Source organism: Arachis hypogaea, chromosome 1 (genome assembly GCF_003086295.3).
Source record: "Arachis hypogaea cultivar Tifrunner chromosome 1, arahy.Tifrunner.gnm2.J5K5, whole genome shotgun sequence".
In the NCBI taxonomy this organism is placed as follows: Eukaryota; Viridiplantae; Streptophyta; class Magnoliopsida; order Fabales; family Fabaceae; genus Arachis; species Arachis hypogaea.
The window spans coordinates 95,239,895-95,310,271 of NC_092036.1; the positions used below are offsets into that span (position 1 = coordinate 95,239,895).

The window sequence follows — 70,377 nt, forward strand, 5'->3', positions numbered from 1 at the left end:
GCTACTCCCTGAAGTCTGAGAACAAGCCCAGATAAGAGAAGCAGCATTGAAACAAATGATGACAAATAGTTATAACAAGAAAGTCATTCGAAGAAGCTTCACTCCAGATGACTTGGTCTTGATCAGAAACGACATTGAAGTTAACAAGTCTGGGGAAGGAAAGCTCGCTGCTAATTGGAAAGGGCCATACAAAATTCTTGAGGTCTTAGGAAAAGGCTATTACAAGGTGACCGACTTAAATGGCATCGAGTTACCTAGGTCTTGGCATGCTTGTAATATGAAAAGATACTATAATTAAAAGCAAACTGCACTCTCTGATGTACTCTTTTTCTGACTTCATGGTTTTTTTTTTCCAAAGAAAGGGTTTTCCTGAAGGGGGTTTTTAACGAGGCATCAAAGTGGAGGCTAAGGGGCAACAATTTCTAAACCCTTGGTAGCAAAAAGTATCTTTGCAAAATAAATAAAGATCTTTTTCTACATCTCTTTGTAAATTCCATTAAGTTATTATTTCTACGAAACGTGCCGACTTAAACTCGACAAAACGTGAAAATCTCATAAACCGACCTAGCAGGTCGTTAGGATAAAACGACAAGGTACGAGTCGGTGTAAAGAGGTTATAAAAGCAGATCATGATAAATTCGGAAAATTATTGACTCACAAGTCAGAAAAATCGAGAAGAATGGAAATGCATCGCGAAAATAACCTAAGTTACAAACAATTCAAATAAGGAAAATTTGAATAAATAAGGAATGTCAAAAAGAGATAAAAGAGAAAAGGCAGAAGCTGTGTCAAGTCTTTGAAAATCCAAAAAATAGATCAGACAAAACACAGCTCGCCCAGACAAGAGGCTTTTTCAAAAACAAAAAAGATCAAAAGGGGGTTTTCATAAAAAACTTGAAAAGGCATGCATGCACCAAAGATATACTAAACCCTTATCCAAAAAAAGGTATTTCTAATTTCATTTACGGCCACAAAAAGCCAGAACATGTTAGGAGCAAACCACCACAACAACAAACAAAAATATCAAATTGTTTAAAAAACAAGGGGCTCACAAGCCGGGCCCCAATAATCAAACGTCAATTAGAAGGAAGAGTGCCAGCAGCCTTAGCGGCGTCAACTCGGGTCCGAGACCTCTTATTAGCATCTTGGACCTTCTGGTAAGAGGAGTTAGAAGCTTTCTTCACCATTTATGAAAAAGAGAAAAACAAAGAATTAATCTACAAATAAGAAGAAGTCGGAAATAGTAACTCGAAGAGATCTCAAAGTCGGAAGAAACCAAAATCAAATCGGAAATTATCGAAAGTCAACAACAAATCTACCTATCTGGGCCCGAACAAAGCCCGAAGACCCTTGGAGGAACTTCTTTGTGTCCAGATAAAGGGCACTCTCCCAAACTTCTCGGAGAAACACCATAACCGCCTCCTCGACCTCGTCCAGGTCATCCAGGGCGTATTTATCCACAGGAGAGGCCTCTAACCAATAAAGAAAAAAACAAGGAGAAGAATTTTGGTCTAGGAAAAAGGGGTGGAGACCGTCTACGACTTGAACTTTAAAGAAAAAGTTTTCAAAGTCATGAAAGGGTTCATAAAAAAGGTTGAAAACTTTTCGACCTTGGATGGTCTGGAAAGACACCCACTGCTGCTTATTATTTTGCCCACTGAAGGATTTAGTCAGATGAAAAAGATAGAAAAAGATTTTGGTGGAGATCAGAAAGTCCAACTCTCGACTGACAAGTTGATAGATTTTCATAAAACCTCAAGAATTGGGGTGGAGTTGAGTAGGGGCAGCTCGACAATAGTTCAAAACTTCTATCTCAAAGTCAGAGAAAGGAAGAGACAATCCAAGACGGGTGAAAAGACTCTCATACATGAAAAAGAAATGAGGTCCAGCATCAGCAGCCCTCCCAAAACAGGCCCGGTCTTCAGGACCCGGGGCAATCAATTTGTACTTAGACTCATCCTCCTCTAAAAGACAAATACTATGATGAACGCGAAGTTCGGAGAGATAGTTGGTGTCCACTAAGGATTCCTCTCCGAGAACTGTAACGTCCACCCATAGTGAAAGGGACTCAATAGAAGACATCCTCTACAGTAGGTAAAAAGACAACGAAACTTACAAAGAAAAATGGGAAGGATAAAAAACAGGTCTCTAAAAAGGTCTAAGTAAGTTCTTCAATAAAACAGAGTTACTAGGCCTACAGTCCAGTTCACTACAAACACGCTATACAATGCTCCTCTAAACAAAACGTACAAACAAAAGTATTCATTAATAAGAGAAGAGAGGAGAAAGAAATTACTTTTGCTTGCGAAGAAGGACAGGTGCGACAGCAACTAAGGTACTCAAAGAAGGAAGAAGTTTTCTTTCAGAACAGAGAGTATAGGCAAAAAGTTTTTCAGAAAGAAAACAAAGAAAGAGAGGGAAAAGCATTTATAAACACACTAGGGGCATAGTGATAAATTGACGCGATCCTTAAAGAGAGGCACTGTTACCAATGTAACTGCCACCCCATGTGTAAATGCGAAAAACTCTAATGGACGCGACGTTTGATTAGACGCGACTGTTGAAAATTTTTTAATCACATCGGTTTCCATTTCACGTCGGCTACAAGCCCGAGTTCAAATACTCGAATCCAACTCTTAAGTAAAAGAGATCGGATTCGAGTAGGGGCATTGTTCATACCCTGACCTAATACTAAGGTCCAGGTCCAAATAAGATAAAAAAATGCTAAATCCTTAGATTGGCCTCCCCATGCAACCGACTTCTTTCCAAGAGGTCGGATTCAATACAGACTCTACTCCAAGGAAGTCGGGATCGAAGATTAGCTGGCAGATAACACTTATTCAAATAAGTAACTGCCCCTAAAATCTCTCAACCCACTTTCAGGAGCCATATCTCAACTTTCCTAAGATAAAATGACGGTTATCCTCCTTAAAAGGTGAAACTATTCCAATGGTGGTTATTGGTTCACCACTATAAATACACTAACATCCCTCAGGTATCTCTAAGTTCCAATATTCTCTAGACCTACTTAGGTTCTTGCTAACTTAAGCATCGGAGTATCTTTATAGATACCACTCCCCATTCCTTCATACATACAAGTCGGATGGAGGCTCTCTAACACGGACTTAGTCGAAGGCTCCTCCATCAGACGATTGGGTCAGCCTAACAAATCCAGTTCATTAATTTCCGATTACCTATCGTAACAAGTACCATAGAATTTTTCTTTGTATATTTAATTGCATAGTTGCTACGAGATTTATTCTTTTATCATACAAAATTTTGTAATATTTTGCAATATTTTGTAAAAATCCTGCGACGTTAAAATTTGAAGTCAGTTGTTTTAATTTAATCTTTTTTTTAATGTTAAAATAAATATGCTCCAATTTTATTATTGACACATAAGAGACAATATACCATGGTGATTTTCTTGGAAAGTATCATATAATTTTCCTTTATATATTTAATTGCATAGTTGCTACGAGATTTTTCCTTTTATCATACAATATTTTGTAATATTTTTTAGTTTCATATAAGTATGACTATCTCTTTGTCATTTTTTATAAACTTAATTTTTTTAAAAAAAATTAATATAAAAGATTAGAATTTAATCACCGTTAATTTAAAAAACATAATATAAGGTAAATTAAAACATAAACAAATTAATTTAAAAGTTTCTTATACAAAAACTATATTAAAAAAATAATTATTCACATTATTTTAATTAAAAAATTGAAAATATCTATTTTTTACTAATATTAAAAAATAATAATTATCTTTTAAAAATGTTAAATACACACTAAATGTTAATTATTATGTATTTATGTATAAATATAAATTAATATAATTTATTTTTAATATATATTTTATATATAAAAAATCACAGTTGGTTATTCTCATGTCTTCATTGCATTACATATTTATATTTGTGCCAACAATATGTATAAATAAAAAAATAAATAAAGCGTGGAACGTTGAAGGCCGAATAGTAGGTATTTCTGAATTTGAACTAAACTAATTAAATTGGTTCTAAAATTAACGATAATCGGATCTAAGTCGGGGTATGTCTAAATCGAGCTCAACCATTATGTGCTTATTGAATGAGCCACACTTATATAGGCCATTAGATTTTATTAGATGAAAATCAAAGGCTAATATAAAACAAGAGCATTGATGGACTCTAATAAATATAGAATATCCTAGTATATAAATAAATGCTTTAAATGGCAATACTTTAATATATAATACTTTAAAGGACAACAAAATCTTTTATTCTTTAATAATTAAATATAAAATATATAAATACAAAATATATGAATATTTTTTATTTAATAAAATTAATTATTATGCAAAACTTTTTTATAATATTAAAAAATTATATTAAAATAATATTTTAAACAGTATCATAAAAATATAAAATCATTAAAATTTATTTTATATTACTTGATAAATAATTAGATTATTATATTCAAAATTTATTAACTAACTATTTTTATTAAAGATATTATTATATAATATAATTTTTTATAAAAATATTTTAAAAAATAATTTATTTAAAATATTATATATAATACATGAAAATATTATTTTTTATTTTTTTTAGAATATATTATTTTTTATTTTTTTAGAATAATTTATTTATTCTAACATTTTGTACCCACTTTAATTGGCGGGGCGGGCCAGCCCGTCCCGCTTAAGGTGCGGGCCTAGATGAGGCGGGGCGGGTTAGGGCGAGCCGGCTCGCATTGCCACCCCTAATATATATATATATATATATATAGAGGGGTGGCAAGCGGGGAAGCCTGCCCCGCCAGAAGCCCGCCCCGTCCCGCCTAGTGAGGCGGTCCCAAAATCTTAGCTCTCCCTGCCTAACGGCGGGTTGGCGGGCCGGAGGGCATAGCCCGCCAAATATCCTCTTTTTTTTTTTACTTTTAAATATTAAATAATATATATAAAGGTATAAAAAATCTCTCCTATTTTTTACTTTTAACTATTATAATTTCTAAAAGTATAAATAAATTATAATTTTTATATTCACAAACATTAAAGTCTTTATAATTATAAATATCTAATAAATATAAATATAAACCAAGTTTTCATCCAAAACATAATTATAAATATTGTTTGCAAAGCAAAATAAACATAATCCAAAATATGATTATAAATATTGTTTCTAAAACAATAAATATAATCCAAAACACTCAATTTTCATCTTCATTCTTATAAGTTAGGTTGGAGGAAGTTGGGTTTTGGCAAAAAAATTGTAAAAATACCCATTGCTAAAAAAACTAATCCCGGCGGGGAAACCCGTCCCGTTCCGCCAAAGCCTGTGGTTTAACTGATGCGGGTTAGGCGGGCTTTTGCTATTTGGCGGTCCTAATTTTTCAACCCAACCCGCCTTTTTTGGCGGGTTACGCGGGCTGACTCGGCGGGTTTAGGCCCGTTTGCCACCCCTATATATATACTATCTAGTAATTTTTTTATATATTAAATAATTATAATCATATAATAACATTGAAATCGGAAAACATATTAAATCTGTTACATTATAACTATTTAAAATATCATTTTAATATGATCTTTTAATATTATAAAAAAATTTTGCATAAAAATTTTGCGGGTTTGGCGAATTCTTTTAATTTGACCAGTTTTAAATCCTAATCCAACCCACCTTTTTTATCGAGTTCGGCGGGTCGGTCCGACGGACTCGACCCATTTTGCCACCCCTGATATATATTAAGAAGATTATCACATATTTTACTATATAAAGGTAGAAACTTTTTGTTCTAAAAAATATAAATTAAATAAATACAAAAAATATAAATTTTTTTATTCATTAAGATTAATTATTATGCAAAATTTTTTTTATAATATTAAAATGATATTTTAAGCTATAATATAAAAATATAAAATAATTAAAATTTATTTTATATTACTTAAAAAATAATTAGATTATTATATTTAAAATTTATTAATTAATTAATTTATTAAATATATTATTATATTATATAATTTTTTATCAAAATATTTATAAAAGTAAAATTTATTAAAAAAAATTATATAAAATATATAAAATATTAACTTTTTTATTTAGGTATGTATTTAAAATTATATTATTTATTCTGTTTTTATAAAAAAATAAAAAAATAAAAAATTAATATTTTCATGTATTATATATAATATTTTAAATAAATTATATTTTTAAAATATTTTTATAAAAAATTATATTATATAATAATATTTTTAATAAACTTAATTAGTTAATAAATTTTAAATATAATAATCTAATTATTTGTTAAGTAATATAAAATAAAATTTTAATTATTTTATATTTTTATGTTTGTTATAGTTTAAAATATTGTTTTAATATAATTTTTTAATATTATAATTTTTTTTGCAATAATTAATTTTAATAAATAAAAAATACTCATATATTTTATATTTAATTATTTAAGAATAAAAAATTTTGTTGCCGTTTAAAATATTGTGTATTAAAATATTGCCATTTAAAGTATTTATTTATGTACTAGAATATTCTATATTTATTAGAGTCCATCAATACTTTTCTTTTATATTAGCCTTTAATTTTTATCTAATAAAATCTAATGGCCTATATAAATATGGCTCATTCAACAAACACATAATTGTTGAGCTCATTTTAGACATACCCTCCCATTCGAACCAAACCGATAATCTTTGTTAATTATTGGTTTTTTTTTGTGACTCTGTTAATTATTGGTTTGGATATTGATATTAGGAGTGCAAAACTCGAACCATTCCGTAAATCTAATAATATATTAAAAAAATAAAACAAATATATATATATATATATATATATATATAACTTTTTGTGATTTTTTATTACACTTTTATATTTTCATTAAATAAAGATTATTCACTATTAGAATGTTTGAATTTTAATGTTTAGTTTTTAATGTCTTTGATGTTTAATATATTTGGATTATTTCTATTAATGTTAAATATTTATTGTACTTGTTGAATTTTTAAAATAAAAATTTAGTCGTTTTAATAAATTTTAAAGTCATCGGATACCCAATTATCCGAATCGAACCAATCTAATTTAATCAATTTGATTTGATTCGAATACATGCACAAAAAACATAAATTCAAACCAAACCAAATCTATTAAAATTTAATCGATTTGGTTTTAATTTCACTTGAACTCGAACCAAACCGACCCGTATCCACCCTAAAGAAAAGACAAAGTAAAGTCATTTTAAGCGTTGTAACTTGTAGGGATGGCAATACCACCTAAACCCGCGGGTACCCACCCCGTCCCTACCCGCTCGGGGCGGGTAATTACCCGTCCTGCATTGGAGCGGATTTTTAGCGGGGCGAGTTTTTGGGAGAAGCGGAGCGGGGTCGGATTTAGGTAATACCCGTTCCGCTATATATATAATATATATAATTTTAATATATAATATGTATAATATATATAAAATAATTAGTAAATAATTAATAATATTGTATCATATTTAAATTTTTACTTTAATTTATGTTATATATGTGATGATAGTTATATAAATTTTGAAATTTTTAATTTTATTTATTGGATTTTAATAATTATAGGGGCAGATAGGGGCGGAGCGGGTATCCGCAGAGACAGGTTAGAATTCAATATTTTACTATTTACGGGTAGAAACAGAACAAGTTCTACGAGGATTGTTATAGATTGGGTAAAACAAAAACCCGCCCCTACCCGCCCACCCATAGTAACTCGTAATTTGCAAGTACACTGTACTTGGTGGGAGTACCAACCTACCCCAGCGGCACCTACTTCACAAATCATAACAAACAATGGAGATGCTATGAACCGAAGCAATCAAACTCAACTTTTTCTTCTCCCTCTTATTAACAAAAGTTTCATTCTTAGTTTCTTATCCTTATTCTTATATATTACTTACTATAAGAAATACATGTATTGCAAGAAAAATATATTGTACACTATACACATATATTCCACTGCAAAACTTTGTCATACACAGAGGTTCAGAAATTAATAATTAAAGCAGTGGAAATGGATTTACGGTTGCAGCAGGTAGGAGTTGAGTTGGTGGCTTCCACTTGATCATGATGTAGAGTTATGCTCAACATGTTCCACATAACTTCAACATCTCTGTACCCACACATTTGCACATCGTCTCTCAGCTTCAGCAACCCAACATCGCCGCCGTATTCAACCCCACCGTTGCGTACTCCTTCAAAGACATACTAATGTGCTTAATTGTTTAATTCAAAATTAATAACGATAAGAGATTGCTATAGATAGATAGAGGAGGAGCTAGCTACCAGATTTGCGAAGCTTGATTCTTGTAGAGAGCACAGACCAAGTTCTTCTGATCTTACGCCACCAATCCATATAGCGATGAGACAAAAGCGGTTATATAAGTAATGTGTGAATGTCTTTATATATATATGATATGGTGGTGGTGGAGCTAGAAATTAAGAGAGAAGAGACACCGATTAATAGTATATAGCATATGAAAACACGTTGTGCCAAGCGTCTTGCGGTGGTGCATTACACACTCCAGAATGTGTTAGTGTTACCAAGGAGGGGGTTTGGCTTCTCTCTATCCCTATTATATATCCTACTTTAATTCATTTCTTCCTAATTCATTCTTAGTATTATGGTAATGGTGGTGCCTAATAATAATATATTGGTTCGGCTGCTCTTGTCACATTCTATGAACCTCTTCAATAGTCCACGTTGCACGCCTACTCACATGACCATCCCACCTATTCAGCAGCCCACCTCTCTTTCATTTCAGGTTACCCTTTACTTTAACCATAAATAAACTTTAAAAAATGCTTAATTGACTTGTAAGTTAATTTGGATACACAATTAGAATTAAGTGTGTGTTTATATTACAATTTATAAACAGAAATTTTTGTAAAATTGAGGTTATAAATTTGATTTTAATGAAAAGTAAGTTTATATTAAAGTAATTTATATTTGATATTTTTTATATCAAAATAGATTATAATAAAATAAATATTGTTTAAATTACTCTAATTAAAATCACTTTCAGATAAAAAATTATTAAAATAGACATCAACTTAAATAATTTTTGTATATTATTTTATCATTTTAATTTAAATATTTGAATAGAATTTATTAATTAATTTTATAATAAAATTAATATTTATATACTAAAATAAAAATAACATATAAAAATTGACAAATATATTTTTAATTAAAACTATAAAAATATAAATTTTAGATGGTACTAAGAATAATAAAAAAATTTAATATTTATCTTGATAGTGTTTGAAATAAATTAAAAAAAATTTGATAATATTTTTTATATAGTATATTTTTAGTATTTTTAGTACTCTTTTTTAGTATGTTATAATTTTTTATTATTATTTACGATTAATTTTTTGTTTAATTTACTTTATCTAATAGGATCAATAAATTATATTATAAAAAGATAATAAAAAATAATACAAAAAAATCACAATTATAAAAATGTATAATATCAAACAAATAATTAACAAAAAATAAAAATAAAAATAATAGAAAAAGAGAGTTGATAAGAATTTTATAAATAATTTAATAACATGTATAAAGGATAAAGTTGGTAAAAGATAAATAAAGATTAAATGTTAATGGCTAAAAGTTCATTGGTAAAACACAAAAACTTAAAATTGTTGTTACTTACAAATGTGATTTTGAATGCGAAATCACTTCTGCGTTCATGAATAAAAAATTTGTCAAACCAATGATCAAGTTTTCAAGAAATCTAAACTTACTTTTTGTCTTTCAACGTGTTTATCAAATACACTTAGATAGCTCTACACAAATATGGCTAGGATATGATGCCATAACGTTTGGATCATTAAATGCTCCCATAACAAAACATGTTTTTTAAGGTTTTATAATAATTTTTAAATAGTCCTTTTTTAATTTTAATTATAAATTAACCTATATATTTTATTTAATTATAAAAACTATTTTTTATTTTATAAATTATTATTTTATCATTCATCTATTATGTTTATTAACAATCAAAATAAAAAATAATAATGAATTAGATCTTCCATTGATCGTAATAAACTTTTTTGCCATTCCAATCGATTAAAAGTTTATATTTGATCCGTGACGTCCGTCAGTGTTTCTTTGAAAATCAATCGATTAGAATATCAAAACAATCGATTGAATTTCAGGTCATAACTCAATCGATTGGAAGACATGTTATCACAAAACAATCGATTAAAAATTGCAAAACAGCATGGTTTTCGCCAAAATCAATCGATTGGTCATATTACCCAATCGATTGAACGATGACTAAAATGTGAGTTTTTTAAAATTCAATCGATTGCTTATACTACACAATCTGTTGAATGCTTCAAAACAACCTGAGGTCTCACAATTCAATTGATTGGTTGTGTTATCCAATCGATTGAAGTCATCAAAACAATATGGATTTGCACAATTCAATCGATTGGTTGTGTTACCCAATCGATTGAAAGCTTTTACAATTTTTTTCTATTTCTATGCACTATAGAGATATTTTAATTTAAAAAACTCATATTTTTATGATGAAGTAATGTTATTTTCATTTATTATTTCAACAACAATGCCATACAAATTTTATGTCTTGTGAATTATATTTTATTTTATATAATTAATTTATGTAAAAAAATTTCATATCTTTTTGTTTGTTTGCATTCTATTATATTCTTTTCATTTGTTCAAGATTTGACCTCTCTAATGAATCTTGACTAGGAAAAAAAAACACCATGCAATATATATCAAAGCATTTTAATAATCTGTTCATATATTGCTAAGACATATACGAAGTATATATATTACAAATTTTTAATCAATTCTTTCTAGATTAACAATGGAAGCCCCCTTTCCAATCCTCCATTAGAGGAATAAGAGTTTTAGACTTATCATATTCAGATTTTACCGTTTCCTCAAGATGCACACGATCCGTTATTTTCTCATTGTAAAGCTCTAATAACGTTACTTTCATGATGTGCTCTGCATTCTAAGCCTCCAATATATCGAACATCTGTTTCACAGCTCCGGAGATGACACCAGCATCACTCGGCAATTCGCTATTCTGCATGATGAAGAGCACAGAAGGATAATTGGATTTCAATACAAAACATTTGAACAGACATAAAAAGTAATTAAACAGGAGAATATTGAATATCTCCTACACCACCGATATCCCTGCACCACCGGTATTTTCAGTTGGGGGTGTTTGATATGAATTTCTCAAAAAGGAGAAATATTTCAAACAACGAATTCCCGGTCAAAATAAGAACATTCATTACCAGTCAATACATGATTTCAAAAAAGGGTAAGTCAAGAGACATTATAACTACCCAGGCATCGAGTTATAAGCATGCACCACTCTTTCATGATACATAAAGAGATTGATACACGATTCTAAGGGTGGGATTGAATAATTGATGATAGATTATTCACCAATTTATAATGTTAATATTAAAGAAAAGATAAGATTAAAGTATCCAAATCAAAATAAAGTCTTAAAAATTGAAGATAGAATTTTAAAGTTAAGATAGATGAATAATAAGATAATAATTTATAAAAAGGATAAGAAAATTGAAAATGGCGTAGTACACAATTCAATCGATTGAATTGTGAGACCTATTACTTTGGAGCATTCAATCGATTGGGTAGTATAAGAAATCGATTGAATTTTAAAAAATCAACATTTTAGTCATCGTTCAATCGATTGGGTAATATGACCAATCGATTGATTTTTGCGAAACCTGAAATTCAATCGATTGTTTTAATAATTTAATCGATTGATTTTCAAATAAACACGGTTTCACAACCCTCACGAACGTCACGAATCAAATATAAACTTTTTATCGATTGGAACGGCAAAAAGGTTTATTACGATTAATGAAAAATTTGATTCGTTATTGTTTTTTATTTTGATTGTTAATAAACATAATAGATGAATGATAAAATAATAATTTATAAAATAAAAAATAATTTTTATAATTAAATAAAAACGTTATGGGACCATCGAATATAGTGCCCACAAATATCAACCAATTTTTGGTGACTAAACAAAAAGAAACAAAGAAAAAAAAAGAGATTATCCTAAATCAACAAGCATAAGATGCTGAAGCTCATCACAAGGTTCTGACCAAATAACATGAGTTGGATTGGTCTTGACCGCATATCTCGCCAGCCAATTGAATTGGTCTTGACCGCATATCTCGCCAGCCAATCTGCCACAGCGTTAGCATCACGGGTAATCCATTCAAAATCCACAACCCAAGGTCTTGATAGAAGCTCCTGTATCTTCTGAAGAATATCAACCACATCACAATTTAGCCCATTTGCCGGATTTTTTAAAATGTGCAAAATGTCAAGAGAATCTGTTTCGCACATAATATCTCTCAAGCCATAATCCCAAGCTAAAATCAAACCCCTCCAAACAGCAAAAAGCTCACATCTGACGATAGGCCCTGGAGGATAGCTACTAGAACAACCCGAAATCCAACGCCCATTAGAATCTCTAATAACACAACCAATTCCTGCTAGGTTCCAATCAGAAAACAGACTCGCATCACAATTAACTTTAAAAGTGTCACCTGTTGGAGGTTTCCACCTCCTTCGATCCTTGAAAGTTATACACTTGGTACTGGCAGACTTTCTTAAATCATTAGCAGTAATCAGAGCCATAGCAACAACCTTATAGTTTGACCAATGATCTCCATTATTGAAAATATCATTGCAACGATGCCTCCACACCCACCAAAGACCCGCCCCTACAATTGCCTCATTGGCCGGCATGACCTTCCGAATCCAAAATTCCAAGGGAGTACCTTCAAATGAATCAATAAGCAAAGGATCCAACATTTGCCAAATGCATCTTGATTTCTCACAATCCCTAAGACAATGCTCCATTGTTTCCAGATCTGCATTGCATCTCGAACATCTGTCCGAATCAGTTAAATGACGCTTGAACCGGAAGGCATTTGTCGGAAGCGCATTTTGTAGACCCAACCACATCATCATCTTTATCTTCTCTGGCAAATTAAGGCGCCAAATCCACCCACAGTTGCTATTTTCGATCAAATTCACTTTCTTTGTCAGGAGCCAACGATAACCTTCTCGAGAGCTATAGGCTTTTAGTGATGCGGGCCACCAAATCCATCCGGGCTCCGATTCTGACATTAAAGGAGGCCCAAGACTGTGAAGAAACTGTTTGATCTCATGAGAAATTGGCGTTACAAGCTTATCCCCCTCCCAAGTACCATTGCTCCACAAATCAGCAAGAGAAAAATTTGTTTCAAATATGTGAACATAAGACGTAAGCTCACAAAGTTTGCTAAGAGGACTCCACTCATCATACCAAATCGATTGTTGCATATTTCCCACATTCCATCGAAATCCTTCTTTTAAGATATCATAAGCCTTTAGAATATTCCTCCAAGTAGTTGAGGCATTGTGACAATGACTGCTGCCCAAGTCCTTGGAGTTCTGGAGGTATTTGCGAGTTAGAACCTGCACCCACAACTTGTTCTTATTATTCAGACAATCCCAAACCAACTTGCCAAGTAGAGCCATGTTCGCACAGAGAGTATCTCTAACACCAAAGCCACCTGCCTTCTTAGAAGTTATAGCAATGTCCCACTTGACCAACGGCAACCCTCTCCCATTCGCTTGACCTTTCCATAAGAACTGACGCATCAAAGAATCAATCTTGTCGCACGCATACTTTGGAAGAAGGGAAACTTGCATATTGTAAACTGGAATAGAAGCCATCACCGCATTCACAAGACAGAGTCTGCCTGCCTTGTTAAGCAAGCACCCTTTCCAACTAGCAAGTTTTTTCTGTATCTTGTCAATGACCTCCTGCGCCATCTTTCTAGAAGCCCTATCATGAATAATATTAACTCCCAAATATTTTCCCAGATTTTGACAAAATCAGATACTAGAAATCTCTAAAAGCACCTCTTTTCTTTTCGCTGAAACATTCTTAAAACATTAAGCCTTAGATTTATGGAATTTGAATTAGTAGAATAATTAACTCACTAACGAGTAAAATAATAATAATTAATTTTCTTTTGAAACAAAATACACGGATTCTAGTTGACTTTTTTGAACATTTGTACACACACGTAGACTAGCAGGCCAAGATACCTAGGGGTGTCCATGGATCGGATCCGATCCGCATATCCGCGGTGTTTATCCGAATCCGATCTAAAAATTGCGGATATGGATCCGATCCGCAAGGCTTTCGGATCGGATCCGCACACTAATCGGATCGGATTGCGGATTTTGTGTTGGTATCCGCATATCCGATCCGCATATCCGCGTATCCGCAAAATTAAAGAAATAAATAAATAAATATTCTTTTTATGTTTTATTTCAATTAATAATTATCATATATGTTATATTATTTTAATTTATTATTTAAAAAAAGTATGTTTAATATTATTTTAAGAGTAAACATATTTAAAAGAATAGAAAAAATGAATTTTATTGATATTTTTTTAATAAAAATAAGCCTTTAAAAATAATTTTGTGTTTTGCGGATATATCCGATATCCGATCCGATCCGATCCGCAAATGTGCGGATCGGATCCAACCTTAAAAGTTGCGGATATTGGATCCGATCCGATCCGATGATTTTAATGCGGATCGGATCGAATTTTTGGCCATATCCGATCCGATCCGATCCGCGGACACCCCTAAAGATACCAGTTATTTAATTGTTAGGACAAAAAAAAAAAACCGCGATTAGGTGTTTCCGTTAATTTATGATGTACCGATAAGATAATGGTATTCCCTGAAGATGAGGAACAGCATCAATGGCACTAAACCGTTACCACTTCCCTCATTTTCGACCCGCCTCTTCCCGACAATGGCCACTCCTTACCTCCATTCACCACCGACCGCAAACCCTATCCTCCACCACTGCTCTGCCACGTCAAGCCTTCGAAACACGGCCATTCCAACTTCCACTACTCACCACAGGTTTGATCTTTCTTTTTTTTCGAGATCCGCACCAAATTAAACATTTCTGAAAATCTTGTGAAGCTAACTACTTCTACCTTTCGTTTAGGGTACAACTGTGGTGGCTAACATGTTTTGGTGATATTTGGTGGAGATGGTTTTCTAGAATTATCTCCTTTTACTTGCTCTCTCTCAATCTCGTTGCTGCACCTTCTGCCTATCCAGCTTCCTCTACTTCTTATGCCTGCGAGCACATTGATGCTTATTATTCCCCTGTCATGCATTTAAGAGGTGAACCACTCAAGAAGAAATTGAACAGCATCGTTGCCCCTCACCATTCCTTGTCTTATCAAGAGGTCCTTCCGCCTCTTAATTGTGTACGACACTTCATTCAAAATCTGTAGATCTGAAATTATTACAATCTAATTTACAGGTGTGGGATGCTCTCAAGATTCTTGATGCTGCTGATATTGATAATCCAGAAGCTTCTTCGGGGATGTATGGACTTTGTAATTTCATTTAGTAATGTCTTTTGTTCATGATATGTAACTGATTTTTCGTGTATGCTCTGTGCAGAGTGGAAATATACTCATTGAGAGTTGTCTCAAAACGATTGTCAGGAAAACCGCAGGGATGGAATAGTGAGTCAACTAAACAATTTGTTGGACTTTCCATGTAGGATGTTAGTTTCTCACCAATCTTATTTACCTATACATTTTTATCAGTTGCTTTTAGTGCTTTCTGTAGCATGCCTTGTTCCCTCTTGATGATACCATAGGGTAAATATACCATAGCTACCAATTTTTGTGCTAGAGAAGATTTATTTATTTATTTATTGGTTGAGAGTTTTTTTTGGTTTTTTTTTTTTTTTTGTGGGGGGGGGGGGGGGGGGGGATCAATCCACTCATTGACATTAAAGCTTTTACAGGGGAGCATCTATGGCCTCGTTCTTATGGGTTGATGGGAGGTCCTGCTTTGACTGATTTACACAATATTCGCCCTTCTGATGTCAATGGTAAGAAAATCCACTGCTCGGTATTTAAAAAAATCAATATTGCCATTTCACTTTATATTACAAGTTTCTTGCAGTCAATTCATCAAGGGGAAATAAGTATTATGGTGAATGCATGACTAGCTCAAACAAATGTTTGAGTCCAGCAAACAAAGAAGCTGCATTGGACACTGAAACAGACAAGCAGAGGTGGGCACCGCCTGCAAGGGTAATCTTTTCTGTATTTTTTGAGCAAATTGTAGCTAATTTCTGATCCTGTAATGAATTGAAAAGAGATCTGGCTTGGCAGTACAGTCATATCCCGTATGTCACTATAGTCTTGTCACTTCAGAATTATAGCACCTGAGCTTAGCCATTTTAGTTGGACACATTGGATTTCTATTAAATTGTTCTAATTGATGTTCATGAGTAACTCGAATGGTACCTGGAGAGCTAATATCAGATGTTAAAGGATGATCATATAGGTAAGTACTTAAATCAGTCTGTTTTCCAATTAGCTGTGAGCCTGTGATGTCAGTTCATATGGACATATTTATTCAAATTTTGATTTGGATATACATTTGAAGTTAGACTAATTAACCTCAGGTTAGAGGGGATATCGCAAGGGCTTTAATGTACATGGCAGTTGCTTATGGGTTTCAGCAACCGAGGGGGAATCCAGGTCTTCGCCTCTCAGATACTCCAAATATTGGTAGGTTGGGCTATTGTTTTCAACTTTTCATTCAGCTGCAATGCTTAGATTGCTGACCAAAGTTTCCCAGCGGGAATGTATATGCTTTGCATGTTTCTCAAAATTTCAGTGTGGTTTATCTTGCTTCTTGTGTATTTGGTTTTGTCAACCCAGGGTATTCATTTCATTAGACAGTGATTTTATCATCTCTTGTTTATCCGTGAGTAACAAACTTGGCATCTGATATGACAAGCAATACAATTCGATTTTCATTTCTCGAATTGTTTTTTCGTTCTTTTATAATAAGTTAAAATAAAAATAGTAACTTCTGAAAGAAAATATCTTCTCAATCTGTTTAACTATATCTTGTGCTGTCATTTTGTCAAATTGATGCTTAAGTATTTCAAGAAAGAAAATTGATGCTCTCTAGCTTTCATTACTTTTTTGGGCAAGGTAAATTTATGCTATACCTTAAAGTTGAAAGGGAAGTAACAATTGTGTGTTTGGTGCAGAGAACAGGGAGATGGGGTTGCTTTCCACATTATTGAAGTGGAACGAAGTGGATCCCCCTTCGAGGGAAGAGAAGTTGAGAAATGAAAGAATATGCAAAATGTATCAGCATAATCGGAATCCCTTTGTAGATCATCCTGAGTATGCTAATCTTATATGGAAATGGAAGCCAGTTGTTTCAAGACCTATTCCATTTAGTGATAATGATAATAATGCTATCTCATCAAAGACGAGTTACCTAGTGTCTCCATCAACAAACTTATGCCTCACGCATCATAGTGCTTCCTCCTTTTCATTCTCATTTTTGTTTCGTAAAAGTAAAATGTGTGTATAGATATTTCCTAAAGGAATGTATATTATTCGCCTTTTTTTTGGAGGAAAACTTTGTCTTTCTCATGTGATTTATTGACTTTATTTTTTTAATTAAACATACATTTATATTATCTCGGCCAGCGCATATATCAACTTGTTTACAATATGGGAAATTTTATGAATTTCTTAACTAGTACACCTTGAACACTATGTTATATAATATTACTACCTAACTAAATTAAATTGGATACTAATTTTAATATTCAGAGAACGCATAAAGATTTCTTACACCATTCAAATAATAGATTACAAGAAAAAATAAAAAATCAGTAAAATTTATTATTTTTATCATCATTTTTAGTCACTAATCTAAATTATTTTAATTTAATAATTTAATAATATATTTTTAATTTATATTTTTAAATATTATTAATTAATTATTATTAAAAATAATAAATTCGATTAACACTCTAAATATAATTTTTTGTATTTATATAAAAAATACATTAATTTTTAAAATAAATAAATTTAATTTTAATACATTCATAGTATAAATTATTTTACATAATTATATAATTACATTTGTTTTTTGAATTATCATTTTCGAAATCAAATATAAAAAAAAATATTTTTACTTATATAGTATTATCTAATTGAAAGCACAGCTAAAACTATTAAACTACCTTATAATTCATCAAAATTAAATTGAAAAAGTAAAACATAAAAAAGAAAAGAAGAGAGTATTTTCTTTCCCTACGTTTAGGGTTTTTCGAAAGCTAAGTTTAAATCCCTAAAAACCCCCCAAAATCCCTCTTGGCCTCTGTAATCTGGGCTCGTCAATCTCGTCTCTCCACTAGGTTAGGGTTTTCTGCATCTCCAAGTGCTCCCCCGATCCCAATGGAGAACGATTCCGAGCAACAAATGGGTCGTTCACTGGTAAAGCAGCTAGCGTGCTGCAACAAAACCACCCGCGACAGGGCTCTCCGCGTTCTCCTCAAAACATGGCTCCCTTCCCTCTCCGACCACCTCTCCGACGACGACGCCAAGAAGCTTTGGAAGGGTCTCTTCTACTGCTTCTGGCACTCCGACAAGCCCCTCCCTCAGGCCGAACTCGCCAACCGCCTCTCCTCTCTCCTCCTCTCTCTCTCCTCCATCCCCTTCTCTCTCCAGTATCTCTCCACCTTCTTCCTCACCATGCGCCGCGAGTGGCCTTCCATTGACGCCCTCCGCCTCGACAAGTTCTACCTTCTCATCCGCAGGTTTATTTCTACTCTCTTCTCTCTCTTGAAAAAGAATTCATGGGATTTGGAACTTGTTCGCCGGTACGTCGACGTTTTGGACAAGGGCACTTTCTCCGCCGAGGATAAGTTTCAGGGTAGTAATGGCGTTAATTACCATTTTGCCACTGTTTTTCTGGAGGAGCTTAGGCCGTTTCTGCCTGTTAGAGTTGAGGTTCTCGATATTCTGTTTGCACCGTTTTATTCTGTTATGGGGAGGGTGCCTGATAGGGTTTTGTTAGGGAAGATTAAGTCTGGCTTGTTTGATGTGTTGCTGAAGAATGGGAGGAGATTGTTGGAGGCAAGGAAGGCTGGCGAGGAGGTTGCTTCGGGGGACGATGTTGCGGTTCTTGGGACTGTGGGTTTGGTTATGGGGTTTTCTGGTAAGCTTTATGGTATTGGTTCAGATCCTGGGTGTTGTCAAGGGAATAGGAAGGTATTGTTTGGGCTTCATGAACAGTTTTTGAAGCTTGAGAAGGATGCTGCCGCATCTGGATTTGAGTTCTCAATTCCGGATTCTGTTGATCAGGATGATGATGAGGAAGTCTCAATTTTGGTTCCCGTTTGTAATGGCATGGAGGTGGATGCTCAGGAGGCCAAGGTGGAGGGCGAGGACCTTGCTAATGGTAAGGTGTTGAAGAAGTGTAAGAAGGATAATAAGGTTGGTGGTGTTAAGAAAGCAAAGAAGAAGAAGAAGGGTGGCAAAGCCGAGGATGACAGTGAAAATGTAGCTGATGAGAATGGTGGGGATTTGAATGGCAAACAGGTTGATGATGAGGGCACTCTACTGTTGAATGAGGCTGTGATGTCAAACCTCCAGAAGCAGTTTGAGAAGGTTGCTGCTGAAGAAGGTTTAGATGATGATGGAGTTGCAAGTGCCTGTGATAGTCCTCATTCTACATCTGCTGGAGCTATGTCTAAGAAGAGGAAGAGAACAAAAAATTTGAAAGGAAAGAAGTCCCAGGATTCTGAAATTGATGGTGGAGATGCTGATGATGACGCTGCTGTGGCAATGAATGGGGAGAAGAGCGCCAAGAAGGTAAGATTTTCCATGAAAAGTAACTTGGTGTGGAAGCCACACACTCCTTTACCTCCTCAGAGCTTGAGGTTGCCTCCTTCTGCTGCTCCCAGAGGAAGTGCACTCAAAAAGGGTGTGCCCCCAGGTCCTATCAGGGAGATGCTTTCTCCTACCAAGAAGCCAAAAGCGAAGAAGGCGAGGAGGGTCATTAAGGGTGTTGTCGGATCTGTCAAAAGACTGAAGAAATTAAGAACTCGTTCTGCATGATTTGCTTCGTATGGTTATACAACTTTGTTTTGACATGATTGTCTTCCTTTTTTTTTGTCATTATTATGAAATTCTTGGGAGTTTATTTTGATAATTGATTTCTGCACCAAGTGAAAGCAAATTGACTTGGAGTTGAGGCCATGCCTTCAAGATTGCGATGTTGTTTAATATGTAGTTCATCTACTTCTCACTATCATTGCTTGATATGCCATGTTTGTTGTTCTAGTGAAATGATTTCAAGTGCTTCGCATTGATTCTTTTCCTTATGTTTTGTGGCTGAAAGACATCACTTGGTCATACTAGAGGAGGATAAAAGCTTTATTGGTTTATTAATTTTCAAAATTTTTATGTTGTTTTCTTGTTCATCCTCTCAATTATCAGAGAGAATTGAAATTATTGCGAATTCGGCATCAAAGCCACAAGAATTTTGTAAGAGCCATTTTGAAAGATGTGGATAGTAATTAGAGTATTTGTATTATTTGTAAATTGCATGGGGGGCTTTGTGAAAGAGTCAATCAGCTGCGTCCCTACTTGCCACTGTGTTATGTTTAAGGCTGATGAGAAATTGAGAATGATGGTTCTCTGATTTAAATTATGTTGGTGTTATTTGAATGATACCCTGCTTCTGATGATTAACAGGGAGGTCGAAAGGGTCTGCGGAAAAGGTGAGTGCTGATTCCTCGGTCGTAATGAAATCAACCGGTTTACCTATGGCATGGTGTGTTAAGGTAAAGCGCATTTGGATTTGCAGTGCTCTGGTTCTTCCACTGGGTGAAATTATAAGATAATCAGTGATAACTTTCTTATGTTGAGGCAGTTGATTTTATAGGTGTTTTGAGTTTCTGTCTCTGTAAATAAAAGTAGCCCTCTCTTGTCGAAACATAAACATAAAAATTCAATTTTGGTGCTATAGATATTGTAGGAAGAGCTTACAATTATCATTTTCTTCTTTTATGTCGTGTTCATGGCCCATAGATTTATAGTTACAATATTTTAAGGTTTTTCTTACATTTCTTTCCTCTCAATCTTGAGCTCAATCACAGAATTGCAGAACTAGTGATAATCTCAAAAGTGTCTAACCATTGAAGAATTTGTTTTAAACAAAGCGCAGTGTGTAATATCAACTTCTAGTAGTACATAAATTCGTTCTTTTCTGGTCAAAGCATAACTTTTTGGTTCCCAGTTCCTCATCATGTGTTTTCGCTTTCTTCTCGAGTTCATTCAATGGAATGAATCCACGGTCACGTTCGAATGATGAATAATAATAGCTTATGGTGATGGCTATTTTGCATTTAATTTGTGATTGTGATTGTGATTGCTACGAGCTAAGGCATCAAAGAATCTCATTTGCATTGTGTTGGGGTTGTGTCACTGTGTTTAGCAACAGAAGAGGTTTAGAACATTAAACTTGGTCGTCTTATTACTTAGATCTGTATTTGTACTGAAACATTCAAATATATGTAGGTAAACTCAACAATCGGCCAAGTTTCTATGCCAACATTAATTTGGAGGAATTATCTTTAGCCTTGACCAAGCAAGAACGTAGATAAAACATCATCTACCTCATGGTTCTACTTCTAATATGTGTTTATTTGACCCTTGACTTGTAGAAGAAAGAACAGCCGTTAATTCGTAAACATAGTCCACATTTCTTTTATAATGTTGTTTAACAATCTAAACAAGTTTATTATTCATAACCAAAAATTACAACGAATCTGAATTGCAGAGAGTAGAATGCCTAATAAATAAAGTATATATAAAATATAAACGGAAGATCCTAGGTTTTTTTTTTTGTTTATTCAATTTATACAAGACAGGGCAAAGAAATGATAAGAAACGTGTTGATCATGCAAGGGTGCATTCAGGAGGAAGGCCTTGTGGGAATCGTTTGGTATCAGTGCAGTAATTGTAGATCATGTAGTTCTTCTGAACCCACTGGATTCTTGCTTGCCCAGTTGAGTCAAGTGACTGAGTGAACCATGATTGGCCTTGTTTTGAAGAACAAGAGGAGCCTGAAGAAGAGGTCCAAACACAAGCTTGTGCATTGAAGCCTTTGTATGAGGCTGTGAATGGGGCTTGGGTCCAATCAGTCTTCACAAGCCCACCCCTTGTGGCCCAATCTTCTGCGTCCCATAGACTTGAGTATATCCTCATTGCTTGATTCTTGGGAAATGGAACTCCTTTTGATTCCCAATTCTTGAACTCCCTTATTGGTGTGCCGTCCACAGAGAATCTGACGATAATAATATATAGTTATAGTTATAGTTAAATAGTTAATAATAATCAATATTAGTAGAGAGAAGATAGATGGTAATGTGGTATATGCATACATGATGCTTTGAGGATTCCAAAGAAGAGAATACGTATGGAAGTCCTTGGTGGGGTCGAACCATAGATGGAACTGTTGTTCTCTGTTGCCTTTCCCTTGCGTGAATACATTCGTGTGCAGAGTGTATGGTTCACCACTCAAGTTCCCCAGAAATTCAAAGTCTATCTCATCGTGAGTGTCACCAAGTGAACTTAGCTGCAACCAATCAGATGCATGCATATATGGTTAACTTATGAATTAAGATACACACATAAATGCAAGCTAATTAAGGATATATTATATACTTACATAATAGGCTGTGACTGTGCCTGCTGAATTACCAGGAACAAGTTTAAGCTGCATGTCGATCTTTCCAAACAGGTACTCGTTCCGGGAACGGAAGCCGGAGCCGGAGGCCTTGTCAAGGGACAGCGTCAGAAGCTGTCCGTTGTTGAGGACTTTGGCACGGTCATTACCCCATGTAATTTCAAAGTCTTGGTTGAAGTTACCTGCGGATGCAGCAACCGCAAACCCTATAAGGAGAACAATATTAATAATAAGTACCTCAATCCCCATATTAATTATGGTTCCCTTAATTTGATTTGGTTGGAAAATAGGAGGCAAATATGTATAGAGAGAGAGAAGGAAGCAAAAGAAGCCAAGAGAAGTATATGAGTGATCGATGATGTGCATGCAAAGTTATATATATATAGGGAATAGAAGGAGTGTGTATTAAGAGATTGAGAAGGCAATTATGAAAGTGAGGGGTCATTGGGTTTTGGAAGGTGGTGGTGGAAGTGGTTGAGAAGAAACTACAAGCGTGTAAGAACAATGCAAATAGAAGAAAGAATTGAGTTGACTTGGCTTTCATGGAATGGCTGCCTCAGCCCTCAGAGGTAGGGACCATGCCAGCTATATAATCAGGACTCATCTATATCCAAGTGCTATATATGTATGTATTTAACTAGATTCAATTTTAATAGCTCTTTTTGTATGATGAGTTCTTAGGACACACATTGATTTTTCTACCCACTTGAAAAATTATCGGATGGCAGCTGTCTAGGTTGTACTAGTCTTCTTTCAGCTGATTGTATCATAAATAGACAAATACATTATATGTGATGCTTGTACTATTCAATAATAAATATGTAACAAACATACATGCATACAATCAGTTTTAAAATTGTGAATAGTAGTTAGGTCAATGAATTAATAACCTTCATGAGCTCTTAGCTTCTTAGAAATTGAAATAATTCGTACTATAATGTCAAGGGAGGGGGGAGAGTAGTTTCAAACGTGGTGACGTACATAAAAACAATGGTCTTAGTAGTGTTCAATGGATTATTATTTACGAGTTTATAAAAGGAATCACCGGTTTATTTGGACTTGGGGCTATATATATAATAAAGTTAGAGAATAATAGAGAAAATTAGAAGTTTCTAGTTTCAAGCTTTGTGCTAATAAGATTGGGTCTTACGCTGGTCAAATGTTGCTTTCGTGCAAAGCTGGTTACTAGTAATATATTTAGATGCATTTCTCACCATTTATGACAAGTAGAATATCGCATACGCTTCTTCTTCTTCTTCTTCTTGGCTGGTGTAGTCACTTCTGACTTTTGATCCAACCTTCTCTCTTTTCTCATTTCATTTATTGTCTCAATTTTAATTCATTAGGACGTTATTTCAAATTTTTCCCATCTGTGCATGTATTGTATATAGTATATTATCGGAATCACTCAAATAAACACATTTAAAATATATATATTATTTTAAAGATATTTTTTAATAATTAAAATTTAACATATATAATCAATTAAACCATGTTATTTCTATCATAATTAGATTGGAAAAACTGATTCAGTTGAAAAATTAATGAACCAAATCTTAAACCAATCTAAATTGATATCTTTTTTTTATAGAAAATGATTACAATATTTTTATTATAAAAAATGACTAAAATACTCTTATATTTTGAGAATTCTAAATCTTAACTCTATAACGACAGAAAAAGAAGAGAAGAGTTAGGATTTAGGATTCTCAAAATTAATATAAATAATAAGAATATTTTATTTATTTTCTATAATAAAAATATTGTAGTCATTTTTTATAAAAAAATATTAATTTAGACCAGTTTAAGATTTTGTTCATTAATTTTTTTGACTAAATCAATTTATCTGATCTAATTTTGATAAAAATAATACAATTTAATTAGTTATATATATATATATATATATATTAAATTTTGATTACTAAAAAGCATTTTCAAAAATAAAATATTTTAGACGTCTTTATTTGAGTGTTATGTACTCTCTCTCTTTTTAGTATACATACTTTAATGCATAACATATAAACTATATTATAGTCTTTATGATACTAATTTTTAATTCACAATACTAATACCCAACACATTATTCAGCAAGAACTAATCATGCTAAATTACTTTGAAGCTCACTAGTTATAATATATTAGTTTTGTTACTTTAGACCTACTTTTCAGTTTTCACATACACAAATATATAAAGTCATCACCATTTTAATGTCCTATCTTTTCCCCCACCAATATAATTGATATTAAAGAATAATATTTAAATAAATTGAATTCAACCAACCTATGAGTTAGTTCAAGTAATACATGTTGGCTTTCTTTTATGTAAATTTTAAGGATAAGGTCTTATATTTCGAAAATTTTCCATTGAAAGAGTTACTCCCATTATAATATGAAATTTTCAAACTTATGACAAGAATAAGAGAAGATAGAATATTATTCTTTTATTATGTGATTTGTGTCGAGCACATAATTTTCTTGATCAGCATCAAAATAATGACACAAAAAAAAAGGGTGGGTCATCATTTCATAGCATCGAATATGTACACGAAAAAATGGGCAAAAAAAGAAAGCATCTATGTTGGGGTGGTGAGGACCACACGGAAGAAGTGGTTGCAATGTGAGTTGAACCAATTAGATTCTCACCAAAGATAGTTTCATTCATGTCCCTAAGTAATTGCAATCTTGCTGTAATTGACTTGTAATTAATTTCTTTCCAAATCTTAATCTCATCCTCATGCCTGCCTTACTTGATAAATAACAAATCATAATATATAGAGGTCTTAAAAGACATGAAATACTATATAGTTGTTCACCACTTATAATTACTATATCATATCTCAGCTAAGTGCTACAACTATGCTTCTAACAATAATTAATTATTTAATTCACTAACCAATGAATTAACAATTGAGGAGGAAGCTTCGTGATTAAAACTACATTTAAACATGTTTAAATAACAACTTTGTACATATCAAAAAGTAGTAAAAGGACATCATAGATTTTAACATTCACATTATTTGTTGCATGGTTGTCTTCCATTAACAATACCAATACCTAGATTTTGGCTCCTTCGGAAAGGAGATTAATTCCTTTTTGAGTATATATATAGATACAAAGATTTCATTATCTAATTTATATTTTAAGTATGAATACAAACGTCTTATACCGTGTTGATATATATTACGGCAAAGAGTAACCCCACTACTAATAATTAACCAATAAATACAAAAGTAGGCGCTTGCTTACTCTTGACTAGTTTTTGTTCTACAAGTATTATCCTCTAACTGTTAAAATTTGTATTTTTTTATATCTCTTTAAATTTAATCTATAAATATTACACCTCTAGCTGTTAGAAAATTATCATTCTTTTCAAAGATATGTCATAGTAGTTTTACATGCATATACTTTAAGTATGTTTGGTGGACACCAAATTCAGTAATTAAAATCAATTATTAATATAAACTATATGTTAAAAATAAATTAAATAATATAAATATATTTATATACAAATACATAATAACTAATTTGATAGTTAATTTTTATTATGTAAATAGTATTTTTTATATACACAAAATAGATATTGGATAAAGTATGAGCGAATTGGCTTGTGTGAATGTGATATGAAGAATGTAAGTTAGCAATGAGTACAATGATGTCATTTAGAGTAAAAAAAAAAATTACTGATTGTTATTATATTATGTTTCGTTTTGGGTGTATGATTTTATTATGGTTAGACTAAATTTTTGTTTCTTTTTTTGTTATCCTTAATAGCAATGACAAAAGAAATACATAGTTGTTATAGGTTGATTTTATTTCTTCCTTTTAGGTCGAGCTTGTATCGAACAATCTAAAAAAAGATATCAAATAAAGTAAAGGATGACTTAATGGGTTAGTTCAAAGTTTTAAGGAAATGGTTGTACCAAATTAAAATGATTAAGTGGGAGCAGCATTAAACTTTAATAAAATTAAACTAGAATTAATGAGTTGAACGAGTTTTGGAAAAGATCAAGTTCACATATATGATTTGTAGGCTATAATCAAAGTTGATTCAGTAATGTCTATGGGTAAATATAGTGGGGAATGGATCTCTCAACTTTTTTTTAATTGAAGGAGTAAAGTGTAATTTTTAATTTTTTAATATTTTTTTAATCTCACTTATTATAAAATTAATAATAAAAAATCACTCTTTATCCTATTAAATAAAAAAAATTGAAAAGATTTAATTTTGTTACAGTATATATATATATATATATATATATATATATATATATATATATATATATATATTTATTGTTTAAGATATAACACGATTTTACCACTATTTTAAACATATGACAATACATTTTAATTTGATCACATATTTTTCTTTCTTTTTCCAAAAATCATGATTTGACTTAGATACAAAAGTTTTGAAATAATATTTTTATAAGTGATCAATTTTATTTATTAATGATTTTGTTTCATTATTATTTAAGATTAAACTTTTATTTTATTTATATATTAATTAGGACAATTTTTTAAAAATCCATGGAAATAGATTTATTTCCAGCAGGTTTTGATTTTGTTGAACAAAACTTATTATAAAATTAAGATTTTGTATTAATAATTTTAAAAATTCTTGCCATCAGAACTATATAATATATATTAATTAAAATCATGATTTTATTTTTACACGTTATTTTAGATAATTTAATAATTTCTTCTTTTAACTCTTCAAACTTTCTAGGTTATTTCACAATATTACTTTTTATAATTTTAGTATATTTTCCCAATCTTGTTAAAGTTTCATAATTACTGTAAACACTATAATATCAAGCATCTTATTATAATTAAGGCACCTTTAATCAACTATTAGTAGCTTGGATATTTTTATGTTTTTGTTATCTAGTTGCAAAGTTGAAACGGATATGCTTGTTCCTAAAGGTGATTTGGTGAAGGGTCAATTCTACACTTGAGTTCATGTCTATCTTTGACAACAGTTGCATAGACCAGCTGGTTAATTGACTCACTTAACATAAGCTTAAATATATATGTGACCCAATTATTGTTCGAGTCAAAGCAATCTTAATTGGTTACTCTCACGAATAAGGCATGCTGCAATACAATTCTGTCTTCAATGATTGTGTAAATCAAATATTGAGTATATATTTTAATAGGTCCCAAAAAAGTTTTACGCCAAAATTTTTTTTTAAAATAAAATATATTATATTGAGATTTTAAATTTTACAAAAATAAAAAATATAAATTTTTATTTTAATTAAATTTATTATTTTTATTTAAACAAATAATTTTTAAATATATAATAAAAGAATCTATGTCTTATTTTTATAAAAATCAGAAATTTTAATATAAAATAATTTTTTTAGAACAAAAATATCCGATATAAAATTTTTTAAAATTTTATTTAAATATATACTCTTAAAGATTTTATAGCAATCCACTACAAAATCTAAAGCCAATCATCATCCACTACCAAAGCCATGTTTCTTTTCTTCACTTGTTTCATTTGAGTTAACAAATCACTCCTATATCTAAGTCCTATCCCAACATCATATCATATACTATATAATAATTGTGTTCCTTTTTCTTGGCTTAACTATATTATATTATTGTGGCAATTTTAATAAGGAGGGATTATTTGTAACAATAAGCGATAGAAAGAGAATTAAGAATATGTGTGATCGAAATCTTTTATTGTACATCCAATTAATAAAAATTTGATACTAGTAAAGCTTATCCTTCTCTATCTTTTGCTACTTCTGAGATATTTATGCGTGCTATATATAGTACTAGCCATCTTTATCCTTTAATATCACTAGTATATATAAGCTCATTTAATTTTTCAACTATGGATGGAAAAGATTAAGTCAATTATTGATACAGGTAAGTGAAGGTTTCCAATTTTTTCCATAACCACCATGCATCGTTAACTTGTGCTGATCAAATAATTCAATGTCAAAATAGGCCAAAAGAAGGGTAAAAATAAATAAAGAGAAAGTCTAGGGGACATCATTTTTATTAAAATTTGACCAGCATTTAACTATCAAAAGAAAAATGAATAATCCTACATCATTAGATGTTATCTCACACTATTAAAAATATTAATAATAACTAATTGATGGTTATACATCACAAATTCTGCTGTGTCTCTAACATTTCTCCTAAATAAAATCATGCACGTTGAAAAACGTGGTTTTTCACCTCTGCACTTTAAACTGTATCATCACAATTTCGACAAATGACAAAACTGAATTAAATGACAATTCCATCATGACATGACTACTGTAGAATACATGCGCTTGGATTAATACAGCCACGTGGGATATTATTCAATAAAAGAAATGAATATTATTAAGTTTCATGTTAGGTGAAAACTCAACTGACTCTCAGATATCAACTTCACGTAAAGTCAACTGTATCTGAATTTTCACGTTCATATTATCATGAAGTATGAACGGATCAATGACGCATGCTCAATTCCTTTTAAACTCCGAAGCATAAGTAACAAGTATTTCTCCGTAAATCTTTTACCATTATAAAGTTTTTGGGGCAAGAAAATCATCCTTTTAGTCATACTAATTATTTTGTTTATCAGACAGAAGTACTAGAGTAGTTTTTTGGAGAGGCCAGTATATAAAAGAAAATATAATTGTAGAAGAGGAGAAAAAAATTAAGAGAACTAATACAAAAATTTAAAAAATTATATACTTAAAAAAATTTAAAAATGCATTTATTCCATACTTGGCGCACTCGCAAAGATTTGAACTCGAATGCAGCCTCCAATCCTATGCAGCTAAATGGGAGGCAAACAAAATTACCATCTGACCCGGGCCTCGGCTGCGGATGCAGTACTCTAAGAGGCACCAAAAAGAGATTTGGTAACAAAACCATGAAAATATTTTGGCCGAGCAATCCATTAACCAACAAAAAAGCCCATGAAGACAAAAAAGGAAGTGGAACGTACGGTGTGACCGTGATAGTTGGGGTGACTAGTGACAGAACAGGACGGCATTAGAAGCAAAATCAGAGTGATTAGGGAATTGATTATTGAACCTTTTTATTTGTTCATTTTATAACACGGAAGAGTGTAGAATGTTTCAAATCAAAGGGAAGCAGCATGGAAGTGAGACTGAGAAGTGTTGTAACTTGTAAGGAATGAATACTTGCATCACAGACACCAGCTCATGACCGTGATTCAGATATCATATTCCTTTTTTTTTAATTTAATATTATTTATAACTACAACCAACCCAAGAGACAAACGTATAGGATTTGGATTTTTGTATTCCAATTGAATTGTAGTGTGCAACAATATTAACAATGTTTCGATCAATCCTATGGCACAACCTTGGAATCATTCTTCAACTCTCATTCTTTTTTGTTTTTCAGTGTTGCCAGTTGTGTATTCAACTTATTTGGAATCATGCCTATAATGCTTGCATTTCTACCCAACATTATTAATAATAATGCCTCCAAGATTATTACTCCAAGCTTACTATTTCATTGTATACTTGCTAAATCAGATTTAATTTGTTTAACAATGTTCAACTGAGTGATTATTATTATTACTATTATTGCAGACAATAATCCAGAATCCTCTATGGGAGCTCAGAACTCATCATGGTCCCATCACACTTCAGGAGCATTGTTTTTCTTCCTTGGAGGGATAATAGTGCTTATCATATTGCTCATTCTTCTCTTTGTCTATTGGATGGTTATTAAACGGAGATCACCACAAGAGGCAGAGGAGAAAATGGAAAAGAAACCTTCAATAATGAGTCAACACCATGGTAATTAATTCATCTACTTTTATTACTAATATTACTATGTTTGTATTGTGTGCTTGTAATTAATTTCTGTTATACTGTAAAGCAGATGAGGTGGTGAAGGTAACATTTTCAAGCAAACAACAGCCAGGTAATACTCAAAGCAGTAAAATATGAAATCGTAGCATGATTTGAATGTAAAATCATAATATTGCAAGTTTGTATATAGGATCAATGGACTTCTTTAGTGGGAGCCTTGGGACAATTAGTCACTTCAACCTGAACACATTGAGAAGGGCAACCAGGAATTTTCATAGCAAAAATCTTCTTGGAAGTGGTGGTTTTGGCCCTGTTTATCAGGTATTGGTACACACTTTGTTTCACACAATTTTACTATGCAAATATATAGTCCTTCCAATGAGATATGCATGGAATTTTGACAGGGAAAGTTGGCAGATGGAAGGCTAGTTGCTGTTAAGCAATTGTCTGCTGAGAAATCCCAACAAGGAGAAAAAGAGTTCTTGGCAGAGGTGAGATTAATCACAAGCATCCAACACAAGAATCTTGTTCGCCTTCTTGGTTGTTGTACTGATGGATCTCAAAGGATTCTTGTCTATGAATACATGAAGAACAAAAGTTTGGACCGCATCCTATATGGTACATAACTATGTATATATATCCCTTCTTTATGTTGTATATCTAAATATTCATCATAACTATTTTGGATTTTCCTTTTTCAGGAAAAAGTGACCAATTCCTGGATTGGAGCACTAGATTCCAAATTATTCTTGGAGTGGCACGGGGATTGCAATATCTACATGAGGATTCGCATTTGAGAATTGTTCACAGAGATATCAAAGCAAGCAACATTCTTCTTGATGAAAAGTTTCAGCCAAAGATTGGAGACTTTGGGCTAGCTAGATTCTTTCCAGAAGATCAAGCTTACCTTAGCACTCAATTTGCTGGAACATTGTAAGTACTTCATTCAAATAGTACTCCTCAAACTCATTGTTAACATGAATTCACTCAAACAATTTAATTGTTGTCTTTTGATTAGAGGTTATACGGCTCCTGAATATGCTATTAGAGGAGAACTATCAGAAAAGGCCGATATCTACAGTTTTGGAGTTCTTGTACTTGAAATTATAAGTTGCAGAAAGAATACAGATCTTACTTTACCATCAGAAATGCAATACCTTCCTGAATATGTAAGTTCTTCTCTTCTCTACTATGATCTTAATTAAGGTAATAATATTTGAATATAGTAACATAATGTTGTGCAACAAATACAAATGATATGTTGAATACACATTGAAATTAAATGTTTTGATATGGTTGTGAGTAAGTAAATGTTCATTATTCTAAACTCTATAGGCATGGAAGCTTTATGAGAAGTCAATGGTGATGGGACTGGTGGATCCAAAGCTAAGGGAACATGGATTGGTGGAGAAGGATGTGATGAGAGCATTCCACGTGGCATTCTTGTGCCTACAGCCTCATGCAGGTCTGAGACCAGCCATGTCAGAGATCGTGGCACTGTTGACATTCAAAGTTGAAATGGTGTCAACACCAATGAGGCCATCGTTCTTTGATCGGAGACCCAAGAAGCACGATGAGGACATGCCCTCTTGGGAAGCCATATCAGACACTTTCTCAGTTCCAATCATAACTGATTCTAATCTTCCAACATCTGAAGATCGCTGATCAAACTAACAGGAACAGCTGTACTATATGTATATATGAAAATCTTTTAGTAACATTTGAATGTATTTTGAATAAGAATTTAATTTTGACAAGTGTAAAGTAGGTTTACGCGTGCATTCAATTACGTAATAACTATCTACGTATTATTGCACTGTGTAGAATGCTTTAAACTATCATAAAGGTGATAAAGTCTAAGGTGAAAACTCAGATGAAGTCGATTTCACGTGAAGTTGATATCTGAGAGCTATTAGATAAAAATTTAGTCAAATCAGTTAAATTATCTAACGGCTCTCAGATATCAATTTCATGTAAAGTCGACTGCACCTAAGTTTCCACCGAAATCTAATTATGATTAATAAAAGATGTAATATAATGTGTTTAGATTGATGGCATTGGGGGAAATTAAAGGGGGAATAGAACAGTGGTATGAAATAGTAAAGAGAACCTCGATAAATACAAAGGAGTGAAGGAGGTTGGACAGAGACAAATGCAAAACCGATATTAATCTCACCGCCAATTCCAAAGTCCACACCATACCCGACACACATTCAATGCTTTTACTTTCTCTATTTCACACTCCAATTTTCACTAAATACGTATAAAATGTCACAAAAACATTTCAATAATTCATTTACCATTACAGCAACAGTAGAAAAATGGCGTTGACTACAGAGCAACTAACACACAGATAGAAAAACTCTATCTAATATTGCTCACCGAAAACCAAAAAAAAAAAGGTTGTGACTCAACATTATTTAATATTTAACACTCATTTTTTTTTTCTTTTTACAATGATGTTAAACATTAAATAACTGATAAACAACCAACAAATTCAAAAGCATACATACAAGAAGTAGTTCATTCGAATCTTCTTCTTCTATCTCTTGTTGTGTAATGGATTTGGACCCGTAGGAACCACTCTTTTCTCATCTGATTCTGATGACGTAGTAGTGGTGTTCTTGAGGCCGTTGAACTTGTTTGCATTATTATTATTATTATCTTGGAGTTGCAAGCTTCTGTTATTGTTCTTGGCTCCTTCAAACAAATTGCTAGCACCGGCAGTGTTGGAACCAACACAAGCCCAGAACAAAAGCCACAGCAGAAGCACTAGCTCTGATAATCTCATCTCAACAAAAGAGAGAGAGAGAGAGAAGAGGAAATAGGAAATGATTTTGATGAGGGTGATGATGGTGATATTATTAGAGAGAAAGAGGAGGTGGTATGATATATAAGAGTAGGGAATGGGACATTAACTATGGTACCTTCTCCTCGGATATGCAGTTAAATATTACTATGATACATCACAGTTTTTGCTGTGGTCACACCAAACCTCATTAATTGCATTTAAATTCCTACTAGCTACTAACATGAGCATGAGCAATTTATAGCTGCTTATTCAAACCAAACGGAATTTGCTGCATGGAGTGGACTCTCCAAAGCGCTACAACATTCTGTTCCCTTTGACAGTTAACACTTTTGCAGACAGGTAGGTACTGTAGCCCTGTAGCATTAAGCATTAACACTTTAACATTAACATTAACACTAACAATGCATCAACCTTCTTGTGTATATGCATGTCTCCTCCACCCACGTGCTGCTCCATTTGAGGGCCATACTTGAAAAGCTGACACTCTCTCTTTCTATATGTGAGACAAAAGAAAAAGGAAAATTGGGAATTTAATGGCTGGTTTTGACTGTGCCATACATTCAATTCAATTGGATTGAATCAAATCATCGCTTTCTTTCAAAGCAAGTCTTCTTGCTCCCTCCCTCATGAATGATGGAAGTGACATATTTTGGGGTTCTGCTCTTCCCTGCTTTGTCTTGTGTAGTAGTAGTGACTATATATATACACAAACAAACACGTAACTAAACAATTAATTTATTAATTTATATGTGAGTAAGGTTATTATTACTGTATGATAGTGAAGATAGATGTGAATGTGAATGCAAATGAGATGAAATGACAGTTGGTGCTTCATTAAAGGCGGCCATTTCAGTTGAAACAACAAGGTTAGTTACAAATCTTGCTATCTTGTCTTACGCTTCTCTTCAAAAGCTAATTACAACAAAAAGGGAACGCTAGCTAACACAGGTCAGCGTTCACCCATTTGACCCATAATAATAACTCCTCTTAGACCTTAGACACCTATTTTTGTTACACGCATTTAGCAATATTTTTACTAATTTAATATTAAAACGAAAAAGATACTAGGATTCTTTATTTCTACTGTTTTACTCGGTTTACAAATTTCGAAGTGCCGGCTTTAGTCAATTATCCAAGGATTTGTGTTTTGATATTTTCACATCATCGAAATCAGCATGACTTTTGCCATCTTCATATAAGTCATATCTCCAATTCATATATATGATCTCCTCTATACCTTCATTTAGGAATACTAGCATCGTAATTACAAAGGTTTCAGCGACCAATACTGTCTGAAAATTAATTTTAATAAAACTTTTTTTTTTAAAGAAATAAAGTTTTATCAAACTGGACAGACCTAGCTATGTCATTAGCTTCACCTTTTTTTTTTTTTTTCGTATTTTGAAACCCACCTTATTTTTATACTAAAGAGAATGAGGAAAATGGAGGAAAATTTTAACTAAACATTTCTTTTTGTTCGTGGGCTGTTGTAAATATTTTTGGTAAAAACTTTGAGTAACTTTTAGTGGCTAAGGAAAATGGGCTGGGCCTAACATCATCCCCAACCCCCCTCCAAAAACGAAACGAAAAGAAAAGAAAAGAAAAATAGCGGTGCCTGTGTTTGCACTTTACACTCTGCATTGTCCCTGTGGTAGCTGCATCTGAGTTCACGGAACGGAACATGTTTCTTCTCTTTCTCAATAATGGCTTCTTCTTCTCATAAGAACCGTTCTTCTGTTTCCACGCTTTTCTTCCTCACATTGTTCCTCCTATCAGCATTCCTCTTCATCTTCTTCTTCAGGAATCGCGACCCCGCTCTCACCCTCCGCTCAGATCTCCTCCTTCTCCACCCTCCTCCGCTCTCCATCCACGTCCACCCTCCCAATAACACCCAAACTCAACCCGAAACCGAAACCAAACCCGAACCCGAGTCTGCCGTCGCCACCCCCACCGAAACCGACACCGACACCGACACCGACACCAAAATCTCAGTCGATAACACTGACGACACTCAAGCAGAATCCGACGCCCAATACGAAAACACAGTGAATGGAAGCAACGGTGATAACGATAGCAGTGATACTGATGATGAGGTAGGAGCGGTGAAGAAGCAATTAGATTGCGACTTGTACAGTGGAACCTGGGTTAAAGATGAAGGGAATTACCCAATTTACAAACCTAGTAGTTGCCCTTACGTGGACGAGGCTTACGATTGCCAGGCCAACGGTAGAAAGGATTCTGACTACACCAAGTGGCGCTGGAAGCCCCATGGCTGTGATCTTCCCAGGTTTAGTCCCACTGACTTCTTGAAAAGACTCCGAGGTAAAAGACTCATGCTGGTTGGAGATTCCATGAACAGGAACCAATTTGAATCCATCTTGTGCATGCTCCGTGAAGGCCTTCAAGATAAGACTAAAATGTATGAGATTCATGGATACAAAATTACAAAAGGAAGAGGCTACTTTGTTTTCAAATTTGAGGTAAACTCTCTCTCTCTCTCTCTCTCTCTCTCTACTTGTACTCTATTAGATAATTGTGATTAGTTAGGTAGTTATTTTAGTTGGTGATAATGATGGCTGTATTTACAAAGGTATCAAGATAGTTAAGTTAGTTAGTTAGGTTGTTAGGTTTCTGTTATGCCAACTCAGCCTTTGTACATGTATATTTATTGAGCTCAGCATCAGAATGAATTACTGGTTTTCACCATCAATGCTGTTTACTGGGCTAAGATTTTGAAACACTTGGGGTCAGGACTATAATTGTACTGTGGAGTTTGTGAGATCTCATTTCCTTGTGAGGGAAGGAGTTCGAGTTAAGGCACAAGGCGGCTCGAATCCTACATTGTCAATAGATCGGATTGACAAGACTTTTCGCCGATGGAAGAAGGCTGACATTCTTGTCTTTAACACTGGTCACTGGTGGACTCATGGAAAAACTGCTCGAGGGTTTGTATGCGAATCAAATCATAACCCTCTTTTCATTGGCCTTTAACTTGATTAAGTGTTTCAGGGAACATTCTACATTTTTTGCAGCGTAAATTATTACAAAGAAGGCGATCAACTTTATCCAAAATTTGATGCAGTTGAGGCATACAGAAGGGCAATAAAGACCTGGGCAAAATGGATCGATCATAACATCAATCCAAAGAAACAAATTGTCTATTATCGTGGATATTCTTCTGCCCATTTCAGGTAATTATTTTTCTCTGTACAAAGGTTCATGTGAAAGAAAAAACTTACTGGAAACCAGTACCGTCTGCTCTTTGAATCATATCTCACTGCATATGAATCCTTAACAGAGGTGGAGATTGGGACTCAGGTGGGTCATGCAATGGTGAAATTGAACCAGTTCTTAGTGGGTCCATCCTAGATAACTATCCCCTGAAAATGAAGATAGTGGAGGAAGCAATTCAGGGAATGAAGTTTCCAGTAACATTACTAAATGTCACAAGGATGACCAACTTCCGCAAGGACGGGCATCCATCGGTTTATGGCCGGAACGTCACTGGCCTAAAAAGAGTCTCAACAAGGCGGCAGGACTGTAGCCATTGGTGTCTTCCTGGGGTCCCTGATGCATGGAATGAGCTCATTTATGCCAACCTTGTTCTCCAACAAGCCAATTCAAGGAGTTAACTCAAACCATCCTCCTTTCAAGACTCAAGAGAGTTCAACATTTTTGTGCGGGAAACAAGTTAAGGGAAGAAACAAGAGAGGACTTTCTTCTTGTATATGTCTAGGTTTTGCTTCCATCTATTGAATCCTCTTGATACAATTATACAAATATAGGAATGTTATTTGTTGTACATTGCTAAATCTACATCATTGTTATATTGACCTGCATAACTTATAAAATTATGTTAAATCAATGGCAAAAAGGTTTGTTAAAATGAGGTGTGAATATAGAAATGCTCATCTGTTTACACTACACTATTATTTTACGAGGAAGTATAGGGAGCCAATGGAATATTTGTACAATTATACAATTGAGGTTTAGAGATGTTCGATTTAATATTAGAGATATAACCATTAGTGTTACTTTTTTCCATCGACGTAAGCTTTTGGGATGAGTGGTATCATGACATGGTATCAGAGCTCCGAAAGGTCAAGACTCTTATTCTATTGGCTCTCTAGCAGGACTCTTATTTTATTTAAATTGATTTGTTAGGCAATTAGTCTCGGTTTACTAATTTTTTTGCTTTTTTAAAAATAACTTATTAAAGTTGATTTTTAAAAAATTGTTTACTAAAACTGTACTAGATATATCATGTATTTGTTAAATTGACTTAAAAGGCTTTTAATAAACACAAATTATTAACATTTGTATTCAATAAAGTTATTTTCAAAGTTTAAAATGATGATGATAAATATAAGTGAAAACTAAAATTTGGAATCAATAATTTAACTAAGCATAAATTTAAATATTTATTAATATATAAGTTTATATTAAATTTTTTAATTTTAATAAATACAAATTAATTTTAAAAGATACCTCTTTAAATGCTTGTAAAAAACACACTTAATTTTTAAAAACTACAAATATAAATATCTTTATTTACTAAACACAATAAAATATTTATGCACATATTTTTTCACAGAAAATTTAACAAATCGGAGCTTACTAGACAAAAAAAATCTTGCAATATTGACCCACCACCCTTTGAGATCTGATCTTACTTATAGATACAATATAACATCTGTATTTAGACTTAATCAGTTGTGCCTTGGGAAGAATCCAAAAATGTTGCACATCAAATTAACATGACTGCTACGACAGCCAAGGAGAGTAAACACAAGTTGCAAAAACTCAACAATACATTTTATTTTAAAAAGGAGGAGTTAAAGATGTATATTTCAAAGTTTTTTTATGTATATATCAAAATATTTAATGCCCTTTATAAAAGTTTATTTTTTCTTTTAAAAATCTTAACAAGTTACCAAAAACTATTTGTTATACAAGACCAATATCAAATTGCGTTAAGTGGCATCATTATGGGTAGGAGGGTAGCGATTTTTGGTGGGGCTATACTCAAATCTAAGTTGTGATCCTATGTCTACGTATTCAATAATTTGATTCAATGTTTTCGCAAAGTTGACTAAATTCTTGGTGCGCAGAGGTCACTCTCTGCAATATAGCCATTATTATATCATTACTATAAGCATCTAGTCAAGTTCAGAGAGTTAAATGTCAAAACCGGACTTTTTCTGGAACCATACTAATTTTTCAACGCAATCTTATGAGCCTATGTATTCATATTTCCATGAAGCAAGCCAAATCTTGTTTGTGTTATTATTCAATTGAAAAGTACCCATGTATTGAAAATAAAAAGAAGAGGCCAACTATATTTCATTAATCATATAAAGTTTGAAATGAAATTCATTAAATATCAAAATTTTAAAATAAATTTACTATAAGAATTTAATTCTCATATTAAGGTTTAGCTAACATGTTAATGTTATAAATTAAAAAAAATAATAAAATTTAAGTTTTAATATGTTTGTGTATATTTATAAGACAAAATTTAAAAATTTGTACTGATAATATTTTTAAAGATTTTACTAACTTATATTCTAAGAGCACATTTTAGAAATACCATAAAAAAATATCTGACTAAAAATTATTAACAAATTAATTTTTTAAAAAAAATAATACATTAAAATTTAAATTTTTTTATTAATGTACTCTTAACATGTACCTTTTAAGATACAAATTAACTAATTTTTATCTTTAGTATATGTCTTAGCCAATATCACCTTATTAATCAATGATAAAATTTTATAGAATTTTACTATCCTGTGCTATAAAAATATTAATTAAGCATACCATAAAAAAATATTTTAATATTTTTGATATATTTAATGAATTAAAAATTTAAAAAAATTTATTTTTACAATAAATAATATTAAAATATTTTTTTATAATATGCTTAATCAATATTTTTAGGACACAGATAACAAAATCCAATTTTATATTCAACATGGTGAAGTGATTTTTCAATAGATAAAATAATCTAATAATTCATTATCATTATGGCTTAACAGCATTTATGATAATGTGGCGTTGTACAAGGGAAAAAGTCAAATTAAAACTTAAAAGCGTTAAACAGAGAAGGAGGACCTAGCTTGAATCCCAAGCTATCAGCCTCGAAATTTTGTTCAGTGGGAAATGGGTCCTTGGATAATCATGTTGGAAGAATCCTTGTTCAACGATTTGGTCAAGTTTATCTTTTTCCAAAAATTCCACGGACATAATTATATTGAAACTCTTAACTATTTTTATAGTGATATTTAATGAATCCTCCTAAATATATTTTAAAATAATTTAGTCCATCACGAAAAAACAATTCAGTTAATGGCAGAAACCATTGGATAAGGTTCAAGTATCTTATCCTATATGCCTCCTTACCCATTATTGAAATTCGACAATTGCTTAAACCAGCCATAGCCATTCTTCATGCCTTTTATGGGGACATGATGGTTTCGAAATCTATGGAATTTTATGTGTCAAAAAAGTAGACACATGCAAAAAGGACAGGAGATGGTTTTCTCAGCATGAAAAATATGCATGTAAATATCACGTCCTGATATGCTTTATCAATTTTACTTAAATTTTTTATATGTCCATAATTTATTTCATTAATTTCAAGCCTACGTTTTTTTTTTATTTTGCGTTCATATCAGTAAATCATAACTTTTTGAGTTACTACTAACTAGTCTATAAGATTTAATAATTCAGTGTACTTGTTTATGACATGACAGTAATAACTAATGGTTAATACTGACACAAGAAGATTAAGTATATATGCTACTGCTACTATTTAAGTTATAAACCAATTCATAATGGTCATTGTGACACTAGCTATATCAATTAATTATGGTTTAAGACCTTAATTTGTAACGCTTGCTCATCTTTTGGGCTAAAGTTGGCAGAAATGCAGAATGTTTAATTATTTGTAGTCAGTTGAAACTACTTATGCTTGGTCAACTAAATAATTATGGGTCCTTTTCAAATATAGTATTAGTTGACAAAGTAATATATAGTATAGTACAAAAATTATATATAATAATATGCCCATAGAATTGGTGAGGTCTTCTTTGTATAACAAAAAATGTCAACCACATGCACTCTTAGAGGAATTGCTTAAGAAACAAAAAATAGAATGTTTTTAAGCTCTTTCATTAATGTCTATATTATATTAAAGGGGTCAATATTAAAAGCATGTATAGGAAAAAAGTTTCTTAATTAATAATTTGTTTTCTTCTAATTTTTAATTAATAATATGATCTGATAAGGGGATTTAGTACTTAGGATGAAAACTAGAAAGATACAGATATTTTGACTACCTTATTCTTTGGTGCAGTTTAATATTATTGGTCTCTTTGATTTTAGTATTTTATAGGTGTTTTGGGATAGGGAACAATTCTTAATCCACCTTGGTTAGCTAGCCCATGACCCCACTAAAACGCGCTTATGAAATTTCTCTATTACCTTTTTGCACCGCCATGCATATGTATGTATGGTGTATAATACTGTAATGTCATCTTAAATCTATTGGTAATGATTTTATTATATTTTTAGATTAGAAGTATTGGCACTTAGCTTAATTAATTGGTAACCACTCTTATGGTTTTGGACCAACTAATGCAGAATTGGTTCAATAACCGAATATAAGCACACCAATAATATAATATACAATTTATTAGTAACTTATCACTAGCTTAATTGATATAGATTTTCAAAGATTAATACCAATAGAATCTTAGTTGTTATTGTTAAAGAGTAAAGATATAAGCTAAGAGAAAAGTAATATAGAGTTATATAGCCGGCATACGTTATGTACATGTCATTATAATGCAAACTCGTCAAACAGAAAATCAAAGTCAAAGATTAATTAACAGGACTTGGTTTCGACATGACATCAAGATAGAAATAGTTAACACGTTTTCACATGGAATGAACTTCTCTCTCAATCCTTTAATTTCTAGTAATAGCTTAGTACTAAGTTTAATAACTTAATGAAATTTTTATTTTATAAATATTTTTTTTATTTTTTTAAACTTGATACTAATTTTATATACTACTTCTCATATTTGTAACATTAACAAATAACATAGCTCGATGGTGCGTCATGGATGACCAGTATATAACGAAATGTTGTGTAGCTCCGCAGATTCATTCAATATTCCAACCTTGAACCGAACCCTAGTTTCATTCTAATTAATGGACTCATTTATGGGAATTCTTTCTTCTTTTTGGGTTTCAACTTTCAACCATTCAAACACTTACGATGATGAATTAATTAATTAATTAAGATTTGATGAACTTGCATTGTAAATTATAATGAACTAAAAAAGAGAAGCAGCGACCTAGCTAGGTATAGTTAATCTATTCTATTATTGAGTGGGTTTAATTTGAATTTGGAAGGAGCAGTTTGTGGCATGAAGAACACATAGTGAGAGTGGTAGCCGGTGAAGCTTTGGAGTGTTGAATGTATAATGATGGTGGCGATGTTGTTGTTGTAGCTTCGAGTGCAGCAGTTACTTCCTCCAACTCCTTCTTCAACCTTCGGTTCTCATCTGTTAAACTTTGGCACCGTTTCTTCAACAACTCACAATCCACCTCCGTCTGTTTCAGCTTCGTCCTGATTATCAAAATAATTCATAAATTAATTCAATTATTTCTTAATTATTAATTAACTACCTCATCATCACTAACCTAGCTCTTCTGTTCTGAAACCAAACTTCAATTTGTCTTGTCTTTAGATTCAATTCTTCAGCAAGTGATTTTTTCTGGGCCTGCATTTGCAACCAATTATCAAGTTGATCGCTTCGCAGTGCAACAAATATAATACTGAATGAATTAAAAAAAAATATACTAATAAAGTCTTTTACGATAATTATTTTTATTATTGTGAAAGACTTTATTTATATTTTTTTCTTCAAAATTTAATCTGTCTAAAATATAAATTTTTAGGAATTTATTTGTGGATTTAGTTTAAGAATATAAATACATACTGAATTAAGAGTGGTATGCTGGTTGAAGCTGTTTTCAAGCATGGTTGATTGCTCCTTTGTAAGCCTGAGTTTCTTGTTGTTGTGATGGTGGTGGTGGTGTCCTCCATCATCATCGATTCTCTGATGAGTAGAACAGAATTTCTTCTGATGAAGGGAAACCATAAGAGGCTTGTTTTTCTTCTTGTTTGGCACTACTGTTCCCGCCAGAGCAAGAGAAAGCCCAGTCATGCATTCTTCTTCTTCTTCTTCTGCATCATCTTCCATCTTCATCACTCTATTATTATTAGTAGACGATAACATCATAATCACCAACAGAGAGTAAAATAATAGGGGTCTAATAAGCTGTTATGGGTATAAATACTTGTCACTGACGCTAAGTTATTGCCTTCTATTCAACTCTATCATTCAATTTTCAAAAATCACATACATACAAGACTCTTAGTATTATTATTAGACTACCAATTTAATTAATTAAATAAATAGTAAATTAAAGTAAAGGTTAGGTGTGCTACTACCTATAAGTTAAAACACTGTATTTACCGATTTAATATCAAATAATTTTCTTTCGAACACGATCACATTTCTTAACTTTTCTTTTATTCATTAAATTAACGTCAAAAATATATTATTGACGTACTTATTGTCACACAATGACACAAATAATAATATTTCAAGTATTAAACAGAAAAAAATTTGAACAGAAAAATTAAAACCAAATAATGAAAGATGCTATGTAACTGTTTTAACCGAACATTGGTCCCGGTAGCGGTAGCAATAGCAATATTCCCCATATTAGAAGGCATGCTTTCCATGTGCAAGATAGAGAATGAGGGGCATTTTAGTGAAACAGAATGTTAATTTAATGCTAATTAGTAATTAAGTTTTAATTGTTAATTATTGAGGTTGGACCATACTGATGGAGGTTTAGCGTTTCCATATAGTAGTCAAATTATTCGGTACTCAAGAAACGGCTGAACAGTGTTACCCAAGCCAAAGGCAAAACTGATTTTGGGTTAACATTGAAATTTGAAAGGCATGTGTACCCATTATTCGACAGTTATCATTATTTAATTAAGGATTTTCTAACAAATAATTTAAAGACATTCATTACGGTCACTTTAGTCAAAATTTTTCATTTATAATGATTCTCTTCATTATTTGAATGAGTATTGATCAAAACTATTCTCTCTAATTGTATTAATAAATAGCCCTTAATCACATATTAAAAATTGATATATTACCTTATTAGATTAAGAGGGTGAGGTTCCCCTAATCCCTATCCCTATCCCTAATAAGAATAGCGGTTAAACTTTTGGCAGAAAAAGCATTCATTTATTGAAGCAGCTGGCGGCAGAGGTAAAGCGACGTACACGTACGATCCTAACTATTTGCGACAGTTTTTGTTGTAGCCCGCAAAACTCAGTTTTGTGCCGAGCTACCGTTGCTAGTTGCTACTACTGTTACCGTGCCATTTATTTATCACCAGTTTTTTACTAGAGAAATGTTATATCATACGTGAGGATATCTTACCAAAGTTTTAAGTACAAGTATTTCATTCCATCAATTCGGGAGTTTTTGGGTCAGTGGGGCCTAACCTAAGAACCCCATGACTCATGAGTGTACCTTGAATGAAGTTGATAACCCCACTTGTGAAAATGTAAGGTGTTAAAGTTGTGTAAGGACAACAACATTTCAAAAGGAAAGAACAAGTGCAAGTTCTCCATTTTTCTTTTTCCGGGGTCATATACTAGTATGGTATTCATTTTGAATCCAAATTAAGTTTGATCATTTTAGTTGTGTAGTCACTTCAGGCCATGAGGGTTCATGTTATTGTTATCCCGTTAGGTGAGGCACCCTTAATTTGATAACTCATAGCACGCAAGGCCTTGGTCTAGTGATCATCTTCTATACTTTGCAATTAGTACACCCGAGTTTAAAATTTGGCTGGTGTTAAGTAGTGGATAGAATCCTTAATATTGCATTTGTGTGGGGTAAGTGAATTTTTTTTTTTTTTTTGGTTTACAAGAGGGCTTAAAGCCCAAGAGAAAAAACTAAAATTTTAAACTAGAGACCTTACGGGGTAATAAGACCCCTCTGCTATCATCATCAATAATGTGCCTTAACTCAGGTGGGGGAAGGTCAATGAAGTGAAATCCCGGAAATGCTTCTAGGCTGTTCTTAGCAAGCCAATCTGCACTTCTATTGGCTTCTCTATAGACATGTTTTATATTCAACTGCCAATCTCTCTTCAGAATCTGACCGATGCTTCTGACCAGAGCCTCCGGATATAATCCGTCTAACAAAAAAAAAAAATTGATGATCCATGTGGGTGTGGACCCAAAGAGGACATAACATGTCTGCTAGTTTCAGATTCCAAGCGTGAACCTGCCTATGTTGCTCTGATTTTGGGTTATACTCTTTCTGAATTTGGTCATGGAAAGTCATGAACTAGAAGCAAGTACATCCAAACTGGTCATTTTCATGCACTACTTGCTCCACTCTTAACCTTTTACTCAGACGATCATTATACTACTCATCAATTTTTCAGCATGATTGAAATGCCTTTAACGGAACATGCGCCACAACTTTAGTACAAACATGATCCTATCTAGCTCCTCAATTTCAATACATAAACTACTGTTGATTTGGAGATCATGCTTTGTTTGAATTAGTAGTGTGTGAAATAAAGATAAAATCATGTATTGGCTTGATGACGTAAGTTAATTTGATTCGTGACACATTGCTTTTAATTATGAAACTATAGCCACCCGTCAAACCGATGTTTGTTTCTCTACTCCAATTAGAATTATTTAGGATGATGTATTGAATGGATATGCTGGTTGCCGGAAGCTCAATAATCTTGCTGAAAATGAAACGAAGGTACAAACGGATATGGCAGCAATCAACAAGTGTCTAAGATCACAACAAAATCTGCAAGACAATGAGAGGGTGAGAGATCAATATAAATATAGCAGCCAAAGGGGTGGCATATCACAACTAGTATTTATTGTTGACGACAAAATATGGGATTGATCATAAGCAGTGTGATTGGTTTCTTTTGGCACGAGACGTGCACGTGAAATGAACTGATTTGCTTTGTTTACCTGCTCTGACTGTAATATCAGGAGAAGAAAAGAAAAACCCATATACTATGAGAGAGGAGCGAGTAAAAAGGGTGATTGAAAGGAAAATAGGCAGGCTAGTCCAACACAAGTAACAGAACCGTGGGCACACAAGGGTTCAGACATGTTTCCCCAGCTCCTCAACCAATAATTGCATACTCTCTCACCTCTCTGGCATGCTCTTCTATATAATGCCTTCTTAAAGTAATGCAATAACTTGCCCTATGGGTGGCAACCTTAATTTTCAGAGTGATCACACGATGAGTTCCTCAATCTTCCTCCTATACTGCCTTCTCATATTCTCCCTACTTCTCTCTCAACACACAAGCTATTCTCAAGATGTGATGCCAACTCGGAAGTTAGGTATTTCAGGCATTGCCCAAGATCACATGCACCATGAAATCCAGGTATGTTTGTGCCTGTTTAATTACCTAAGACTGTAAAGAGTGAAAACCAAAGGTTCAGTTTATATCAGATACAGGATGCAGCATATTCATTCTTATAAGGCAAAAACCAGATATTCATTCTATAATACTGCTAATAAAATGCAGGCAGCAGATGAGGCAATGGAAAGTAACCCGGCCAAAGAAGATTCCATGGAAGTAATACTGACCAGCAACGGTTACGTTCCTCCTCGTGATCTTGTCTACCATACAGATTACCATGGAGTAACAACTCATCCAACTCCTAAACATCCCACACCATAGGCTGCAGTTTTAATTTTGCTTGGTGAGAGATATATGCAGTTATGTATCCTAGTTTTTATTCATATGAAATGTGATGCTCACTATATGGAAAGATCAACTGTAGTTTACATGCTAAGATTACATGATACATTTTCATTGCTTATGTTGTTTATTCAATTTATACACACACAACCATCCTATAAGAACACCTCCACAACTATGCTATAGAGCTTATCGAAACATGCCAAATATGACCAGTTGGCAACTACAAAACCATTAACATCAAGACATTCCACGAGGTTTATAAGATATCCCTGAACCAGCCAGCGGAAAATTAGATAAAAAAATAAAACGGTTATACTATAATTTATCATGAAGTGAAACCATACCATCAATATATTGTTTTCTAATCTTGCTATACTTCTGAAGTAGCAGCATGTGCCTAGTTACTACATCCTCAAATACCACCTCACTACAAAACCTGGAAATTAAATTAACAAAAGCAGCTTCTAATTCATCCTTGTGTTGGTCGCACAGAGAGAGCATGTCTTCAATCATCGAAGATTTATTTTTATATACATCACTGGTCCCACTTTCCAGATGAACCCAAAGCCATCGAATTTGTTGAAATGGGTCTTCATTTTTCTGAACTGCAACCTCTATGCTATTCAGCACTTCCAAGAATCTAGATTCAGTACGAACTTTATCAACTAAGAGCAAAAAATAATTTTTCTGACACTGAGAAATCCTATTATAAACATCTGGCTGCAAGGTAAATGCAGCAGTTAAGCATGCTTTCCGAAAGCTAGAATCCAAATTGCCAATGATCCCGATAGCAACATGTAACAGATTAACAGACACAAGATGGAGTTTTTGAGACAGAGAGTTCAAGCCATCAAAACAAGGTCTTTTCTGGTTTTCACCCCAGCAATGAAGTGCAAAATGTATTATTCCTTCCCACCTATAAATGAAATCCGAATATAATAAGTGAAACTCATATAACAAATCATCAGAGATATAACAAATTAATTTAAACATCAAGACAATATTGCGACGTTAAGTAGTAAGAAGAATCTTGCATTTATCAAAATCAAAGCATGGTAAAGTAAAATTAACCACACCCCCCCCCCCCCAAAAAAAAAAAAGGATACCCAACTTCCTGAAATCATTGGGTATGGAAATTATAATAAAGTAGTAGAAGACAATTCAATATAAATTTAGGAAATCCTAATGATTTATCTTCCCAAATACCAAATAACATAAAGTAGTTGTACATATCTCATAAACCAAACTGAGTAAATTCCGAACTTCACGCTCTCATGTGGCCTTTCTGAGAACACACCAGCAGCAGAATAAAAGATTGCAAATAGGAAATAATTGACATAGAATCATTATTAGATTAAGTGACCAAAAATGCTGATCTATGAACGAACTTTCCAAAGACATGGGTCTGAACTCTGAAATCTTGACCCTATGTCCTGCAGACACAGTTATCTAATTTTAATAATTGACTTCAGTGTGGGTCATTCCACATGCATTGTTTCAGTTTTCTGCTCAAAGGAAAGGTAAGAAAAGGAAAAGCATCTATCATAAAATAAATGAATTTTATAATAAGTCAATATTATACATGCTCAACTTTGTGGGAAGAAAAGGATAAATCAACGAGAAAAGAATGAATCATGACTCTTGGCATCAACGAAAAATCTGAGTACTTAAACAATCTTGCTACAGGTAGGACTTCTGATGTTACAACAAATCAGACCATGAGGAATTATTGATTTGATTAACAGGATGTCCCTTACTCCCATCTTTATTTGATAACCAACTAATCAAACTTATGGTCATTTTGAAGGACAGAAGGGCATAGTAGAGATAACTAATCAAAGATGGACCAACTTTGACTATGGGACAAGAACATCAAGACCTAACTATTATATAACGGTTAATTGATTGTGATTTCTGAGATCGAGTATGTTTGTCAAATATAACAATCAAGACCAGTAAGAATATGTGTAGATAATACTTCCCTTTTTCAGAATATAATTTCTAGTTTTCCATTGAGAGTAAACAAAATGAAATTATGGTATTGTCAATAAATATTGCATCCTTTTTATGGGGAGAAAAGAAGAAGAAGAAAGAAAGCATATATTTTTCTACTATCATTTCTTTGAGCATTAAAAGGATTAATTAATTGCATTTCAATAGGCACATTATATTTGACAATATATAGACAAACTTCATGCATGGGCATGAAAGATTCAGTATGAGCTGTTTCATAGTATCCTCTATACTGGCAAAATATTACTGAGTTCAGCTCCATTGTAGCAGTAACTCTCTTTAGAAAAATGCAAGGTAAAAAGGAACTGCAACCTGTGAACGGTTTTCTCTGTATTTTAATCATCATATACTTGTTTTGCTTTCAAGATTTTCAATTTTGAAAAGCAGCACTTTCATTTTCATAACAGATCCAAGCCTAGAATAAAAAAAATTCTTCCCATGCGTGAAGCTATATTCCCCATTTTTAACCCCATACCAGGATCACCCTAAACATGAAAAGTCTGTACAAAAAGAACACATAAATACTATGCTAAGCATAACATTATCAGAGATATGTTAACCATCAGTACGAAATTTGAAGGGGCAGAAAAAAAACAAGCGGGGTGAAAGTAAGTTAAATTTTACTTACTCAAAAGGAGGTTCAACCTCAATACTAAGTGTAAGATGCAAAGAAAACTCAGGAGAACCATCTCCAGAGGTTGTGTAAGCTTCATGAGGAAAACCTCTGGGAATATACAACACATCACCCTCCTTGAGAAAGAACTCCCTTTTTCCAGCTTTAGTATAGTCAATATCAGAACCATTTAGATCATCATATAACCGTGGTAACAGCTGACTGGATTGAGAGAATACAGTCCACTGCTTAGAACCGAAAATCTGGCATACAAATACACAGTGATCATCATAGTGACAAGCCAACCCTTGAGAATTAGGTGGCGTTAAGTACAAATTGGCACCTACTGAAGGTTGACCAAACATAAGCGCTAATGTTTCTGCAACAGCAGCAATGCTCTGAAAACGAAACTCCAAACCACGCAGGGCAATAGTATACCCCTCTTTATATGCTTGGACACACTTCAAGACATCATCAATCATAAAATACTGAGGTTCCTTAATGCAGTCTGGATGAAAATCCTGAAAATAATGCATCTCTTTTCTTGATTGCCATTCTGCTTTTACAACTCTTATATCCTGCTTATAGATTATGGGACAACCCAATCTGTCTTTCACCTCATTGAGAAAATTGAAGATGTTCAGTTCATCTGAGGCAATAGGAAAACATGACACTAGACTATGGAGAATTGAGGAAATAAGGGAAGGAGCACACCCTGTCCAACTCAAAGATTTTTTAAATGGGCTGAACATATCATAGACATCTGGATCATTCACTGTCCCATGTAACAGAAATGGCGAAACTTCCCAGTAGTTTGATAAAAAATCTTCAAAACTAGACTCACTTGTTCCAAAAAGTCCTGCTTTGATCACTTCAAACGGCATAGAGACAGTAAGTCGACAAGCATTAGCAGAAAGCCTAAAAATGGCTTCAGCAAGGTTACTAACTCCAATGTTGCTTTTACAAAGGTAACCTCCTTCATTATATTTCACAGCTGCTTTCATTACCACTTGATCACTTACTTTTGTCCATAACGCTTTTAAAAGCCTCAGAAATGCGTCAGAAAGGCTTCTTGGGATACTTTGCAGTTGCTCAACTTCACAGGTATTGATAAGAGTAACAGTTGCACTGACAAACCCAGCTGAAACTTCATCTTCCTTAATCCCAATCTTAAGAGAGCCGAAACTTCGATTTCCTTCAGACCACAGAGAGACTGATTCTACACGCTTAAAAATCTGGAGAAACACATACCTAAGGAATGCCAACCGTTTAGCTACTCTACTTAGTTCACCATCACACAAACAAGCATATAAATTTTCATCTTCACAATCATACAATCAGAACTAAAATCATAACCGATTCAATTTAAATGCTTACATTAGTTTCTCCAAAGCATAAAACTTGAGCAGCTGGCGTTGGCCGAAGGTGGTGGCGGATAAATCCAACACCGCATTGCATGCAGATAACATAACCTTTCTCTTGGGACTCTCCAACAGCGATATCAAACCCTTAAGAGCCTGGGAATCGGAGGCAACCTGCTCGTTCGCCTCCAAGGACACGAGCGAGACAGCGCCGACGATATCGACGGCGCGGCACGCGATTTCGGAGCAGTTGGAGCTGAGAAGAGCAGGGAGGAGAGCTAGAATGGGCGTGAAGGAGGATTGGGAGAGAAGGGAAGGGCGAATTGTGAGTAAGCATTTGTTGATAAGGGGACGGTGGTGCTTCGTAAGAGATGCAAGTAACAAACCGAAGATGGAATTGGAATCGGAACCTTCAAGACTAAGAAGAGCGGAACCAGAGGGTTTCAGTTTCTTTTTCCGTTTCCGTTTGGCGTATGCAGCCTCTGCATGCTGCTCCTGCTTCTTCTTCATTGTTTCTCGCAACTAATCTACCCAGAGATGGAGTTCGCATATGAATAACTGGGCTGGGATTCATGGACCAGGCCCAACACTAAAAAATGAGTACACTGCTGTCATGGCCCAACAAAAAAATTGAGTACACTTCTTAACACTCATTATTGGAAGGAACACATGAATACAAATTGGTGGACACTGCTAACTCTTGTCATGCCAATCTCAAAAATAAGAGATGTATACAAAAATTGTATACTTAAGTAATTTATAATTTAATCTTGGTGTAATAAAGCAGTCAAATCTTACACCCAAAAGAACCCATGATGGGTTGGGCTTATTACTAATAAGAAAACTAGTACAACACAACAATCACCAAGTTTGTGACCCAAATAATGTATAATTTTAGGTAAACATTAAACCCAATTATTTTTTTAATCTAAAATATACATTGAAATATAAAATATACATTAAAATAAATTTAATTATATATATTTATATAAAAATATATAATAACTAATTTTAATATACAAATAATATTTTTAAATAATCTTAATATATAATAGATTTTGTGCTTTCGTTTATTTAGTGGCCTAATTTCAGTTCCAAAAATATTTTTTTCTCTAATTATCAAGTACATACAAATTCTTTATTCGTTAGAAAACTTTTGCATAAGGAAAAGTATATAGAATTAATTCTTAACCAACCAAAAATTGAACAACTTAATTAATTATAATTATCTTAATTAGTTTTATTCATTTATAATTTAGAATATTTGTTATTAATTATTTTTTATACCAAAATCAGGTTTGGTATGATATGTTCCGAACCTTGCAACGGAATCACGGAAGTGCACTCAACGCTTTCGAGTCTTCATCCTCTCTCCCTCTCCACGGCTGCCGTGCATCGGTTCTCTCATCCAAACAGCAAAGGCGCCAACCTCTTCCATCCAAGGCATCCTCCCAGCGCTCCCTTCTCGGTAACCCTCGGTCCGTGTCGCCATTAGCGATGTTGCGATCGATCGTGGTGCAAGACGTTCCCGATTGCGGTGCAACCTTACACTATTCTGCACATCAATTGCCCCCACCCTCTCTATCAAATCATTCAACTCGTGGCTCCCTCGTCGCTTCTCCCCAGTGCGTGCCGCCATTGGCCATGACGTTCGTGAGCGTCGTTCAAGTTGTGTTCCCGATTCGATGACGTTCCCGTTCTCCCACAAAGACCATCACACCGAGCATTTCCGGCACAAAGAAGCTGCCGTCGCGGTGCAAAACTTCCGAAAAAGAGCATCATTTATGGAATTTTTAACTCCGGAAGACGGATCGAATAGTACCTTGATCAATTCAAATGAAGGCAATGAAGAATTGAGTGTGGGTGAAGTTATTCAAGAGGGGTCTAAGGTATGTTGAATAGGATGGTCTTGCATTGGATGAAATTTTATGACAATGTGTTATGTGAATGTTTCTTATTCATGCTAATTAGATGTTTCTTAAGTTAATTTATTTGAAAAAATCTGGTACAGTGATGTGGTTAGTTGAGATATTAATAAAGTAAGCTTGAAGCCCATGTGTGTTTGCACTATTTTTTGATATTTTTGACTGGAGTAGTTCATTATATAATAATGATCTTAAGTTGATAAAAGTTTTTTTCGGTGTCTTTAATTAAAGGTTGACGAAATTACCGACATCATTGTGATGAGAAAGGATGAGTTGGAATTGAGACACAAGGTTTGAATTATTCCTTATTATTTGTTACCATGTTATAGTTAGTGTGTTAATGCTAGTTTTAATTGGTATTTGGCTTTGTGAATTGACATTACAGTTGCCAGATCATAGTGGGATCAATGAAGAAGAAATCCTAGTCATAAGAATGTGTTTTGATTCGTTACCTCTGGTACAGAAATTTCATGCAAATTATAAAAAAAAAGTTGGTTTCGTAACTAAAGTTAGAAACACGAATTTTGACAAGACTGATAAACCCCAATTTGACAGTTTATCTTGTATTGAATTTAGAGTATTTTGATGACCTTTTCTCGCATTTAACCTATGAATCAACATGGTTTTGTAATCTCTCCCGTATTTGTGCTTAAGTGTAAAAACATGCCTTTTAAGCCTTGTTTTGACGAATTCTAATTCCTCTTTGATTCCATAAGATGCCTTGATGTGTTTGCTAGTAATCTCAGGTTGAAATAGGCTAGACATGGATCAAAGGAGCAAGGAAGGAAGCATGCAAGTGGAGAGAAGCATAAAAGCCAAAGAATTGATCTCGGCCAAGCACGCGCACGCGCACAAGACGCCCGCGCACACATTGCAAAATCGGCCAGGGACGCGCACGCGTACCGTGCGCGCACGCGTCGATGACCGCACATGACTTCATTAAAGCAACACGTGCCTGGCAATTTGGAAGGGTTTCTAAACCCATTTTGGTGCCAATTGCTGATAGAAAGGAATAAAAGGATCAAGGATTGAAGGGGGAAGGAATCTTGGAATCATATAGCATAATTAGGATTATTTTAGAGTTAGTTTCTAGAGAGAGAAGCTCTCACTTCTCTCTAGAATTAGGATTAGGTTTAGGTTAATCTTTCTTCTTAGATCTAGGTTTAATTCATGCTTTGATTCACTTTTCCTTTACCAATTCTTAATCTTCTCCTCCTCCTCTTTCTAGTTATGTGCTTTAATAATTGTAATTCTTCATTTTGTTTTGGATAGATTGTTGTTCCTTTGCTTTCTTTCAATAATGCAATAAGAGGTAATTCATAATAAATGTGTCTTCTTTGCTCTTCTATTGTTGATCTCTTGTTTTTGTAGTTATAGATTTCTTTAATTCTTGCATTTAATAATGTTTACTTCTATTGCACTTTATGTGTTTGTTGAAATGCCTCTTCTAGATATAGTATAGATTCTGTTCCTCTTGGCCTAGGTAGAGTAATTAGTGACTCTTGAGTTATTTAATTCCTTTGTTGATTGATAATTGGAGAGATTGCTAATTGGTTTGGAGTGCACTAAAGCTAGTCTTTTCTTGGGAGTTGGCTAGGACTTGTGGCTCAAGTCAATTCATCCACTTGACTTTCCTTTATTTAGTAAGGGTTAACTAAGTGGTAGCAATGAACAATTCTCATCACAATTGAGGAGGATAACTAGGATAGGACTTCTAATTTTCATACCTTGCCAAGAGCCTTTTATAGTTGTTAGTTTACTTTCTTGCCATTTATCTTTCATGCCTCTTATCAAAACCCCAAAAATAACTCAACCAATAACAAAACACTTCATTACAATTCCTAGGGAGAATGACCCGAGATTTGAATACTTCGGTTTATAAATTTAGGGGTTTGTTTTAGTGACATACAACTTTTTGTATGAAAGGATTAGTGATTGGTTTAGAAACTATACTTGCAACGAGAATTCATTTGTGAAATTCTAAGCCGTCAAAAACCCAATCATCAAAAATGGCGCCGTTGCCGAGGATTGCAATGGTGTTTTGTTATTGGTTATTGTACATATGTGAATAGTGTGAATATCTTGCTTTTTGCTTTATTTGCTAGTTGTAGAATTTTATTTTCTCTTTCCACCATGAATTCTCACTTTGGCTATGAGTGTGATTACAACTATGTTGTAGGAGATGAGGACTTCAATGAGGATGGGCATCAAGGATGGGACAACCAAAGGTGGGAGGAACCACATGCTTATGATCAATCCTTATGGCAACAACCTCCACCAATGCACTATGAAGAAGAGCCATTCTATGATGCATATCAATCAAATGGCTATGGTGGATCTCCTTGTGATTTTCAAGCACCACCACCATACGCCTATGAGCCATACCCTCAACCTCAACCACACTCACAAGCCTATTTTCACCAAACACTTCCATATGAACCCAATTCATACTCGCCACACCATCCAACTTTTGAACCATATGAGCCATACGTGGAACCACAATTCCAAGATTACTACTACCATGAACCACCTCGATGCACACCACCTCCACAATTTCACCAAGAAGAACCACCTTTCTATCATAAACCCTCTTCCCAGAATCATGAACCTTCTTACTCACCCCAAACCCCAATAGATGATCCTCTCACTTTGTTACTTCAAGGACAAGAAGCCATGAAGCGAGATATGATGACAAGTCATCGTATACCCATTTTTCAAGCTAATTTCACTTGTTTTATTAATCTTTATGCACTTTCTTGCATCCTAAGTAAGAGATTTGGAATGAAAATGCATAACTTCTTTAAATCAAGCAACCACCATTAAATTGATGCTACTTCATGAGGTTTAAGCTAATTTTAATTGAATTTTAATTGATTTATAAGCCTTGTGAATTTAGTGATACTTTGAGTAGTTGTTTTGGTTTATTATAGGTGAAGAAAAGAAGAAAAGAGAAAGCGTGGCCTAAGAAAGTGTGGCCAAAGGAGAAAAAGGCGTGGCACATAAAGGAGGAATGCAAGTATTGCCCTCCACAAGGGCACACTGCCCTCTAGGAGGGCAACATAAGGGAACAAGGCTTGATGAGGCAACTCTGCCCTGCCCACGACAAGGGCAGAGCACAAAATTGTGCCTTGGATCAAAGAAGAGCAAAACCTTGCCCTGCCCTCCACAAGGGCAGTATCGGGCCTTCATGGAAAATAAATCAAAGGAAAAAGCCTACCAATGCTAGCCACATGAGTTGAACACGGAACAACGAGGAAGCAAGGAACTAGGCTTCATTATGGTGCCAAGAAAGCCAAGGAAAATGGGTAGCGGGTGCATCGGCCAAGTCTCGAACACGGGACTTCAATTTGGAAATACTGCCAGGGCAGCATTTTGTTGTGGCACGGCCAGCGCACCATTCTGGCTCACCAAGGAACAATTCGGCAGCACCAGCAGCACGCACAGGCACCAAACTGGCGCACCAGAATTTTCTGCCCTGCCCTCCGCGAGGGCAGGGCAGCATCCTGCAGCACACACCAACGCACCACGCTCGCACCAAAACTGGCGCACCAGAATTTTCTGCCCTGCCCTCCACAAGGGCAGGGCAGCCTCCTGGAAGCAATCCTTCATGGGCTATAATTGGATTAAAAATCCAATAAAATTCATTTCTTCACCAAATCAAAAGCCCACCCAAATCCTAAGATCCAAGAATGGAAAGTGTATAAATAGGAGCTAGTTTGATGTAATTAGGACCTTTTTCCTTTACTTTTGAACTTTGAATTTTCCTTTGAACCTTTACTTTCATTTTGAGCTTTTGGACTTTCTCTTAGGGACTTCACTGAGATTTCAGAGAATTGGGGAGGAGAATTGATCTCTCTTCTTCCTCGTTCTTGTGTGGGCATTTTTATTTTTCTTGTTTGAGTTTTGGGTGTGAAGAATTGAGGAAATTCTGTCTCAATCTCCATTCAAAATCTCTTTAATTCCTCTTCTGCATAATTGAGTTTAATTACAATTCCTTTACTGCTTCTTCTTCAATTTCTTGTTAATTGCTTTGTGAAATTGGATCTGGGAAGGTAATTGAGATCTAGACTTTGCTATCTAGTCTCTTGAGTCCTGAGATCCCATTTTTCTTTTTGGTTCTTCTGTGAACCTCAGCTGCATGTTAATTTCCATTTCTGTTTGGATTCTAGTTATTGCTAATTCAATTTCTGCTTTATTAATTGTTGCACTTTAATTTCCCTTGTTGAAATTCTGAATTCCCTTTCTATATTCAAGCAATTTACATTTCTTGTACTTTAAGTTACTGCAATTTACATTTCTTGCACTTTAAGTTTCAGTCGTTTAATTTCTTATTCTTTAAGATTCAGCAAATTTACTTTCCTGTTCTTTAATTTACTGCGATTCTCCCCTCTCCCTTTACATTCCAAGCAATTTAGCTTCCGTTCAAGATAAACCACTCAACCAATATTTGATTCGCTTGACTAAATCAACCACTAAACTAAAATTGCTCAATCCTTCAATCCCTGTGGGATCGACCTCACTCCCGTGAGTTTTTATTACTTGATGCGACCCGGTACACTTGCCGGTGAGTTTTGTGTTGGATCGTTTTCCACACATCAAGATACACTTGAGTTTGTGACCAATTTGACCAAGGTGGTGCACACTTTAGCCCACCAATGTTTGAATACTCAAGGTACTTCCGTGACCACATGTAAAAAGTCAAAAGAAGAGCAAAGCATGAAGGAGAAATTGGAAAATTCGGTGGAAAAGGAGGAGTCAAATTTTGTGCTAGAACAATTGGAGGAGCCTATGATCATTGAAGAAAAGGAAGAAGTGGTTGAAGATTTAGGAGATATTGAAAGTCCATGGGAATGTAGCATCATGGAGAACTCTTCCAAAAAGCTTGATATTGATGTTGAGGAGGGTGCGCAACCTCCAAGGCATATCATCGTTGGAGATTTGGAAAAAGCTTATCAAGAAATGGATTCAATCATGGATGAATTTCTCTCTACAATGGAATTCTCTCCCATTGGACATGAAGTTGAAACTATAGAAGAGTGTACACAACCTCCCATACCTTTGGTGAGCAATGAGAAAGAGATCTACCAAGGAGAGAACATTGGCATGGTGTACATTGAAATTGAAGAATATGAAGAGGTTGATCAAGAGATGGATTCATTCATCAATGAATTCCTATCGAAAATTGAATCACCTCCCATTAGGCAAGAAATCAAAGTTCTTGAAGACAACACCAAGCCAAGTGAAAAAGGGGAAAAGGTTGAAATTGAAGAAGCTTGTGAAGAGGTGGAAACAACCAAAGAAGAGCCTAAAGAAGTAGACCTTGCATTGTCTAAGTGTGGGGAGGTCTCCCTTCCCAAGTCACCATCCAACACAACATTCAAGTGGGTAAAACTTTCATCCCTAAGCTTCACTTTCTCACTTGAATATGGTTTAATTGAATATGATGGTCAACTTAGAGCTCTTTGTGGAGTTAGGAATAGGAGAGAGTTGTGTAGTGGTTGGAAATTCGGTATAAAAATCATAAAGGCCAAGACTCTAAGGTATAGGAATGAGGATGGAACGGAAATCACCGTATATGGGTCTAGAAGGAAGCATTGGTGGAATAAGGAGAATTGTATGTGTCAATCACCCTTATGTCAACCACCCGTACGGAAAAATCATGAAACTCAACTAAAGGATGGGTGTGAAGATAAGATATGGGATCTCGGTTCGCTATGTGAAGACCAACTATGGGGACTCATATCTTGGGTAGAACTTTGCCCAAGCTTGATGAAAATGGTTGGAAATTCTGTCAACCAATTGCGAGGCAAGGATCCTTGGAGATTCAAGGATGAGTACAAACATAAGCCACCATGACAATAAGCGCCTCAAAATGTCCAACTTAAGGACTTAAACTAAAAGTGCTAGGTGGGAGACACCCCACCATGGTAAACTCTTTCCACTCTCTTTTAAATTTGCTTAATAAGTGATTTGAGTTACCATTGTAGGTAGATGTTTCATATAAATTTGTTTGTACAACTTAATTGTTAGCTTAGTCACGTGTATATTGTGTTTAGTAGTAGATGAATAATATCAAATTGCATTTTTGTGAATTGTATGATGGTTGATTGAATAAAGAGTTTGTGAGCAGTATGGAGAGCACCCAGCATAATTTTTCTGATAAAAAAAAAGCAGAGAGGGGGTGGACGCGCGCGCACAATGTACGCGCACGCGTCCCTGAGCGGATGCATCACCACCCACATTCCAAAGAGTTGGGTCTCTCTTGGGCAAACACTACGCCCTGAGCCCAACACAATCCACGCTGACGCGCACTACGTGCGTGCGCGCCGATCATGAGAACAGGGAAGTACATGCGGACGCGCACCTGCCGCGTCCGAGTCGATCTGCTGCTGCAACTTTTGAGCCAAGCCCCCAGAGAGTTATGCTGGATCTGGGCCAACTTTAAGCCCCTAGCCCAACTCAATCTGCACGGACGCGCACTCGCCGCGTGCGCGCCCGTATGCCTAAAGGAGGAATAGACGCGAGCGCACACATCGCGCTAGCGCACCTTCCGACAAACTCTCAATATACGCGGACGTGCGCTCGCCGCGCGCGCGTCCCTTATATGATGCCACTCCAGGCCTTTGCCCAGAGAGTTGGGCGTGCGTCAAGCCCACTCTAAGCCTCAAGCCCAACCCCATGTACGCGTGCGCGCACTGTACGCGCACGCACCCTTGTATAGTTGCCAATCCACGCTTGCGCGCACTGCACGCTCACGCGTGGGTCCCTAGTTTCATCAATGCACGCAGACGCGCATGGTGCGCGCTCGCGTCGATTCAAAAAAGGGGATAACCCTAATACGCGAAGAGTGTTGCGCAGTCGCGCACTCTCTTCTCCCTCACCATTTCCATCTTCTTCTTCTCACCGCCACAATCGCCGCTGCAGCAACGCCGTCGCCACCACCGCACGGCCAACCCCCTTCTCTCACTATCAACCCCATTCGTCCTCTCTCTCTCTCACCCACTCACTCTGCCCTCTGCTCTCTCGCACGACCCACACGCCGCTGCAGCCGCCGCCATCTTCACCGCCACCGTCCACGGCAGCGCAACTCGTTGCTTCTGTTGCTTCCTTTCCAGCCCCAATTTCCCTTTCCATTCTCAGTTCTTCCCAACTCTCAAGTTCCTGCTCAAAATCTGTTTGTTCTCATTTGTTTGATTCTGTTAGCTACTGTAATTTTCTGATAGTTAGTTAGAGTTTGAAATGTTGCATGTTAGGTTAGTTAGAAATAATTGCGGTTAGGTAGCTAGGACTAGATAGAGGATTCTAGGCCTGATAAGTGCTCCGTTTGTGTTCATATTCTGTTTGCTGACTTGTCTGATAAGTGCCAATTTTGAGTTGCTCTGTGTGCCATCTGTGTTGCCTGGATGCTATATTATCGCTGCTGTGATTAGTTGATATTGAAATCATGCTAGTTGTGCTACGTTGCCATTCGGTAACGTCCAATTTTAAGCCGAGATGCTGCCCAATTTTCAAGAAATTTAATTTTATTTTGGTCTTTATTATAATTTTGGGCTAATTCTCGTTACTTTTGACTTCCGGGATTGGCCTTGTACATTGTGAACATGAGCCACGACTCCTATTTTCTTTGAGCCTAAATGTCATCATGCCACTAATCCTCATTTTTCTTTTTAACTCACTAATTTCGTTAACCATTTAACTTCTACTTTTAACCATTCTTTCAAAGGTACGATGCTTTTATTGCTTAATGAATATGAGTTGTTGACTTTAGTGACCATCACATTGTATGCATTTTGTGAATCCTTTTGTTGGCAAGCTTTCTTTCATCATAACACTAACTATCAATCTCACCTCTTACTCACTAACTTGTTTAATCTACTCATTTCATTTCTCTTTACTCGATTCATTACCCATTCCTTTGAGTTGTGATGATGAACATGCCTATTCTTTAAAATTGTATACTTTGTGGTTGTGTTGTTTTCTTGGTTTATGTTTCCGTCTATGCTTATTTGCACACCAAGTTTTCAATACCTCATCTTACATCTTGAAGTTGCTCTTAATTGCTATATGCTACATGTTTAATTATTATCATATTTGTTTTTTTTTCAGGATGACGGATAAAGGAAAGGCTATAGCCACTGCCTCCAAGAAAAGAAAACATTCTGCACCATCTATTTCCTCCATTTACAAGAATTATGCTAAGAATCCTTTGAATGACGAAGAAAAGGAAAATCAGTTGCTACCTTCTATCGATCCCACCAAGTTCCCCAATCTTTACTGCGAGCTTCGCCTTTCCAAGTATCGGACGACGAAACTAAACACCGAGAAGAAACTTGTCCTTCCCAATGATGTGAGATGGTCAATTACTAGACGGATCCTAGAGTTAGGTATGGATTTTGTTGACAGAGATTTGGGGGATATCAACATCTCTTGGGTGAAGGAATTTTATTGCAACTTCTTCCGTCCCACTTTGGATTCAGTTCAGTTGAGGGGTAGAGAGGTTATGATCACTGAGACTGCTATAGAGGAGGCATTGCAGTGCCGACATCTTCCTGATGGCATCTGCGCCCATCAGCAGGCCGAGTTAGCTATTCACAGCATGACCTTTGACTATGAGGCGCTTAGGCGCGTGATCGGTTTACCGGATGCTACATGGGTCATGGATGCGAACAATACTAAGCCTAAAGGGATGCTCTTCGCTCAGCTGACTAGAGAGGCCAAGACTTGGCAGATGATATTTGCCCACTATGTCTTGCCTACCACTCACTTCTCTGAGATCCCTATGGAGATGCTTCTGCTGATTGGGTGTGTTATGGAGGGGAAGGATGTTTATTTTCCTCGACTTATCTGGCAGTGTATGTGGCGAGCCATATTCGTGGCCTGCTTCCATTTCCTACTTTGGTCACGAGTATGGCCGCCCTAGCTGAGGTCCCCTGGTTGGATGATGATGTGACACCACCACCCCCAGATGACGATGACAAGGAGGTTACTATTCTTTGGGGTGGTTGGGTGCACGAGAAGCCTCCAGCTAGACGCCGATCTAGGGCTAGGGCGGTGGCAGGGACAGCCGGACCTCCAGCAGCCCCATCCTCTTCTACAGCAGCACCTCCATCTTCTTCGACAGCCCCTCCTTCAGCACCTGAGCCGACTTATCTACTGGTCCAGCATCTGTTTCGGTTCTTAGAGCGCGAGAGGCTCCATGTCAGGCAGCGACTGGACCGGATGGATCAGGCCCTCATCTCCCTCGGTGCTGAGTTACCTCCGCTTCCCGACTCTCCGACCTCCGATGAGCAGGATCATCAGGAGGAGGATGCGGAGGCACCGACTCAGCAGGATGCACCTTCAGTTGCTCCTGACACTACAGAGACACCACAGACCCATGAGGAGCCGGTCCCACAGCCACAGCCAGAGCCTACCGTTGTACCTTCCACTGATCCTCCAGTTTAGCATCGAGGACGATGCTTGATCTTAAGTGTGGGGAGGTCACCGGTAGCACCACTATTAGAGGACCGGTGAACATTTTGGCCACTTTCCTAGTTATCTTATTTTGCATACCTTTTTGTATATATTTGATGCATTTTGAGCTCATTTTAGATACTCTTGCTATTTTGGTTCGTTTTGGATACCTTTACTGCTTATTTTGGATTTTAGATATTTTGATGCTTGTGGATATCTTTAGATGTTTTAGATGATAGATTTCATACTTTTAGTTGGATTTTTCTTTATACATTTTTGCATATTTTTCTTTTTAGTTTGTGGTTGTGATTAGAAATCATACTTTGAATTGCAAAGACTTAGTCACCCTTTTTGCATAAGAAAATGGTTTTAAGCGGAAAAGGAAAGGGTAAACTAAGGAAATTTTTGAAATTTCTCAATCACAATAATGCTTAGTCAAATATTGAGATTTTTCAAGAAATTTAATTATAGGACACCAACCCAATTGATTGAAGAAAATTCTTGGTGAAACTTGCTTGAATTCATACCTTGTGAAGCATGTATTGAATTAAGAACACAAGCTTGTGAGACTTGAGCCTAATGAGGTGGTTACATTTTATAACCACTTATTTTCCATTCTTGTGTGAAATTGTTCTCTATCTATGATTGTGATCTTTGATTTGCTTGATTCTATATATCCATTTATTTCTTGTATTCATGCATTTGTATGATTGAGGTCATTATTTCATTAGCCCACTTACCCAAATAGCCTACCTTTTACTCTCCATTGTTAGCCAATTTTGAGCCTACGATTAACCCACTTTGTTCTCAATTTAGCACATTACAAGCCCAAGGCGGAAAACCAATGAAAGTTCCTTGTTTGGATCTTTGATTAGCCTAGGCTAGTGAGAGTGTTTATTATTCAATATGGTGAGGCTTGGGAACATTGGATGGGATAAAATAAAAAGGGGTAGTACACCTTCATATTTAAGAATTGGGAACATATTCATGTATTGATTAAATGTATAGACCTTATGCATTGATGCTCTTGTATATAGTTTGAAAAAAAAAAAGAAAAAAAAAAGAAAAGAAAAGAAAAAAATATATATAGAAGAAGAAAGAAAAATGAAAAGAAAAGAAAAATAATAAAAGGGGACAAAATGCCCCAAAGTGAAGTCAATAAAAAGGAATCAATGCATAGGTGTTATGAATCAAATAAGAATGCATGCGTATGTAAGAAAAAGTGAAGAATGGGTAGTTAGAATAGTTTGAATCTGTATAGGTCATTATATAGGTTAGGTGGGAAAGTCTATACTAATCAAAGATCTAAACTCTAGTCCACTCAACCATAAATGATCCTACCTTAACCCTAACCCCATTACAACCTAAATGAAAGTCCTCATGATGAATGTATGCATGCATTGAATAAATGTTGATTGTTAGAAGAAGATCAAACTTTGGAAAGTATGATTAGAGGAGAATTGAGTGAATTAACCCTTAAACACTTGAGTGAATAGAGCAGATACACATCCGGTGAGGGTTCAAAAGTTGAATTACATGTATTCACCCATATTATCTATATTCTTGCAAGCTTGAATTTCTTTTTGATAATTCAATACAATTGTGGTTTGGACTTAACTCCTATTGCCCTAACTATTGTGCTTACACATGTTCTCTTGGGAATTGATTTGTTTGAACTAAGCATTTGCATTTACTTTAGGTAGTTGCATTTAGATAGGACTCATATAGTTTAGTTGCATTCAATAAATGTCATACCCCTTAGTTCCTTCTTATTTTAGCATGAGGACATGCTAAGGTTTAAGTGTGGGGAGGTTGATAAACCCCAATTTGACGGTTTATCTTGTATTGAATTTAGAGTATTTTGATGACCTTTTCTCGCATTTAACCTATGAATCAGCATGGTTTTGTAATCTCTCCCGTATTTATGCTTAAGTGTAAAAACATGCCTTTTAAGCCTTGTTTTGATGAATTCTAATTCCTCTTTGATTCCATAAGATGCCTTGATGTGTTTGCTAGTAATCTCAGGTTGAAATATGCTAGACATGGATCAAAGGAGCAAGGAAGGAAGCATGCAAGTGGAGAGAAGCATAAAAGCCAAAGAATTGATCTCGGCCAAGCACGCGCACGCACACAAGGCGCCCGCGCGCACATTGCAAAATCGGCCAGGGACGCGCACGCGTACCGTGCGCGCACGCGTCGATGACCGCACATGACTTCATTAAAGCAACACGTGCCTGGTGATTTGGAAGGGTTTCTAAACCCATTTTGGCGCCAATTGCTGATAGAAAGGAATAAAAGGATCAAGGATTGAAGGGGGAAGGAATCTTGGAATCATATAGCATAATTAGGATTATTTTAGAGTTAGTTTCTAGAGAGAGAAGCTCTCACTTCTCTCTAGAATTAGGATTAGGTTTAGGTTAATCTTTTTTCTTAGATCTAGGTTTAATTCATGCTTTGATTCACTTTTCCTTTACCAATTCTTAATCTTCTCCTCCTCCTCTTTCTAGTTATGTGCTTTAATAATTGTAATTCTTCATTTTGTTTTGGATAGATTGTTGTTCCTTTGCTTTCTTTCAATAATGCAATAAGAGGTAATTCATAATAAATGTGTCTTCTTTGCTCTTCTATTGTTGATCTCTTGTTTTTGTAGTTATAGATTTCTTTAATTCTTGCATTTAATAATGTTTACTTCTATTGCACTTTATGTGTTTGTTGAAATGCCTCTTCTAGATATAGTATAGATTTTGTTCCTATTGGCCTAGGTAGAGTAATTAGTGACTCTTGAGTTATCAAATTCCTTTGTTGATTGATAATTGGAGAGATTGCTAATTGGTTTGGAGTGCACTAAAGCTAGTCTTTCCTTGGAAGTTGGCTAGGACTTGTGGCTCAAGTCAATTCATCCACTTGACTCTCCTTTATTTAGTAAGGGTTAACTAAGTGGTTGCAATGAACAATTCTCATCACAATTGAGGAGGATAACTAGGATAGGACTTCTAATTTTTATACCTTGTCAAGAGCCTTTTATAGTTGTTAGTTTACTTTCTTGCCATTTATCTTTCATGCCTCTTATCAAAACCCCAAAAATAACTCAACCAATAACAAAACACTTCATTACAATTCCTAGGGAGAACGATCCGAGGTTTGAATACTTCGGTTTATAAATTTAGGGGTTTATTTTAGTGACAAATAACTTTTTATATGAAAGGATTAGTGATTGGTTTAGAAACTATACTTGCAACGAGAATTTATTTGTGAAATTCTAAGCCGTCAAAAACCCAATCATCAAAGACGTAGAAGGAATCAAAGATATCCATTAATCAATCTATTCACTACACGCGAGAGGATTATTGGGAGTCTCGGGTGAAAGCAGCAACTCGGACAAACAGAATTACAGCCACGAGATGCAGAGTAAGGATGTATGTCATGCTGGACAGGGAGAAGAAAAGTTGGATTATGTCTAGATTAGAATTGAGGCATTCTCACACCTGTTCGGCTAAGAAAGCGGTCCACTATTATGAGTACACAAAGTTGATGATTCATGCTAAGTGCATCATTACGAATAACGACGAGACTGGCATAAGACCCAACAAGACGTATCTAGCACTCACAAACAAGGTTGGTGGGTCTTCAAACCTGAGTTTTTTAGAAAAGAATGTCAGAAATTACATCACAAGCAAACTCTGATGTGCTGATGACAATGCAAACTTTAAGGAGATGATGAATTATTTCGTTCGAATGAAAGAGATCAATCCAAACTTCTTTTATGTCATAGATGTTGACGATGCTAATAAGTTCAGGAGCGCACTCTAGGTAGATACAAGGTGCAGGACTTCGTATGAATATTATGGAGATGTGGTGTTGTTCGACACCACTTACAGAAGAAACAGGTCTGTATACTTATGGTCAATCGCAAAAGTAGTTATTTTTTAAATTTGTTTTTGGGTCTATCATTTGTTGTTGGTGTTTTCGCAGGCATGGTCTACTCTTCTTGGTTGTGCTTTACATGGGAGCGAGGAGATCCCTAATTTTGAGTGGGTGTTCACGCAATGGGTGAGATGCGTCGAGACTGCGCCAAGGGAGATCATCATACACCAGTGCAAGGCCATGGCCGGTGCTATGGGATACTGTTCATCGATGATGCATCTGGCACATATTGAAGAAGTCACAATTCAAGCTTGGAGATTACACTAGGTACGGAGAATTGAATGCTAAGATGAATCACATTGTATGAAATTCTCCTTTTGCTAACTCTTTTGAAGTTGATTGGGTTGGATTCATCAAAGAATTCTACCTAGGTCAGAACAGATGGTTAATAAATCTGTTATCGTTAACTTAACTCCCGTCTATTGGTTGCATATTGCCTATTATTCACTATTGATAATTCTGCTGGTTTGATTTGGTTGTTGTGTTTTTTTAGGAGTGTAGTCAATGTTTCTTTTTTACCTAGTCAGTGGATGTTCTTTTCAATACACACACAGATGATTTCTCTCTTAGGAAACTGGATGTGTTTTATTTTTTTTATCAGTTCTTTGGAAGCAGTCATCATGTTGTGTCTAAGCGACACTCTTATGCTTTATTTTTTTATGTAAACCTTTATGCCAATCGACGGAAATGGGCTCCAATATTCTTCAAGAGTGAATTTTGGACTGGTGTGAGGAGTACACAGCGGAGTGAAAGTATGTACGTATTTTACGAGAGGTTTCTGCATTGCAAGAGTGGCTTGGTACAGTTCATCCATAAGCTTGGAAACAAGGAGCAGAAGGAGTTGGAAGATAATGCTGCGGACTCGAAAGAAGTCATCCCATGTATAGGAAGCACTGGCATTGAGAGACAATTTTAGCGAGAATACACCAGTAATATGTTCAGGGATGTTCAGCTGGAGGTAAGGAAAAAAATCGATTGCGTGGTTCGGTCAACTGAACAACATGGTGATTCAATTTCTGTTAAAATGGACGAGCAGAAGATAGTTTGGGAGAAGACTGTTTACCATACTTTCCCAGTAGATTTTGACCCATTGATTCAAGAGGTTTAGTGCGAGTGCAACAAGTTTGAATCCACTGATATATTGTGTTGCCACACCCTTGCTGTGTGGTCATACTACAGAGTTGATAGAGTACCGAGCTGCTATGTTCTTTCTCGGTGGAGTAAGAACGTCATGCACAAGCATACCTATATTAAGAGTAGCCATGATATGGCTCGGACCGATAAAAGTCACAACCTGTTCAGGCGTTTGTGTTCAAAGTTCTATAACGTTGCTCAGGAGTTCGTTACTTGTGATGAGGAAGCAGCCATCTTGCGATCTGCCCTTTGGAATGCAAAGTCCAAGCTGACTGATTACCGTGTCAGCATACGTTCCACTACTGTTGCTGCGACTCATAATACCATGCCCACACATAGCACAGGTGGTGTTGTTGTACATGACATACAGGGACCCTTATGAGTTAAAATTAAGGAACGGCCAAAGAGTGAGAGACTTGAAGCAGAGTTGGACAAGTCAATTAAGAAATTGATGCAAAAAAAAGGAGAAAATCGCATCCGGTATGTGCTAGAAGTGAGGTATATTTCAATTTTTTTTCTGGAATGGTGTTGTTGATTCATATATGTTAATTTTTGTTTTTTGTTGTGCATTTTGTACGATGTTGTTGATCTTCAAACAGATAATAATTATGATGGTTCTGTAGAGAAAGGATTTGAGGATTCTACTACTTGAAATGCATCATATGATGGCAGATTCATCTCCTATTGAACTCTTTTGGACATAGATAGTTATCCTTTTGTTTAGTTGTACATTTTTTTGTGTGGGTGATTTCTCATACTTAGCTAGATTTTGTGGTTTTTTTGTGTGGGTGGTTTATCAAAACTTTATAGTGCGAAGTCTTAACTTACTATATAGGGTATTAAAGCTATCACTCTGTCATTCTAAATAGTCTCATATTTATTCCTAAAAAATAAAATAAATTTGAGTGAATGAAATTTGTCTTCAACTTGATCACAAGCAAATCTTAGTGAAATGAGATTAATTGAAGTCTAAATTCAAGTTGGCTAACAAGTCCGATATTATAAACTAAACTAGCCATGCAAATAGAAATTCATGTAGTGGAAAAAACATATTAGCTATTTAGTTCAAGTTTAAATAGTTAACATATAGCTTATTTCTTAAATCAGTATGAAACTGCCGTGCACATCAAAGACACAATCCTAATAAACTATATCTTGAAGCGAATAATAATAAAAAAAAAATATATGCAAACCAAGTTTAATCTGCAAGTAGATGAAAGAATACTGCATCATAAAGTAAAATAGAAAATCAACTTTTATCTCCCGAAAATCAAACTCAATTAATGTATACATTTAATAGTTTCCACCTAAAGAATGTAAATATAATAGAAAAGATCATCTAGCAAAATGAAAACATGATCTGGTGCATGACATTTGTTATAAAAATCCACCTATTCTTAGCTTCAAAGCTACGCATTAAAAGGTAGAAACTGAATGTCAAAGCTGTTTGAGTAGGCTTTCAATACAACTTTCTGGTTCATATAAAAACACAAAAATTTACAAGAAACAATTATAAAACACCATGTCCAAATCCTTTAATAAAACATGCAGATGAAATCAGAAGTAACATCTAACAATTTTTTAATTATACCTAAATCAAAGACAACATCCAACAAGTATCATCCATGATACTCAAACCCTACATCAATCAACACTAATTATTAAACACTAACCAATTAATTATGTCAAGCAAGATTTCGAGGCTGGAGCAGTGGACGTCCTACTGTGTTCGTCGGAGCAGAACAGGGAAGCTTTAATGGCGCTGCCAACAGCGACATGCAATAGCAGCAGCGCACTCTTGGTAAGAAGGAGAACTCCCTTGTTCTTCGCACCTGGGTGGCACGACGTCGCTGTGGTGGAAATGGGTGAAACTTTGATTAACGGGCCAGTTACCACATTGACGGGATGGAAGCGTTGCGGCGTTCTAGAGCGAGCTTTGGAGGCCGGCTGTTGCCCGCACGTGGTGGACGGAGGCGCTGCATCCATTGACGGCAGAGGAGAACGTCACACAAAGAACCTGGTAGTGTGGCGCTGCCGTGGATGATTTTGGAGTTTTGTTGCAATGAAACAGTAAAAAGAAAGGAGAGGGTTTTGTTAGGGTTAATTTTGTTTACCTAGATGAATTTTGGATGTTACTGAGGTAAAATAGATTTTGAAGTCCCAGCCTAATAGGAGTTGATAGATTTTTGGCTGAACTCCCTCTTGATTCTCTAGCATTATTGTTATATAATAATCTTTGTGGAGTTACTATTTGTCCAAAAATATTCAGAAGAAAATAAAAAAAATCATATTAATAGAGTCTAAAAATATTTTATTTTATATTCTTTAATTATTATTTACTTGCTTTATTTTATATTTTTTAATTATTACTGAAATAATTAGATAATATTTTAAACATAATAAATATATAATTAAAAATATTACATGTATAAAATAATAAATATTAAATTAAATTAAATACTTTTGATTATTATCTCTCTAATATTATGCTAGTTGTCAATTTCATCACCTACTCCATGGTCACCTAAAAAGTCTGTTGTTCACCTTCTAGATTGAAGTAATCTTTCTATATTTTGATCAATTCTCGTAAGCGTATGCAATATTAAGGGTTGTGTAGAATTCAAAGAATTGCTCATGAAGTTTCTAAATGGGGCCATATGAGAAATCATTTGACCACCTAACTATGATTGCGAACTTGAGACTAGGAAGTGTGACCATGCATGAGCGCCATGTGAACAGTGTTTCACATTAGCTTCATTGTCCTGATTCATGAACTATATTTGACTTCTCCAGCTAATGTCAAATACAAAATCCAACAAAATTAGGCAAAGTGACGACTGATGAGGATTATTCCATTATTCATTATTATTGTCTAGTTCATGTGAATACCTTTGAAACTAAAGAGGGAATAATAATTATTTAAGTATGGTGGGATATTGAAATTTACGAAAGCATATAATACAGGAGGAGTATGTAAGATTAAAGCTAGAGGACTCTTTTTTTATATTAAGAAATGAATTCCTTCCACTAATATAATCCAGTTGGTGGAGACACTAATTTAATCTAAGGCATATTGATATTAGTCACAATAGTGAGAAGATTTGAATTAGCTGGCATGGGACCCGTATTTGTACTTGTCCCACTTCATACATAAAAGTTATTCCAATTCTTCATTTGTTCAACCCCGACCATTGACTTTCATATTAGATATCCCAATAATATAAAATCACAAGAATAATCTCATCAAAGAAAGAGAAAACTTGTATTTCATACTATTTGGTGTCAAATTTACATCAAGTTGTAGACGAGTGTTTGTTTGGCGTCCACAAAAGTCACAAGAAAGGCAAAAGTTGACTTTGCCTTGGATATTTTCAAAGGTGAATTTCAGGTGGCACGCGTGAGTGCCGTTGATGAAAGATGGTGAGGGGAAAATCCAACGGGTTGTGGTTGTGTTTGGGTGTGGCGGTGGTCACCCTCGTAAGTAACGATGAGCGTGTTGGGGTCGTCTTGTGCTCTCTCCACGTGCTTCCTGGCTGGACACCCTCTCACGCTACTGCACTTGTAGTAACTACTGCCACCATCCAACATTAAAACTAAATTAACATACATCCACACCTTTTAAAATAATCATAATTCATTTTCCTAATTAACAGAATAAAATAATACCGAGGGTAGGGTGATCCCTTGATAGGTTTTTGACCGTATTTTCTCCATGAGTATTCGTCGCCTGGGATATCTGCAATCCTTGAGCTTATTGCCGCCATTCGAACCACTCGTTTCACACGGGATTTCCTGT

General features: G+C 34.7%; 8 protein-coding genes, 1 long non-coding RNA gene and 1 other non-coding gene across 21 annotated transcripts in view; 5 read left to right on the forward strand and 5 right to left on the reverse strand.

Moving 5' to 3' along the window:
• Positions 1–7,829: 7,829 nt before the first annotated feature.
• On the reverse strand, positions 7,830–8,771 carry LOC114924434 (uncharacterized). The gene is made up of 2 exons (XR_011880572.1): positions 8,308–8,771; positions 7,830–8,216 (listed from the first exon to the last, which is right to left on the reverse strand). It is a non-coding gene; the product is annotated as an uncharacterized protein (transcript).
• Positions 8,772–14,757: 5,986 nt separating this feature from the next.
• On the forward strand, positions 14,758–17,612 carry LOC112697250 (uncharacterized). Of its 4 annotated transcripts, none has more exons than XM_025750355.3 (8): positions 14,758–14,998; positions 15,087–15,333; positions 15,411–15,475; positions 15,554–15,618; positions 15,897–15,992; positions 16,067–16,197; positions 16,575–16,680; positions 17,172–17,612. In XM_025750355.3, exons 1-8 carry the CDS (start codon positions 14,817–14,819, stop codon positions 17,501–17,503), a joined length of 1,224 nt encoding a protein of 407 aa, XP_025606140.1. In that variant the 5' UTR covers positions 14,758–14,816; the 3' UTR covers positions 17,504–17,612. The 4 variants fall into 4 exon arrangements, with proteins under 4 accessions (XP_025606140.1, XP_025606154.1, XP_025606146.1 ...); XM_025750369.3 differs by having other exon boundaries at positions 17,179–17,612; XM_025750361.3 differs by having other exon boundaries at positions 15,906–15,992.
• A 567-nt stretch (positions 17,613–18,179) lies between these two features.
• Positions 18,180–20,997, forward strand: LOC112697272 (uncharacterized). 2 transcript variants are annotated; one of them, XM_025750379.3, is made up of 2 exons: positions 18,180–20,051; positions 20,683–20,997. In XM_025750379.3, exon 1 carries the CDS (start codon positions 18,379–18,381, stop codon positions 20,041–20,043), a length of 1,665 nt encoding a protein of 554 aa, XP_025606164.1. In that variant the 5' UTR covers positions 18,180–18,378; the 3' UTR covers positions 20,044–20,051; positions 20,683–20,997. The 2 variants fall into 2 exon arrangements, with proteins under 2 accessions (XP_025606164.1, XP_025606173.1); XM_025750388.3 differs by having other exon boundaries at positions 18,180–19,797.
• Positions 20,998–21,691: 694 nt separating this feature from the next.
• On the reverse strand, positions 21,692–23,721 carry LOC112697317 (probable xyloglucan endotransglucosylase/hydrolase protein 23). Its single transcript, XM_025750445.3, has 3 exons — positions 22,661–23,721; positions 22,374–22,567; positions 21,692–22,276 (listed from the first exon to the last, which is right to left on the reverse strand). The coding sequence occupies exons 1-3, from the start codon at positions 23,042–23,044 to the stop codon at positions 21,889–21,891; spliced, it is 966 nt and encodes a 321-aa protein (XP_025606230.1). The 5' UTR covers positions 23,045–23,721; the 3' UTR covers positions 21,692–21,888.
• Positions 23,722–29,703: 5,982 nt separating this feature from the next.
• LOC112697288 (cold-responsive protein kinase 1) lies at positions 29,704–32,528 on the forward strand. Of its 6 annotated transcripts, none has more exons than XM_025750422.3 (8): positions 29,704–29,825; positions 30,258–30,467; positions 30,550–30,594; positions 30,673–30,803; positions 30,887–31,100; positions 31,184–31,415; positions 31,501–31,651; positions 31,818–32,528. In XM_025750422.3, exons 1-8 carry the CDS (start codon positions 29,795–29,797, stop codon positions 32,145–32,147), a joined length of 1,344 nt encoding a protein of 447 aa, XP_025606207.1. In that variant the 5' UTR covers positions 29,704–29,794; the 3' UTR covers positions 32,148–32,528. The 6 variants fall into 6 exon arrangements, with proteins under 6 accessions (XP_025606207.1, XP_025606215.1, XP_025606198.1 ...); XM_025750430.3 differs by having other exon boundaries at positions 30,553–30,594; XM_025750413.2 differs by lacking the exon at positions 29,704–29,825 and adding an exon at positions 29,941–30,182 and having other exon boundaries at positions 30,553–30,594.
• Positions 32,529–34,889: 2,361 nt separating this feature from the next.
• Positions 34,890–37,180, forward strand: LOC112697323 (protein trichome birefringence-like 5). The gene is made up of 4 exons (XM_025750457.3): positions 34,890–35,774; positions 36,046–36,239; positions 36,327–36,485; positions 36,593–37,180. The coding sequence occupies exons 1-4, from the start codon at positions 34,998–35,000 to the stop codon at positions 36,924–36,926; spliced, it is 1,464 nt and encodes a 487-aa protein (XP_025606242.1). The 5' UTR covers positions 34,890–34,997; the 3' UTR covers positions 36,927–37,180.
• A 4,402-nt stretch (positions 37,181–41,582) lies between these two features.
• LOC112697331 (homeobox-leucine zipper protein HOX1-like) lies at positions 41,583–42,705 on the reverse strand. The gene is made up of 3 exons (XM_025750469.3): positions 42,306–42,705; positions 42,007–42,086; positions 41,583–41,932 (listed from the first exon to the last, which is right to left on the reverse strand). Exons 1-3 carry the CDS (start codon positions 42,606–42,608, stop codon positions 41,698–41,700), a joined length of 618 nt encoding a protein of 205 aa, XP_025606254.1. The 5' UTR covers positions 42,609–42,705; the 3' UTR covers positions 41,583–41,697.
• A 2,546-nt stretch (positions 42,706–45,251) lies between these two features.
• Positions 45,252–50,849, reverse strand: LOC112697340 (uncharacterized). 2 transcript variants are annotated; one of them, XM_025750486.2, is made up of 4 exons: positions 50,162–50,849; positions 48,800–50,035; positions 46,503–47,074; positions 45,252–45,864 (listed from the first exon to the last, which is right to left on the reverse strand). In XM_025750486.2, the coding sequence occupies exons 1-4, from the start codon at positions 50,653–50,655 to the stop codon at positions 45,851–45,853; spliced, it is 2,316 nt and encodes a 771-aa protein (XP_025606271.1). In that variant the 5' UTR covers positions 50,656–50,849; the 3' UTR covers positions 45,252–45,850. The 2 variants fall into 2 exon arrangements, with proteins under 2 accessions (XP_025606271.1, XP_025606265.1); XM_025750480.2 differs by lacking the exon at positions 45,252–45,864 and adding an exon at positions 46,041–46,135.
• LOC112697356 (uncharacterized) lies at positions 45,337–46,276 on the forward strand. Its single transcript, XR_011864205.1, has 2 exons — positions 45,337–45,834; positions 45,979–46,276. It is a non-coding gene; the product is annotated as an uncharacterized lncRNA (long non-coding RNA).
• Positions 50,850–69,754: 18,905 nt separating the features above from the next.
• LOC112697364 (probable WRKY transcription factor 17) overlaps positions 69,755–70,377 on the reverse strand; it is a 1,550-nt gene continuing 927 nt past the window's right edge. The window contains exons 2-3 of one of the 2 annotated variants that reach the window (XM_025750505.3): positions 70,248–70,373; positions 69,755–70,149 (exon numbers count right to left, since the gene is read on the reverse strand). In XM_025750505.3, the coding sequence (XP_025606290.1) occupies positions 69,966–70,149; positions 70,248–70,373 (310 nt within the window). In that variant the 3' untranslated portion in view covers positions 69,755–69,965. Of the gene's footprint in view, positions 70,153–70,247; positions 70,374–70,377 lie in introns of both variants that reach the window. The other variant, XM_072199783.1, reaches the window with a different exon arrangement.

Bases quoted from the DNA above. Each gene is read 5' to 3' on its own strand.
- LOC112697250 (XM_025750355.3), top strand. From the start codon at position 14,817: ATGAGGAACAGCATCAATGGCACTAAACCGTTACCACTTCCCTCATTT. The intron at 14,999-15,086 runs GTTTGATCTTTC...CCTTTCGTTTAG, and splicing joins ACTTCCACTACTCACCACAG to GGTACAACTGTGGTGGCTAA. The intron at 15,619-15,896 runs GTGAGTCAACTA...TTGACATTAAAG, and splicing joins AAAACCGCAGGGATGGAATA to CTTTTACAGGGGAGCATCTA.
- LOC112697272 (XM_025750379.3), top strand. From the start codon at position 18,379: ATGGAGAACGATTCCGAGCAACAAATGGGTCGTTCACTGGTAAAGCAG.
- LOC112697317 (XM_025750445.3), bottom strand. From the start codon at position 23,044: ATGCACATCATCGATCACTCATATACTTCTCTTGGCTTCTTTTGCTTC. The intron at 22,568-22,660 runs GTAAGTATATAA...GATTGGTTGCAG, and splicing joins GCACAGTCACAGCCTATTAT to CTAAGTTCACTTGGTGACAC. The intron at 22,277-22,373 runs GTATGCATATAC...TATTATCGTCAG, and splicing joins TGGAATCCTCAAAGCATCAT to ATTCTCTGTGGACGGCACAC.
- LOC112697288 (XM_025750405.3), top strand. From the start codon at position 30,101: ATGCCTATAATGCTTGCATTTCTACCCAACATTATTAATAATAATGCC. The intron at 31,416-31,500 runs GTAAGTACTTCA...TCTTTTGATTAG, and splicing joins ACTCAATTTGCTGGAACATT to AGGTTATACGGCTCCTGAAT. The intron at 31,652-31,817 runs GTAAGTTCTTCT...TAAACTCTATAG, and splicing joins TGCAATACCTTCCTGAATAT to GCATGGAAGCTTTATGAGAA.
- LOC112697323 (XM_025750457.3), top strand. From the start codon at position 34,998: ATGGCTTCTTCTTCTCATAAGAACCGTTCTTCTGTTTCCACGCTTTTC. The intron at 36,240-36,326 runs GTTTGTATGCGA...CATTTTTTGCAG, and splicing joins CATGGAAAAACTGCTCGAGG to CGTAAATTATTACAAAGAAG. The intron at 36,486-36,592 runs GTAATTATTTTT...AATCCTTAACAG, and splicing joins TATTCTTCTGCCCATTTCAG to AGGTGGAGATTGGGACTCAG.
- LOC112697331 (XM_025750469.3), bottom strand. From the start codon at position 42,608: ATGATGTTATCGTCTACTAATAATAATAGAGTGATGAAGATGGAAGAT. The intron at 42,087-42,305 runs GTATGTATTTAT...TTGCAAATGCAG, and splicing joins AGCATACCACTCTTAATTCA to GCCCAGAAAAAATCACTTGC. The intron at 41,933-42,006 runs GTTAGTGATGAT...TTTGATAATCAG, and splicing joins TTTCAGAACAGAAGAGCTAG to GACGAAGCTGAAACAGACGG.
- LOC112697340 (XM_025750480.2), bottom strand. From the start codon at position 50,655: ATGAAGAAGAAGCAGGAGCAGCATGCAGAGGCTGCATACGCCAAACGG. The intron at 47,075-48,799 runs GTAAGTAAAATT...TTTCATTTATAG, and splicing joins GAGGTTGAACCTCCTTTTGA to GTGGGAAGGAATAATACATT. The intron at 46,136-46,502 runs GTATGGTTTCAC...TTAAAACTGCAG, and splicing joins TAGAAAACAATATATTGATG to CCTATGGTGTGGGATGTTTA.